At 35.4% G+C, this 72,089-nt stretch overlaps 1 protein-coding gene across 1 annotated transcript; it reads right to left on the bottom strand.

Moving 5' to 3' along the window:
• Positions 1 to 21,761: 21,761 nt before the first annotated feature.
• On the bottom strand, positions 21,762 to 67,722 carry LOC113982597 (heparan sulfate glucosamine 3-O-sulfotransferase 1-like). The gene is made up of 2 exons (XM_027711004.2): positions 67,334 to 67,722; positions 21,762 to 24,516 (listed from the first exon to the last, which is right to left on the bottom strand). Exon 2 carries the CDS (start codon positions 24,396 to 24,398, stop codon positions 23,469 to 23,471), a length of 930 nt encoding a protein of 309 aa, XP_027566805.1. The 5' UTR covers positions 24,399 to 24,516; positions 67,334 to 67,722; the 3' UTR covers positions 21,762 to 23,468.
• Positions 67,723 to 72,089: the final 4,367 nt, after the last annotated feature.

The raw sequence follows: 72,089 nt of genomic DNA, 5'->3' as shown, positions 1-72,089 counted from the left end.
CACTTGCTTAGGTCTCAAAAGCAGTATAACTTAGAATATCAATGTTCTTAGGCTACTGGCTTTGCTGATAAAGCAGAGTAAGTTGTTCAAAGCAGAACAATGCAGTAATTCATCACTATCACATTTGGAACCTGATTTAGCGTGAACATCAGCACAATCTTGCATTCCTGCTTGTAAGCTGACTCTCCTGATGTGGAAACAACAACTGACATTTTGCAGGTTATTGTGCCATGAATGAGTGAAATTCTGGCAACAAAGAAATCAATACCAAAAATCCTGGAGGTCGTTTCTGTCTGGGTGTTGCCACTAGATGCCAGTTGCATTTTGTTAGTGAGAAAAAACAAGTGATGTCAGGTGAATGCCTTTTAAAGTAGAGGTAGGGTCAAAGGCACAGCTTTGTGTTTTCTTAGCAGAGGAGCACAAATGAAATTAATGCTTGTGTATTAATGCGAAACCTCTGTGTCTCTTCACAGAAACTTTTGAGTTTAGGCACCCAAATTAAATGTTGAATACCAAAGCATATAATAACTCCTGTTAGTGTGGACACTGAAAATGAATTTTATGCCTGTTTAGCTTTTTCCTGACCTGATGATTACACATAACAGCTATTCATTATCTATTCTGTTTCTTTATGCTGCCTTCTAGACTGTGTAAAATGTTCTTTCCCTTTATAGAAAGACCTTCACTTTTTCTGAGGCTGAAATGTCTTTAAATCAATCCAGCTGAAGGTTAGCCTTTCAGCTCTGGTTCAGCATCCTACAGGCTCTTCCTTCCAGCTTTTAAGTTTGCTGTCAAGTCCTTTATCACCCTGTTACCTTGGAATCTGCCTGCTGGGGCTCATACTGTGCTTGCAGCAAATTTGCATGACAACTTTTTTCCCTAAGGACTTTATAATTTCTCTTGGTACTTTAAGGAAGGCTAAAAATATTGAGATGCCTTGGTCAAATTTAGTTTTCCCAGAAGAAAATTTTCTTACTTCCTACAAATGCTTATGATTGGATGTTCCTGTAACTCAAATTTCTTTTTGCTGTTATCTTCTTTCATTGTTTGTGTAGCTCATTTCCCTGGTGCAAGTTGCAGAAGGAAACCACTACACACTTGATGCCAACCTCCTGCACTGTCCATCACCTCACTGAGGAAATTAGGATGGACAGGACATAAGTCATGGTGAAAATAAAGGAAGTTGAGACTTGCAAGTGGGAGAGGGTGTGAGTTTGGCCTGAGCTGAGACTGAGCAAACACTTCCATAAGTGTTTGTTTAGTTATTTATGCTTTCTTTTTCCACATACCTGAGTCAGTTGTTATAAGTTTGTTATAAGTTTAACTGGCACTAAATTAAATTAAGTTAAAATAAATTTCCTCATTGTTAAGACTGGTTTGCCTCTGATAGTATTTAATTCCTTCAGACCTTGAGTCAAAGTCCACAAGGACTTATGTGCTCATAAGTTCTGCTATACTTTGGCTTTTCTGCCTGGTTTGCCTAGGACATCCCAGAAGTACAGAGCTGGAGACAGCTGGGAACAGCTATTTCTGAACACTCATCTGTGAATAACTCCTGTCTAGTTTACATCTTGGGGTTAACCCAAACCCCTGTCCTCTTGCCAGGTTACAGAACTAAGAGTTTCAAATATCTTTAGTTGTACTATAGAGTTGCCCCAGATCACCTTCCATTCTATAAGTGTACTATGGAATTCTAGTCACCAGACAATAATTTTCTGTCTTGAATCCTAATTCTCCACTGGTTTGCACCTTGTGTATTAATTTGCACATATGCAGAGTGAAATTAGGTGTTAAATGAAACCAGTCCAGTTTGGTAACAAATTGCATACCCTCTGAGGAGATGTAAATTATTGTGATGAAATTGAAGGGAGTAGGGAATTGAACCCTTTGTGGTGAAATAAAATGATTTTGTCTGATTGCTTTCACATGATGTGGAAATTATAACACATCTTTTTGCCTGTCTTTATAACTAATAAAACATCTATGTGTATCATCAGATTAGATCAGCCAATAACATTTAGGACCTGAAATTGTTGTCTTTCTTAAGATATTAACAACCATGACAGTTCTTCAAAGAAAATATTCTCATTTAAATAATGACAGTTCAGTATAAGCACCAAAGATTTTGTGAAAATAGTTTTTTTTCTGAGATAATGACCATTGATTACTGAATGGGAGCAGTATCCTGTGGCTTCCAAAATGAATATTGATGGTATTCTGATGAGTAAATAGCACTAAATGCCCAATTTTATATGTATTATAAATATATATATAATATATATATTATTAATATAGCATTTCATATTGGTTTAGAAATCAACAGTTACTGAAAAAAAGTATTCCAAGAATCATAGAAATATTAGCTGGAAAAGACCTTTGAGGATCAATTAGTCCAACCTGCTGCTCAAAACCAGACTATTGTCAACAATAGATAGTCAACTGTGGCTTCTTAATGCACAAAGAGGGCATACAGGAAGAGGAAGCAAGAAGAGGTGTCAAAGGAAGATGCTATAAAAGCATTGCTAAAGGATAAGATCTCTAAGGCCAAGCTTAGCTGGAGCTAACATTAGGTAAGGACATAATGAGTAACCATAGTTGATTCCACCAGCATAGCAATAACAAAAGGAAACTGTAGGTCTGTCGATGAAAGTATCTAATCCTGTATTATGCTATTTCTGAAGGTTTTCATTCGCCTGCAGTTGACTAAGCATGGCTAGATTCACAACACAGGATTGCATTAACAAATCAAATAGAACTACATTATTTTATCTAGTTGTTTTACAATCTGCTTTTTATTTGCAATCTCAAGTTCTGTCTATGACAGTAGGACCGGAAATGGATTTATAAAGTTTTCCTTTTCCCTAGTTCTCCTTTGGGATAATTACATCTCAAGTTATAATATCACTGTACATTAGAGAGACATTGTTATCATTATGCCAGACATTACAGTTATAAATGTTATATGTTTTCTGTTGGTTCTATGCTATAGCTCATGAAACTTCAGCTGGTTACAGGTAGCTCAGTGGAACTATGTGCATTTCCATCAGGACCCTCAAGAAAATAAACCTAAAAGAAGCCTCAACTTGCTAGGTGATAATGCACTAACAGATTTTTATTTAGACTTTCAGCTATTTTCTCATTAAAACAATTAAATCAAAACAAAGTAGTTCCGATGTTTACAAAGTACTTAGCATTCAATATGAATCCTCTTGTCTACCATTATAGGTTCTTTCTCTTCCTTAAAAAGGAAGGTATCCAAACATCCTGTTTAGTACTCAGACCACATTCTCTTTCTCAGTGTTATCTGTGCCAAAAAAAAGCAAATTCCCTTGGAATTTGGAAAGAAAGCATCTCTCTCTGGTTTTATGCAGAATGCTGCATTACAATCCCTTTGTTCCTTTCCTCCTGTACCCGGAAAGATTTGAATTTCCCAGTGATGTCAATATTGGCAAACATGTTGAATTATTGTTAAACCAGAACCCTCATATTCTTTCAAATAGCTAAAGGTTTTTATTGTGATATTGTTTTCGTCATTATAGCTCAAGCCTGTGGGAAATGACTTTCAGCAGTTTTTGTGTGAACATGTGCTCACTCTCTCTCTCTGTGTGCTTGCTCATGTTCTCTCTGACACTCACACACTATTAGCCTCAATTTAGAGAAAAAAACCTGAAAACTGAAAAATAAATTAAGGAAACTGGAACATGTATCTGACAACATTAAGAACAGGTTTCTTAGTTGATGATCAGGGTGCTGGAGCACCTCTCCTATGAAGACAGGTTGAGAGAATTGGGGCTGTTTATCCTGGAGAACAGCACCACTTTTAGCACCTCCCAGTGCCTAAAGAGTGTCTACAAGAAGGTTGGAGAGGGAATTTTTACAAGTGCATGTAGTGATAGGACAGAGGTGAACAGCTTTAAACTGGAAGAGGAGAGATTAGATTAGCTATTGGGAAGAAATGCTTTACTGTGAGGTTTGTGAGACACTGTAACAGGTTTCCCAGAGAACTTGCAGATATCCCATCTCTGGAAGTGTTCAAGACCAGGTTAGATGGGGCACTGAGCAACCTGGTCTAGTAAAGGTGTCCCTGCCTACGACAGGGGAGTTGGAACTAGATGATCTTTAGGTCCCTTCCAACCCAAACCAACCTGTGATTGTGATTATATCTGTCTTTTATTAAGAGATAAGATGTCCTGTTTATTTTTCAGGTTTCATGGTGTGACTATTTAATGTTTATAGCTATTTATCAAATACTGTTTGGAACAATGTGTATAAAGTGCCTTAGATCTGAGTGCCTCATGTTTCCATTCTCTGACAGTGATCTACAGTCAGTGACTCAATGTTGTTAATTGGTTAGTGCTTAATTCTGTATTCTTTATTTCAGTCTATGACTGAAATAGGAGCATAATTTCTTATCTATACATCATGACAATCAAATACAGTTGCAAAGCTTACAGTTAATTTCCAGTTTGTCCTGAAAATGAAAGGCCACAAATATTCTCAACAAAGACAACCAAAGAAGTCATGAGTGAACATCCTTTTGATCATGCAGTGAGAAAAGAAAATTAATTGGTAGAGCTACCAGAGGTGGACATAAAAAGGCAGTACCACTAGAAAAAGCCATCAGAACCACTCCAGCTGAATACTTGCCCAGTTACTTGTAAGCTAAGCTGCTAGCAATACTTTAAAGTCTTCAAATGGAAAATGGCCTGAGCTTTACAGATGATTGAACTCCTCGAGTGTTACTAAAAGGAAATACTTTAAAGATTCAAAGCTAAAGTATTAAAAATGTTAGGACCACAAGTGTGTTCCTGTTAAAACTCATTGCTGTGACTTTCAGTGAAAACAGAATCAAGAATTTTTGTTGCTTCTTGTGATTACTAATTTGCTAGTACTGTAACACCAGTTATATTAATCCTGATAAGGCAATCCTTGTGTTTATATTGTTCAAAAACTACTTTCAATCTGAACAAATGATTGGAGCAAAAAAAGGTGCAGATATTTAGAGGTCAAGTACTTTTGAAAAAGTGTATTATACCCAGTACCACAAAATCACAGATTGAATACAGCAGGTTTTCTCTCTATCATCTAAAAGAAGTTTATTAGTTCCAGAATCTACCATGACTAAGAGCTGTCATTCCTCATCAAGTCCAGCTCTGAAACTTGAAAGCGCAGACAAGACAAGGTGGCTGTCTTGTTAGAAAAGTCCCTGAGGGCATTTGGGTGGATATCCTACTCTGAAGGGCAGCCTGGTTTTTCTAGAGGAGTAGCTTCTCTAAGGCCTGCTTTTCCAGGGGTTAGTACAGATCTGCTTACTGTGGCCTTCATAGTAGATAAAAACATCCTTCCAAGAGTCAATCAGAGATGTTAAATAAAGACATGACAACATAACTTAGAGGAGCTCTTGGCAGAACTCGGCAGCTTAGTGTCACTTGAGTATTCGAATGAAAACATCAGTTGACATGCAAGCAGAACAGAAACCGCTGCCAAGACAAGGTTTGGGCAAAACTCCTGAAGGTATATTTTGCAAGACACCTTCAGAGTGGGTAATATTAAAGTGCATTTAGACTTCGTGAAAAGGAAAGAATAAAAGGAATGTGGAACACTTTTAGCCTACAATAAATTAAGATAGGACATTGGGAGAGCAGGAGAAATGAGTGGAAGCGGATATCTTAAAAATTAGTATCTCTTCAGGGCAATAGTGGGCACTTTGAGATACTTTTGTTTTCTGGTGGTTAGGGGGTTCTTTTGGGGTGAATGATCTCCCTGGATTAAAATGTGAGATTTCTTTCAATTATTAATAATCTGTTTTACATATCAAGATCTTTCAAGGTATTAGAATAATTTCTTCCCTCTAGTTAAAGACTGATTATTTAAGTCAAAGTATTACAAAGTTTAATAAACCTGTTAAATACAAAGAAATGTGTATCTATGATTCCCTGTATTCAAAGGTATTATATGAAAAAGTAATTTATTTAAAGAGTTGGAAGGTTTCTAGGTTTATTGTTTCTTTTGAAAGCCTTGAGGACAGCATGGAAATTTGAAATTAAGACATGCAAAATTTAGATTTAAAACAGATACAGTTGTTGGTGATATGATTATGTTTATACAGTAGGAATAGCTTATTAAGGAGATGCCATAATGACTGTTTCCAGCAAGTGTGGAGTAATTGGCTTGAGTAGCTACTTGATATCATCCTGGTGCAACAAAATCTGTTGCCAGATTTTAAGACCATTTAAAAACCTTTGATTGTTTTGGAATGATTGTTTTGGTGAACTGTTTCATTTATTTTTCCCACAGTCATGTAAAATCTGTTTAAGAAGCATTATGACAAAATGCTTAAACCCCTCTTTTTTCCTTGCCTTTAGATGGCTGTAGATTTTTTAAGAAAATGTGACTTATCCTTTGTAGTCAGGTAGATAGCACCAGTTAGGTTATTTTGGCCCAAATATTCTATCAATGCTATATGAAAAATGTAAGGAATCTTTCAAGACTTCGAGTGATGCTTTTAATTCCAAGACCATTCAGCTGTGTTATGCCTCCTCTGTCTTTTTTTCTGAACAACAAACTTTATAAAGACAGTTACATTTTTGTCCAGGAAAAGCTGCTCTTTAATGCTCTCCGCTTGGCATGCAACTTGCTATAAAGGAGTAAAAGGTCTCAGCTGATTGCTGTGCACTTCTTTGTTGGGGAGGGGAGAGGGCAGAATAGATAAACTTCAGGTAAACTTTATAGGACTGAGAACAAAATTTCATATGAACTTTGTGGGAATTAATGTTCTCTGATACTTCTGCTGGAATAAAATATCCCTGATCTCCTTAATTGTCTTTCTTCTTCCACCTAGGCAGATTCCCTAGATCAACTAATTTTCTATTATTTGTTTAATTTCCTATTACTTGTTCTTTCCTCTTAACTCATTCTGTTCTTTATACGTGTGCTCAGTTCTGTGACTGTTAGGTCCGCATTTTCTGTCATACAGTTCCCAGTATTTTCCCACAGTACTCCCATGGAGTTGTAAAATATTTGTTTTGACAGACTGTCACTTTGTTTTCATGACTATGTTATGTTTACAAGAGATTACAAGTTTGTGTTGTCATTTGAAACTTTCACAAATGCTACATCTTATTGTGTAATCTAGAAGATTATTTACAGTCTACAAACTGATACAAGAATATCTTGGTTTTCAAGTTGAAGGAATGAACAAGTGTGTGCACAGGCTCACTGGCAATCTGAGAAATCCTATGTAAGAAACTGTTTCTCTACATGTTTGAGATCCCAGTGCCTTCCTCTGGCAGCTGCCTAAGGAATATAAAGCTGGGACTGGAAGTGTCCAGATAGGTGTTAAGAAAGTGATTAAGGGTACAATAGTACTTCTATAGGAACAAAGAGTGATTGAAAAGCACAAGGATAATTTGGTCTGAATAAGGTGAATAATAGGGATTTGATTGAAGTGAAAAGATTAGTAAGAAATGACTACTGTCTTCCTTTTAGCTCTATCACGAAGTATGAATTAAGGAGATAAAGTGAAATTAAAGGACAAAGGCATTTTTTTCTCCCTGGAGTATAATCATTCACTGGCTTTTGCTGTCTCAGGAGGTCATTGAGACAAGTCAGGAGTTGATTGTAACTGCCTTTTAAGGGTTCCTTAACAGCAATTAGTAGAAATTTTTTCATTTGAGTACTTTGCAAACACTACTTACTTGAGCACAATGGCAAACAAGAATAGGCAGTATATGAATTAAAGAAAATACCTCTACTTGAACTCCCACAATTATTTATGGTCACAAAAACGTTTTTGGTTGCCAGAGGGAAATATGATTGTTTTCGTCCAGGTCTATAGATAAACAATTTTCATTTGCTCAAACTTGAACAGTTTCAGTATAAATATTTGCAAACGTTAACTCTTATGTGGATTTCAGTGAATGGCAACAGATACCTTTAGGGCATAATTTGTATTCTCTTGCATAGCTGTCTAAAATAGGTCAGATGAACTGTGTTCTAGAAGTGAATGTTTCTTCCCCTGCTGCATATTACTTCTTATTGAAAAAATTTAGATGATACTTACATGCAGATAGCTACAATGTAAGCATGTAAATTTAGGTTAGATGAATTTCATATTGGTCATTGCTCACAGTTGTTCACAACTGCCTGTCAGAGTTGCAGTATTGCAAAATGCTGAGAGATTATCTACAGCCTCTTGTGCTTCTACCTGGTGTCTCCATTCCATAAATTCTTCTGTATTCACTCCTGCAAGGTTCTATTAATAAATCATATACCTTTTATTATCCTTGTTGATGGATTTTATCAGATATGTATGGAGTCAGTCCTCTGTTTATATTACCAAGTTTTAAGATGGGACTATTTTTTGCCTGCTAAAATCATGGTGCAGAAAAGTTGGCTTTTTTGTGTTTTTCAAAATTCAGACAATAGTTTGTTTAAATGGCATAAAGTCTCTCTGACTGTCCAGTTGCTGCTAACCCACATGGAGTTCTTATCTAATGATAGTCCGCATAGTGTAACTGGATTTTATAAAATACACCTCTGCTCCCGCAGACAATACCTGGTGTCTTAAGACTGAATCGCTATTACACGATAGCTCTTCTCTGCCACCATCAGGGAAAACTGAGAATAGATGTGGATGTAATTTAATGTACTATGTGTTTCACCTGAATGAAAGTGCAGATGAGAACCTGGTTTCTAAGGAAGCAGATGGCCAGCTACCAAAAACATTTTTAGTATCGCTTGGATCATATTAGTTCAGACATGTGTGGTTACTTACCTATTTTAGGTTTTGTGTGTGCCTGATTGCCTCATAATCCCAAATGATTCGTCTTCACTACACTTCCATGAAATAGGGACACCGCATTTTCTAAGATGGGGGCAACCTGTAGTTGTTCCACAGTGCCTTATGTGTGCTGGAAGGAGAGTGTTTACTTAGGGCACTGTTCTGTTCTTCTGATTGATGTTCTACAAAAAAGCTCTGGGATTCAGGGAGGCTTAAGGGACTTGCCCAAAACTGCACAGAAAACAGAAGTTTTGCTATATCAACACGACTAATACTGGTAGAGCTAAATAATTCTTATCTGTGTGTAGACGGTTATTAATCTGTCATTGCAAGATATTGCCAGCATTGATGAACCTTCAATTTAACCTTTTCCATACTTCAATAGTTTAGAATATCTTTCATCTATCAAGTACAAAAGTTTAAAAAGTTGGCATACGTAAACTTAGTTAATTTAAACATTTAGATTACTTTAAATAGTCAAAAAGTATATGTGCTGGATGAATAGAAATTTGAAATAAGATTTCTTAGTTACAAAAGAGAATGAAAGCAGAGGAACGACAAATTGATGTATGAGAAACAATATATGAGATGTGGCTGATAAATTATCTTCTGATATGCTAATGAATTCCAGACAGAGAAGCTTACAATATGATGATTTAGTGAGATTTTAATAAAGTAAATTAAAAATTGAAAGATTATCTGAGTGAAAGAATCTCCAGGAATCTTTTGAAAAAATAATTAGGAATTTTAGGTTTTAAAAAGGCTTTTTATAGACATAGACCTTTATATTCATATATACACATATTTGCATTTTAAATAGATACATCTGAAAAATCTACTGAGGTTACAATCACTAGCAGTTCTCCTAAAATACTTATTTAGAAATACATTCTGCACACTTGCATACACTAAAAAAAAAAAAAATCCATATTTAGTGCCAGACTCTTTTCAGCCTCCCAAAAAATCCTGCATTCCTGTTTGACACTGATGAGTAGAGAGAATACACAGACAGATGCAAAAAGTACTTGAACAAATTAGATATTTGTGATTAAAACTTAGTTTTAGTCAAAACAGTTAGGTAGGACTTCTTCAAGGAAGACCTTCTTCAAGGAAAATTCTGTCATGCTATTTTTTTTCGCTTGTTTTGCTTTCCCTCAAGAAATACAAGCAACTACCTGCAGAAAAAAAAAAAAAAGAAACTATTGCTGCGGCAGGAAAAAGTAATTGTAATTGTCAGCTCAGCCTGGTAGTCGTTCCAATTAATGAGTGGAACTTATACAGCTAAGATGTATCCTTAAAATCTGAAATCAGCCACCATGGCTTTATTTTTTTCTGAAAAATGTTCTTAATGTCTCAGCATCTGATTCCACATATTTGATTGTTAATGTTTATACTGTAATTTTCTATCATTAACAGAACATTTTATAAAATAAATTTATTTGAGAGATAATTCTTATAATACATAATAATAATAATATATAATAATATTTCTAAAGCCATCAGTATTCTATTTATATTACAGTGAGTATTCAAACAACACAGATTAATTTTGAGAGGAAAAAAATCATCTGATATATCTAAAAAAATATAGAGGATGAGATTGAACATACTCAAATAATATATTTACATAAAATAAATGAGAAAAAATACCCCACTTAATTTTATCTATCTAATGTTCTCATTAAATGATATGTTAGTTTTTCTTTGCTATTTAACTCATTATTTCTTTTCTTTTTTAAAATTAATATCTATCTAGCATTAGTTGATCACCCCACAGCATTTAAGTAAATCTGCATAATTCTGACATTTTCATCATGAAATATAGGCATCTTTTTATATTCCCCGTGCATGACAGGAATGTTTTTAATGTTGACTTCTACTGCGGGTTTGAAATTTCTCTCAGTACAGAAGTTTTGTTGAATGTCTGCTTTTGGAGTAAATAAATGCATGACTTTTTCTCTCTCCTTTCTCAGACATTCCCAGTAGTCTGACATTGCACTCTCCACCTCCCAGCCTCCCATTATTGAAAGATATGGATCCCTTGCATTTAAGAAATTTGGAGGAGACTTTATTTTTTGTTCCATTTTTCTTTGTCACGTTATATCAGTAGATGAGACTGATCAAGAACCACTGATACAAAAATGCAGAGAACAGGCTGCCTGTCTCCAGGGATGTTTTGCCCACAGCAAAGGTATAGGAACAGAATGGCTGCAATGTCTGCACAGTTCAGGGAGCTGCTTAAGGAATAACACAGTCCTTGTGATTGTAACTATTGGTGCAGAATTATGTACATAAAGGATGGTAATGGTGGTTCATACCAGTAGAGGCATTGTCTGCAAAAGGAATGTGGCTTTTTTGTTTAAAATCTATAACCATGCAAAGAAATTGTTTCAGTACTCGCCTTTGCTTTTTGCAAAATTTTTCCCTGGTTAAACATGCATCCAATTGAACTACTGCTGAAGGGAGTCACAGTAAATTAACAGCTGACCAGTAAGCCTGAAACCTTGAAGAGAAAACTGCTCCTTCCCCTTTACAAATAGCTTTCAAACAATTTAGTTTCTCTTCAGTTACTTGATCACAGTGACTGAGGTGAGAATAAACTGAAATAGATGTGAATTGAATGGAGGAAAGATTAGGATCTACCAGCAAACACTGCTGCCTTCCAAAGACTAGAAGGAAATTTCACATTTTAATGTTTTACAAAGTGTCAAAGCACAGGTATTTGGTTGAGGATAAACTAAAAGTTTATAATGAAATGGTTGCTTCCCAGCTCTTTAAAATAATTGATCTTTCATTTGTTGATGGGCTTATAGATGCAAGGTCAATGTCATTCCCATCCATGACAGAACTTCTAGGTATTATTCATCAAGGAAACATGCTGGCTATCAAATCAGACATTTATTAAATTATGCAATTTATACTTCATTCCTGTAGGCAGAATGCCTGACATTATTGTAGCATTAATATAGCCCTAATCTGATTTAACTTCTTTACTGCATAAACATCTAGCAAAGCTTCATGACTGAGCAATAGCAAAATCCACAAGAAATGTTAGTAATTTAAAGAGCTCTATAGGGCAGGGATACAAAAAGTGGAGTTTCTGTTTAAAACATGTTGCACAAATATTTTTAAAGAATAATGTCTCATTACAAGAAAAAAAAAAGAATATATATCACTGATTATTATCAATAAAAGAATATATTCCCCAGATAAAAAAGAAAATAAATTTATGTGTTCACGGAGTTTGATCTAAATGTTGTAAATTCCCACCATAACCCAAATTCAGATTAAATTATCAGAGGAATTTGGCTTTGAGTAATGCCATAAACAAAAAATTAAATGAGGATCTGATGAGAAGATGCTGGCTCCTGTGATTTATAACTGTTCCTTTCCACCATTTTGCATCAGCTCTTCTCTGACAGTGCAGATCCAGGTAGTTCTCCAGCTGATAAGCTAGAAAGAGGAATTGATGAATCTGTCTCCAACTTTACCAGCTCCCATGTTTGAAGTTCAAGTGTCAAGGTAATTACTCTTTTTTCTCAAATGTTTCAGATATTGAAAATCTGGGAATATATTAGTGTAAGAATCTTGCCTTACTCTTTTTCTTTTTTTTTAAATTAAATAGTATGCCTATATTTTCTTGTTGTAGAGAGAGAAAAGCATGGATATATGACACTAGAACACCCTAAAGGCTTAAAAATGGAGGGTTATATCAAATCGAAGTGTATAAAGAAACCTTTTTCTTTCAGTCTTGTGTGTCTTTGGGATTGGTTTATTTTTTCTGAGCAGCCTGGGATGGTGCCAGCATAGTTCTGAACTGAGTTATTTTCTTCCCTGTTTTTGCCTGGCATTGTGTCTCACAAGGGTCTAGTTTGGTGCCTGTAGTTATGTGGAAAGCACAGTCTGACTTATTGAGAGTTTGAGAGCAAGATGGCCTGAGTTACCATTAGCATAACCTATGTCCAGTTGCAACTAAACAAGACTTGCAATTGTTTTCCATTTATATGACTGAAGTATGTGATAAAAAGGCGAGAATAGCTAAGGCAGGATCCCTGAACATTTAACTTATCATGCTTGGTTTGGGCAGAAGGTCTGAAGAAAGTATTGTTTCCCACGACGTTTTGAATCCTGATGAGGTACCATTCCTGAGGGCCAGCAGGTTGTGCAATCTAGGTGCTGTTATTGACCAGAGGCTGCAACTCAAGGACCTGAAGCCACCGGTAAATTCATTGCGATGAAAATGAGATCAAGCTCTGTTTAAATGCCCTGGTGATAATCACGATGCATATCTCTGTGGAATGGCAGACACATTAATGAAATTCATGCCGTACATTGGGCAACTTGCATAAATGATCTGTTGCCTGCAGCTGGTTCACTGTGTAATTGTGTGTTATTGTTGCAAGGAGAGATTAGCAGAAGGGAGTGTGACTCCTTGCTATGTTTTGCTATCTGTCTCAGCTGCCGGGTAACCCAGGGATTTTTCACGTTAATATTTAAAGTCCCAAGAGGATTGCATCCCAAGTGCATTTTTGAGCTTCTGATGCCTTGTATTCCATTTCAGTCTTGATGGTTAGGAGGGGGAGATTTCAGGCCTGAGGGCTTTCTGAAACGGAATAAGCTGAGAGTATACAGTACCTTTTCCTCTGGAGTACTGGGTGTGTGGCATTTTTTCCCTCCAGAGCTCAAATGTGTCATAAATTCAGTATATTTAAAAATATGATTTCCACCTAAGCTTTGCACAACAATACTTTTAGTTGTAATTATTTACCAGTTAGTAGTTATGATTTAAAGTAGCAGACTAAGGAAGAAAGACTGTAAAAATTTCCTGATCTTATTAAAGTCATCACTCTTTGCCTTGGACATTGGATATGAGAAGTTATTAATTTGACTCTTTCAACTTACTTCCCAGTATGTTTAATAATCTTTGAGAGGCTATTATGATTACTTATTTTAAATCATATTACATAAGATTTTTAAGCTCTTCACTTGTAAAATGCACAAAAGTCAAACTACTAAATATGATGACTCCTTTGCTAAAGGTATCTTTATTACTTTATCTGTATTTCATCTGCCTATCACAAGTAAAAGATGAGTAAATCCAAATTCATCCTCACATTCAGTGAAACTCTGACCAGTTTACTTAACTTGGGAAGATTATAACTGCACCTGAGGTGCTACTGAAGACACAGCTAGCGTGAATAAAATATCAGAATACAAGCACATTCAAATCAGTGGTTCATATCTGCAACTTCAGCTCAAGTGTTGTGTCTGTAACAGGTGGGATTTTATTCTGGTTAAAGGCACAAAATCAGCCTCTCATTTGTTTTGTTTATTTTGAACTTCCTATCAATGAGGTATTGCAAATGTTAAAATGTTTCTTCAGACTCCTCTATTGTTTTCCCTTATGGCATGGTATTATACTATGTATAAATTGGTTAGATACAGTCTTACAAAATTTTTCAACCAGTACTACGCTAAGATAATCATAAAAAGTTTGGCAGTTCTTGCCTAGCCTATTACCACTTAAAAAATGCTGCTGCACAATCATTCCTTGTTATTCGAAGATATCTCAATGATCATCAGTGAACAGCAGAAAACAGTCACTGAGCACACCTTCAAATCAACAGCAATAAAAAATTCTTTTGGTTAATTCAGATAAAACATTTTCTGAAGTAAACCAAAACTGTTTTAAATAATTTCTTTATGTTATTGTTAGCATTGAAAATACTGTATTTATTTCATGAACTGGTGGCTTAATCAGCACTGAAGGCATGTTGGAAAGTGTTAGAATATGTTCTGTCATTTGGCTCACCTTTAGGCAATTATACATGTAAATATAATTACTATGGTATTCTTTTTTTAAACATATTAGTCTAAAGTTTGTGATTAATGATTCTGCAGTGTGTTTTCTTGACACCTTTTTGAAGTGAATTAATCCAATATTAATTTATTTTAGATGTGCCAGAAGCATCATCCTATTACTAATAATTTGGAATAGACAGTAAGAAATGCAGGTCCCTTCCTAGCATTGCCAGAATGCATCTCTGTGTGTATCCAGCAATCTGGGTGATATGTTGACAGAATGAGGCCAGCGATGCAAATAAAGGAATTTTCTTCCCTGCGTTTCTTGCAGTTTTAGTGCTTGTCATTGACTAACTCACTGACTAGAATTTCTACAGAAAAATCAAATTAAGAGAGAAACATATTAGCATTACTATCGAATGTTTAGTTTGTGTCTTAAGAGATAAGAGTATTTATGTTTCCAAAAGTGCAGCTATTTAATCTGCTTTATCAGCCACCTAAGATTGAAGTAGGATTCTCTAGGTATATAAATTTCATGCTAAATGCTTAACACAAATTAGAGTAGTTTTACTGCAGTTGCTGTAGCAGACTGTCATCACTGTCACTTTACATTAGTGGAGCACATGAATCCAAATACTTCTGTTAAATACCAAGTAAGTACTTCTTTTTTAAAATGGAAGGTGATTTTTTTCCCTATCCCTCTCAAAATATCTTCAGTCATGTTTGTGGTAGGATTAGCTATTTTTTCTTAATTGCTTACAAGTTTGTAATATGATTCCCTGACATACTAACACATCACAGACAAAATATAGTTATTTTTGTAAGCCATAGTCTGTTTCTGCTTTTACTGTTCTCAGATCATAAAAGCTCAGTTTAAGATCAAAACTATTTATTCCGTGAAAGAGAAAAGCCAGAATTCATAAACAAATAAATAAATAAACCAAACCTAAAAAACAAACACAGAGAGAAGAATTTTTAGAGACAGTCAAACATAGTGGGTGACTGGCAGCAAAGTTTCATTTATGTGAAATAAGCATCCTGGGTTTTAGTATCAAAGTGAGGTAACATAATCCTGTTCCCTTTGATCATAATAAATAGATGATCAGGATAGGGAGTCATACAAGCATATATAACTGTACTCAATAGTTATTTGATAAGAGTCAAGGACAAAGGATTCTAGCAAGATAGAAAACAAGCTCCTGGTTTGTTTTCTGGCTCATTGAATCTAATAGGTACAGAAAGCTGGATTAGTAGATTTTATTCATAGTCATTTGAGTAGCTTTATTTATCTAAAATAGTTACCATCTGTGACAACTAGTGCTTTGGACAAAAGTAAGGGAGGACCAAAAACTAGTAAAAGAAATTAAATGGGGCTTATAAAGTTAGTTTGCTGTTACCAAGGGAATACTTACTGCAATTTGGCAAAAATCTGTCCCATGGGTAATCTGAGGGGTAAAAAGGCACATAATCATTCATTTTCACACAAGTACCCTACCAAGTAGAAAAAAGATTTTTCTCAGATTGAAGTCTGGATGTCTATTTGATGGAAGGGGGAAACCACTCTTTCCAAGCTCTCATAAAATGTTGCAAGAAGACATTTGGATGGCTGAAGCAGCCCTGATCTCTCTCTATCCTCTAGCACACAGCTCAGTATGATTCAGCAGGCACCAATTTTAAGTGACCATAGTTTTATTTCATATGCCATTTTTCCCACTTATGTGGAAGTGTAAGACTTGGCTATGCCCATACCTAATCTTTGTATTTTTAATGCAAGGGATGAATATTGTGAACTCTACCCATATAACATTGAAATCAGCTGGCATAAAGGGTATTTGCTATGAAAATATATTTTCTAGGGAAAGGTGGGAGGGTGCAATGTAAGGCATGAAAGAACTAAATAGAAAGTGAACAGCTTTCTAATATTGCTAAAAATGTAGTAACCTTTAAATGGTAATTTTTTTTTTTAGGACACTGAAACCAACATATGTTTAACTTCTCGGATAAATTTGAATTTTAAAATTCCAAGTTTAATATTAAACAATGTGGAGGAAGATTACACACACACACACTCCAATTAAAGGAAACTAAAACATGAGAAAGTATTTTTTGAAAGTATGAAAGACAGTTAACTTAAACACTGTTCTAGTGTGCTCACTGTGCATAGGCAGGCCCTAAGTATGTGATCCACTAGCCATTTTTCCCAGAGAATCTGTATATCTGTTTTATTAATTTTGTCTTATGTACACCTGACAAAGGACTTCAATCACATAAACACTGTTGTCTGGCAAACACATAATAGATGAAGCTTATTTTGAATCTGAGGATACAAATCCCATTGTCTGTAAGGTGAAAATATTAAGAGCAGTATATGGTGCTAGCTCACAGAAGATACCTAGCGCATGGTGTAAACAAACTTCAGTTTATTAATATGACAAATACTAAATTATAGATAGCTCATATTGTAACTGTTGCCTCTGGTTTAGCACACCTTCAACACGGTCACTTTTGTGTGGAGCTGTAGGTTCTGCTTGGTTTTGTTTTAGACTCTAGTTTGCAAGCTCTGTATGATGTGTGTGTGTGTGTAACTATAGCATATGTTGTTTATGAGCCTTTAATCTTTCTTCACTTAAGGCAGCAATGCCCCCCTCTGCAGTTTACAGTGTTCCATCTGTGTCACTTGTCTTGAGTTGTAGATTTGTATCATGGCAGAGTATAGAAAAGGTATCTTCAATCTTCTCATGACAGCTGCACAGCATTTTTCTAGGCTGACAGTCCCTGTCAAATCAACAAACGTGCTGCTTCCAGTGCTGCTGATTTTCCAAAAGGCATTTTAAAATGCCCAACATTTTGTGTGGGCAGTTGTTACTTCCCATCCAGCTTGCCTTTATACCACTGCAGAGTTTCAGCCAAGGATAGGCATAATATACTCAACCTGTCCTACAGCATTGTAGTACTCTCTAATAAGGTGAAATACAGTGTTTTGAAAATGTATATTCGAGTGTGTCCCTAATAGCCTAATGATCATAACATTCATTCAGGCATGTAGAATACCTAGATAAATCCCTGGAATAGCATGTTTAGTCCTGTGCATTGTCTTACCAGGACAATCATAATTTTCATTTGTAACCGTGCCATATTATATCAACAAATATTTAGCAGAAGAGGGCCTTCAGCTCAGGTTTTACTGCATTCTAGTCGCCCTTGTCCTATTTTTTCATATTGCAAGTTTGGCTGATACATTCCTAGTAGAAAATTTATGTTCACATCAAAAGAGTTTAAAAATAAGAAAACCCTATCCAGTCCAAGAGGCACAGGGAATGGATTCTTAATTACCTGTGCTTCCTTTTTATTACTGCCATCCGATTTAAATCCCTAAGTCAGAGCTCTAGAGTGACAATGTAAGCATTTCGAGTAACATTCTTCAGAATGTTATTTTCAGAATAAGAAAAATTTTAAGAGCTGTATTAAGTAATAAAGAGAGAAAATACAGAGATTGTTAAACTATTGTCTGTCCCTATATGAAAATGTTTTTCACTGAGAACTGTAATAAACAGAAGTAAAATTCTTAGTTCTGACATGATAACTCTCTACTTTTATTGCAGGGTGACTCAAACCACCTTTTTATCTCAGAGGAAACGATACAAAACTAGAGAAATGACCTTTGAGAGAAAAATTGTATCACCAGTAAAGAGTTTACATGAAGATGTTTTTCTTTACACACTTACCAAGAGGTTTTTGTGGTGGAACTGAAAAAACATACAATGTAAAAGTGTAAAGCTTTTTTGCATCAGAAAATAGACTTCATAGTACTTGTGTAGATGGGCTAATACAGGAGAAGCTGTAAATTTTGCATCACATAGATTTTAAGAGAAAACTATGATTTATAGCAGTCTGTTTTCATCTGTTGTATTTTCTCTAAGTTGCAGTTCAAGGACCAATTTATACATTGCATTCTGTTAGAATCTTGGCTTCCAAAATATTTTCAGGAATTGTAGTAAGCACATGTCACTGTTAATTAACCTTAAAGACAAGACAATACAATTCCTCTGTAATCACAGAATGATACTACAGAGTCTTTTTAGCCACCGTTGGCTTTAACTTTTAAATTAGTTTTAGAAAATAGCAGCATGATTTAGTAAGTCACATTGAAACTTGAAATAATTGAAGTGGAAATTATTTGGCCAGTAGCTAAATATTGTTCATTAACTGCTTGTAATGATTAATGTGCTAGGCAAATTATTACTGATTTTATTTCCAATGTGTCTGTGTATTTCTATTTCAGCTTTTGAAGGAAATGAAGAAGCAAATCCACAAATATAGAAAATAATAATTTACAATTTTATATTACTTATTTTAATAATTTAAATATTCCTTTCTCTGCAAGGAAAGGTTATTGTGCAATTCTTACTATGAATCAAGGTATTGGGGAATAAGTATTTTTCTTTTTTTTTCTATTAAACTGTGTAAGCAAACTGATAAGTAATATTTTTGTGTTTGACCACATAGATTAAACAAGAAATTAGAGGGATTATGTAAATATTAAAAGTTTTGTCTAAATTATGAAAGCATCCGAATAGGCAAAGGCAATGAGCAGTCAAATTTGGTAGAAACAACTTATTTTTTAAAATATCTTTTTGATGTGTATGAAGACTGAAAACTCCTCATGTGGATGTGCTTCCATACAGTAGTCAATCTGACTGGTCATCATTAGATAATCTTTATCGGATTATTGTCTTTGTATCAAGTGGATACTGAAGGAGCTGATGTGTAGCAGCTTGCAATGATGTGCATGCCCTCTATAAAATTTTTCACAATATTGAAAAAATGTCTCTGTTTTAACAGTTATTCTTTAAGAGGAACTGTAAATGCTCTATCAAGCCTAAGCTATGAAAGAAAAGATCAAAAGCCAGGCTAGATACAGAGGATACAAAGAAAAAATCCAACCCTATTCCTGTTAAAATAATGGGTGTGAGTGCAATAGAGGAAGTTCTTTCTTTATTTCCCATTAGTTACATACTAGGAGCTTTTTGGGGCAAAATCCTAGCTTTTAAGTTTCCCAGTAATTTTTCTTTATGTACTATTGGTAATATATATATAGTGTATATAAAAAAATAATAATATTAGACTCACGTAGATACTAAGTGTGTGTGCTCCTTATTGTGGCAAAGGCTAAACTGATCCAGTTACAGCTGCAGTTGCTTGATACTGTTAATTCTCAGTGATATCAGACCAAAGCAACTATAACTACGGCATTTTCACTAAAAAAGGAACAGAACAATATTTAAAGTGAAAGCTTAGTATTTGTGGAATGTAAAACAAAATCAAATCTTCACAGGTTCTGCAGTAGTATTACACATGTGACTGTATCATCTGTTTCAGATGCTCCCAAAAACCATTGAAACAACTGCATGACCTCTTAAAGCGATCTGCACACTTGAAATTTACTTTTGCAAACACCTCTTGAGTATCAGATAATAAGTTGAAAGTCCTTTGATGATCCATGTGGAGAAGAATAGTTTATGGTTTACTATTAATTGTGGAAATTAATGAGATATTTGTAATTTCTTAAATTGAGAACTGACTTGTTAACAACAGCTTTAAACTGATTGTAAGCCTACAGGTCTTTCCAAAAATTGACTAGTTCTGAATTCCACGTGCCAAAAACTGAGTACTTTTATTTCAGTATTATTTAAGTATGACTCAGTGGATTGTCTGTTAAGTTGATCTAATCCCTGTCCTGAGCATGAGGCAAGGAGGGTTTGCTTGAAGACAGTAAGAATGGAGAAGGCCAGGACTGCATGAAAGCATATTTTTCAGACCACAAAATGAGAAATTGATTGAAATAGTCTGCAATATAAAATTACAGTCTATTATTTTTATTGAATTCTGTTATGCAGAGGTTATTAGACAATTTACTGAAGCTAAACTTACGATGAGAATCTTGATTTATGCGAAACCAAACCAAACCAACTAACCCTTCACCCAGATTATACTATACATAATATACTTCTCAAGATATTAGCAAACTTAAAATGATCACTGAATTCATTCCATCAACTTAGTAAACTCTAAAATGATCATTGAATCAATTCCATCAACTCTGTCCTTCACAAAAGTGCTGAGCAGGAATGAAGGGTGATAACAAATCAAGTAGATATATGCATCACTAATCCATACAGCTCAGCTCTCCTTTAAAAGTAAATTCCAGAAAGGGACCTGCATTTTCAAAGATGCATAAAGCTCCTGCCAACCGGTGTTCCTGCATTCAGCTCATTTAAAGATTAGCTGTAAACTCAGAGAAGAAAGAGAAAGACTGGATGTCTGCAGGCATAAATATAGAAAGACATTAGAATTTTTTCCCTTCCTTTTTCTTGGAAGCCTATGAAATTGAATGTGGCATATAGATATGTGAATTCTTCAATTACTAGCATCTACCTGAAACCTTTGCTAAAGTATACATTGCTTTCAAATTTGCTTCTTGCAAGAAAAAAAAAAAAAAAAGAGAGAGAGAGAAGGAAGAGAGTTTTGGAATGTATGAGAAACAAAGTAATATATTTGTATCCAACACAAATTGCACTTATGTTGCTATCTTCAATAATGTAAATCTGAAATTAGTGGACTGGAAGGGGTTTTGTTTATCACTGAGATTACATTGGTCAGAAAGAACAGGCTATGTTAAAAAATACTGTGAATCTGAATTTGGGACTTCTGTTATCAGACAAAAGTGCCGTGCCCACAAAATACAGAGTTGTTCTGATATGGAATGACACTGTTAATTCAGAGTTCCGAATTTTTATGGTGTAACTTTTTACTTGACAAATGACAAAGGAGATGTTGTTAACCTGTACAACTGTAATTATTACAGTTTACCCATTCAATGTCCTTGTAGAGATGGTAGAAGACCAGCATAAACAACGCATTCTTTGGCTAATTTGAAACAAATATATTCATATTTCCACAGAGTCCCATTGACATTGTACTTCTTAGTGCCCACATCTGATCAATATTAATGATTAAGAAGCCACAATCTCAGAAAAAGTGGCAGAAATAAAAAAACAATTTGGGCCTCTGTAGAAATCAAAGATGTAGTAAACAATTATATTCCAGACAGGTAATTTCAAAGATTAATTATATGCTAATGAAAATAATTTTCTCTCATATATTCATATACAAGTAGTGGAACAGATAAATAATAAGATTTATTATAGTATTTTTAACATTTTACATTTATAGAGGAAATATTGATGAAGGTTGTTTCCACATACTCTGAGTTGATTCTGATTCTGTCCAGCTTCAGTGGAATACTACTACCTGCCTAATATCTAAGTAGCCCAGTCATAAAGTATTAGAAGCCCAAAAATTAGCACTGCAATACATACCTTTTAGCCTGTGAAGTGGAAGACTGAACCCCATGCTAGGAAGAGACACTCCTGCAGGCTGAGCAGTGACAGACGGGACACAGCAGCAGGACCCTCCCCAGGGCAGGGTGGGCCCACACCACTGCAGCTCCCCAGTGCTCTCAGGGCACCTGATGAGTGCTGCTTATACCAGGGGGTGCACCGGGGGGTCTGGATTGCAAGGTACAATGGCAAACAAGCACGTCTGCGTCTGTAGGTCTATCTGGCAGCAAATGTAACATTTCAAGTCGATTTTTTTCTTTGGTATTGATAATAAAATGTTTACAAGAAAAAGTAGAAAAGACCAGTGCAATACTGTAATAAAAAAAATAAAAATTGAAAATAGAATCCTAATGCAGGGCTATAGACAGATGTGGTTCTTAAATATAATCTGAGTATGTCATACTGAACATATTGAACATTGTCTGAGATATATAACTTAACAAGGTGTTATTTTGAGAGTATTCCATGATCTGCATAGAAATGGCAAAATAAAAACTACTCCATGCTTCAGGGGGCAAACAAATAATTAATTTTTTTAAACTAGAATCAATGTGCCAATGGAGATATATAAACTAATGCCAGGAGAGCAATAGAATAACTAGTCACAGAATGCAAACATAATTAATATGGTAGTACTAACTAAGAACCTTTCCATTCAAGAGCAAAGTGACAAAACTGATATAATCAAATATTTGTACAGCTGTTGATACTAATAATTTTCATGCCTTTTTTTTTTTAGTGTATAAAGTATCACTGTAAATTGACGCTGCCTGGGATATTTTAATTTCTTTACATTCAGAACTCTCACTTTAATCTTCTTTGAACCATTCATGCTCTTACTGTGGAGATTTTTTTGCAAACCCAGGATAGTAAGAGTGTGGTTTAATAGTTTAATATTAATGATATACAGACAGGTAGCTTCTAGTTCACCTATTCAAAATTACAGGTGAAGGAGATTCCTTTTATTATTTATTGATTAAGTACTTCAGCATATTAAAGAGGATGAATGATTTATTGGAGCCGCTATTTATGCCCCTGTTTTAACATACAATTTTAGCTTATTTTATGAAAATTCTAGAAATCAACACCACTATCATTGTGTGGGATATAAAAAAATTATAACAACGAAAAATACAGAACAGTTAGAATAATACCATTTCAAATATTTACATCTTTTACAGTTAGAAGCACTTTTCCAAAACAGCACAAATCTTGTAGAGATACACATCTGTCCTAAGTTTGCTGAAGTTAATGTATTTGCATGATGAAAGATCAGAATATGACTCACAGTAATCATACAAATACATAAAACTTATTTTTCCCAACATAAAGAGTTCCATTTCAATGAATTAACAGATGTGTTATTCCAATGAAGCATATAACCGGTATGTTAATTTTCATAATACGGGTCTTTACAGTTTATAAAGATATGTTTGAAAGAGTTTGCTTCAGTCCCTTTTTAAGGAACATCAGCTCCAAATGTATTAATGCCAGTCAAAGGAATGATTAACCATTCTGTAAAATTTTGCATTGTGCTCTCTGAAGTAAGAATACAATTGCTCTAAAACAGTGCTGTTAACAAGAGGATGGGGACGTCCTTTGGATTCATGTAAACATCTCTCCCTTCCATCACTTCTAATGCAGTAGAATCCCTTGGTTTGGTTAAAATAAAAATTAGAAGACATAATTCGGGAAGGAAGATTTAGAAATCTTTCAACTTTTTGTAATTCAGGAAGAGGGTCCTTGATTAAAGTATTGCCATCCACTATGTGAATCTGATCCAAACTGAAATGCTTAAGCCACTTTTCCATATGAACGTCATATAGACTTCTCTGAATAGCTTTGTATTTGGTATTAAGCACTCCATTCTTAATAACAATATCTTCAAAAAGCTGAACAGGCTTGTGGCTTTCTACTCTGTTGTAATATACTTGGGTATAGTCAGATATAACTCTCTCAGTGGGATCTCTTAGAATGAGCAGCAGTTTAATGGAACTATTCATGTCATGAATTCTTCCTGGAGCCTGTGGTGATGTAAAATAGCCTGGTGTTTTCTCAATTGTTATTTGATTTCCATAAGAAAATGGCATCAGATTTCTATACCAGTCTATTCCTTTCACATAATTTTCATCCCAGTCAAAGAAGTGGACTTCTGTAGCTGCTACCACAATATTAGGATGAATATCCAACATTTCCAGCAAAGCCCTTGTCCCTCCTTTACGAACTCCTATGATGATTGTCTGAGGTATTTGTCGGCTCGTGCCAGGAGGTCTCACCTGTGCTGAATAGTGTTCACTTTTATTGCTGAATAATCCTACTTGTGACTTCAGTGTTTCCAACAGTGCCCCATTCTCAACAGGAGCACCCCGAGCATGAGTCAGCAGAAGATAAGCTGACACTAGTAGGAAGGCCATGTGGAGAGGAATAATTATTTCAAGATAATGTTATGCTTACTAATGAAAGAATAGGTAAGTCCCCTCTCGAGATGGTTGGCAGAACCCGTGGTAAGCACGCAGCAAGTTTCTGAAGCATCTACAAAAAAAATAAGACAAGTCAGTATTTCCAAACCCATCATCAGCTGAAAATTCAACTCACAATTCAATTAATGAATCTGATTTGTGATCCCAACTGAAAATTTATAGTGAAGTTATTTGCTTTCCCTGGTTTCATTTCAGGAGGACAAGAAGAACCCCATGTGTTCTTTTTTCCCCTTACCCATGGGTGACCAATGATGGATACTAACTATTCAACAGCTTTGATTTCCTCTAAGCAGAAGATTAGAATTGTTTATTTGATTTTAAATTTTAAATTTAAATTTTAAATTTTAAAAACCATTAGTTGCTCGCTTTGATTTTCCTGATTACCTTCCATTTATACACATACTTCTCTTTTTATAAATACCATACCCACTATGATATTAAAAATAATTCCAAAGTATGGTTGAATGTCAATGCCTTTCCTCAAATTGCCTGCTAGATTAGTATATCCTAATCTAATTAACAGACCTGGGTGGTTGTGCAACCATTTGGGTTCTAGTGAGATATGAATAATATGAAAACAGTTCTGCTGTTTACTTAGACACAGAAAACAAAACCCAGGTATAGACAAAAATTTGAAACCTGAGCCCTTTAGATCAGAAAAGCAAGAATAAAGTGACTGAGTTGGATCAACCTTGGAAAAAAATAAATGAGACGGTGCATTCTTTTCAACTATCCAAGTGTTGTGATGCATAGTCATGTTAAGTGTTGGGGAAATCTTGGCAAATATCAGGTAATATTCTGCAGTTACTCCAAAACTCCATCCATATAAGAGTCAACTGGATGCTTTCTGGGCACTTAAAAATGTCTGAAGGGAATCAAGTCTGTTTGAAGTTAAGTAACTTCTTTTCCTTAATCCACGTAACATATGATCATTTTAAGAAGTGGTGAATGTTAAATATCTCCAAAATTTGTAAAAATTTTAGGCTTGCAGGTATGTGCCCATGGAAATATAAGTGAAAGAAAATGTCTCTGTAACTTGATTTGCTGACATTTGAAATCTTTTGGGTAGCCTGTATATATTATTTGAAACAGATTGCTTACAGATCTGCCATCACAATGAGAATAAAAAATTCAGATCAATGCAACATTGCACTGGAACCACTGTTCTTGGATTGCCAATTTCTATGTCTGAAAATCTTACAGGACAAATGCTTATTGAAAGGATTCTTCGGGTTCATTCCATTTCTGAGCAATTACAGGATTTTAAGACTTTTAGGTTAGATTACATTCTTAACTTGTTTTGTTTATCAATGTAGAGTGTGGAAACAAGCCTTCTCATACAGTGAAGAAGCAGTCATTTAAAAAACAATAACCATTTTTGAAATCTATTTGAATTATTGTTCATATTTTAAAGTAGTCTCAGAACTGCTACAACTTCAGCTCCTTCTTCAGTTTCACTGTCAGTTAAGTCTTTCTTTTTCTGAATATATTGGTCTGTCTCTTAGAAACAACCTTAGAAAACGCAGTCAATTCCCATTTGTCATGGCCCTGAGAAACATTCAATATTTCTATTTAAAAATTGTTTACTTTAAGGCTTACTTTACAGACTTAAAGATTTTAAATTTTTGATAATAACAGTCTAGGCAATGCAGTAGATTCATTAAATCTATTTTCTATATCTTATTAAAACCTACTCCAGCTTCTTGGGTATCTAGGGAATGACTCTTGTTAGCCTCAATGAGTGCTAAACTCACAGACAGATAGCAAATATTAACCCTAAAATTGTCATTTAAAAAATAAACTATTACCTTTAGTGAGGAAATCTGTGGAGAGGATTCCCTGTTGTGTCCAAGCAAGACCTAAAGGGCAACTGCTTCTTCAAAAAGAGCACAGTTTCGACTAGCAAAAGTGTGTAAACACACAATTACTAAATATTGGAAAAGTCCAAGTACAAATTGGCTTTGTAATGCCAGACTGCAGAAAATACTGTTCTCCTTTACCAACTGGAATGGAAGTTTCATTTTAAAGATCACAAGTTTTTTACTAAGAACTGCACATGGAAGTTCTATTTGAAGTTCTCAAGAGCAGAGAATGTAAGCATTTCTAGCAATTAGAGGAGGGAAGAACAGGTATGTTTATACCAAAACCACTTGTGCTTACTATTCTTTTGGATGACAAATTTGGGCAATAGCAAACATGCTGTTTGGTGCTGTGAGGAATTAAAATACATTCTGCTATAATGGGAGCTAGGGTTCGTTTTGAAAAGCTGCATAGAATGTACAGCATGAAATATGACGCATCACACCCCGGATGACTCCTGAAATGCCGGCCTTCAAACAAGTGACTCTGCTTTAATAATTTCAAGCCAAATTTTTGAACAGTTCAGTCTGAGTAATAGTAGAGCTATACATAAGATGGTCTCTGAAGTAGCAACATATGGCAGCACAGCTGCTTTCCAGAATGGTGATGCCACTAGAGTGGGATTTTGGAGTGAAGGGCAAGGGAGCAGTTAATCTTTCTTTTAACCTGTTCTGAAATCCCAGTGTCAATTTACATTCCACTCATTGTCGGTTTTAAATTAAAATTATTTCAGGAAGACTGAGAAAATGTTTTTGTAATCACCTTACCATTTTTTTCAATTTACCTCGTTTGTGCTAATACAGCACATTATACATTACAAATGCATGTACACCTGTATATAATGTTTTGAACTAAGGCAATGCTATCTTGAAAGTCTGCCAAGCAAGGAATGACTTGCAAATACCAAGGTGGAGACATACAGTTCATTATCTGATTTAAATTCCAGAACTATTCTATCTTGAAACAATTTCATGAACTGATTCTTGACAGGTATTTTAGGCAACTTTATTTAAACAGAAAAAAAAAATTTTTTAGAGTTTTTGATAATAAGTATTCTTGAGACTACCTATTAACTAAAGGTTAATAGTTTAAATAAAAAAAGCAGAATGGAAGAGAAAAAAGTAGGATTTTCTCTGAAATAAACTAAAACCAGATTAAAAAAAGAAACAAGTCTTTGAAACTGGGGACTCTGCAGTGGTATAGACAGAGATGTGTTCTTCCTAGATCTGGTGATAGATGAAAAAATGCTCAAATTCACTTTTTTATTTTATTTAAAAAACCTCAACACACTAATATTATTTTATCACTAATTACCTTAGTGTTTTCTAGTTTCATACTGAAACCCAAAGAGATTGAATGAGAAATTCATACTTATTACTGAGGAAAGATTGGTCTTCCAAAATATTATCAGGTTCACACGTGATGTGAATGAGAGTCTGTTTTAATTTAGCATCCAAAATCAATGTTTCTCTATAAAACACGCTCAGAAAGCAAGTAGCAGAAGAGATTGTGCATTTTCTATGGATCAAAGTATTAGTAGCATTTTTAAAAACAGTTATGGTAGTTCAACCAGTTTGTAATTAATTAGTTGTTTTACAAATTTCTTAGAGTCATTGCTAGAACAAAACCTTACCCAGGAAATTCTACCACAAATAATCAAATTCAGAATGTGCTGTAAAACTGGTGCCTAAACAGATAAAAATTGCCTTTGGGAGCAATTCTATCAGAACAACATTCTAGCTTCAGTCTAAGATATTTGATTGATTTCAACCAAGCTCTAAGATGTTAGATCCTGTGGTTAAGTTATAATTGCTACATAAGTGTAAAGGTTTTAAAGATGATTTATCATATATAATTGGAATGTTATTTGAATAATTTTTATGTTGCTTTTATGCCTTTATGCAATTAAATGCACATTTTTAGGAGATATGAACTGCTTTTTATAATGAAAACAATATATTTTACAGTGCTGCACTGCACACTCTTTGAATCTGAGAAGACATTTCTTAGGAAATTAACCCCATGACACATGATCAGAATGATAGTGCCTTATTACGTGTTTTTCCCCTACTATTTGGTGATGTTGGTGTTGCTTAGTAACATGAGGATCATCAACAGATATGATACTTATTAAGCAGAAATGAAGTTCAGAAATAAATTCATGCTGCAGAAAGGACTAATTAAGTAAATAATACCTTGGGCTTCTGTTTGTTTTACTTTTTTAAAACCTTAGACTAGACTGAAGAAGCTACTATGCAGGCTGAAAAATCATTTTAATATTGCAGAAATGTTCTGAAGGCCCTTAAATGCTGCACTCTACTCTATAAAAAAACTTCTAAGCAGCTTATGACTTATCTTTCTTCAGGGTAAAGTGCAGCATCATAGGGTAAACCTAACTATACTATAATGACTAATTTATAATATTATTAGTTCCTAATAATACTTCCCACTGCCTGTAATGCTTTTCAGTGGAGAATTTTGCAGCATTCTGTGTTAATGATCTGTCTGCACCCTATTAAGGCACCATTCTCACCTCACAGGAAATTGCAACTGACCAACATATAGATCCAGTTCAGGAGTGCAAATGCTTTGGAAAGTCGGGGTTAATGTGCTCTGCTCAAGGTCATATAACAGGTTTATAGTCCAGCCAAGAATAAAAACCCCAGGGCTTCCAAATCTCCTTCCAATTCCAACTCTGTGCCATTACATGACATCCTCTCACACCTCTTCTGATACCTGGATTACATGCTGAACTGAAAAGCAAAGAGATTCCTCAATGTTTCAGCATAACATTCAAGTATTTTGTGGAATACAGCAATTTCTTACCATTCGCTCCCCCCCAAAAATTGGAACCAAATGCAAACTCAGAATTTTGTTGTTTCAAGGTATTTGTGCAGCAATACTACGGTTGATGACTGAAAACTACAACAGGGGGAGCTGGTCAGAGGAAGTATAACAAAGAACCAATTTTTGCCTAGATTTTTAAAAATGTATTTGGATTGAAAAAAATGTACTGCTTATCCTCTTGATTTCTATTGGATATCAACTCATCTCAACACAGAGATCAGTCACTGAGAACACAATTCAAACATGTTAAAGTTTACTTGCACACAAATTTGTAACAGCTCAATTATATCTCTATAATTAACATCTCTAATGCTGACAATATAGAAAGGCTATAGAAGTCTAATTATTCACAACCAAAGATTATGTCAGGTGAACTGTTTCAGAAATATTTTTGAAAGACAATCATACTGTGATGACAGTTAGACCAGTGTAAAGTATCCATATACAGACTGGATTTATGTAATAAGTAATTCTAAAGAACAACAACATTAATCAAATTCTAAAAGGTTTCAAATACCTGAAATTGGGCTGATGATTTTCCTGTGATAAAACTAGAGCTAGTTACATGGCATAATAAATGCAAATCTGCACTCAGTACAGCTTACCCATTTTTTAAAACCAGGTAAATGAAATACCCAGGGTGTGTAGGATATATTGCTTAATACAATCCAGTATCAATTTATTCAAATCCAATAAAGCAATGACTAATTCTATTAATTCTAAGCATTAAATATTAGAAGTAATACTATCATCGAACAGCCTCTTCATAATACCTTAATTCTGATTTACAGTATCATTTGTAAAATAATGGACATTTAAAAATACTTGGCACATGTCCAATGGTTGAACAAAAATGTATCCTATTCAATATTAAGTGAAAGGAAGCAGTTCAGCTACTTCTATCCACACAGCTCAGATATGCTTAGAATCAAGGAGACAATAAGAGAACATTTCTGAATGTGAAAAATATTTAAAATTTTGGAAAGGCTTCCTATGAAGAAACAATTGTGGGTAAGCCTTAATTTTATTACAAGCAGTGCAATTACTTTAGATTTGTGTTAGGGTGAGATAAATCAGATATAGGTGCAATTGAATATGTTTAGAGCTCTGTCCTAGAAATGCAGTCTGATTCAGGAGAATCCCAAATTAACTATTCCATGAAACTAAAGACTGTGTGTGAAAGGACAGTTATTCCAGCAAATGATAACACTTTAGATAGGGCATGAAACTTTTCTGCTACATTTACTCTATATTCTGTTGCCATTAAGAGTAATAACTGAATAAAATTCTCAATATGTCATTAGTGGGCTTTATCAAAATAAGTTAGGAGAGATAAGTCAGTTCCCATCAATATACGTGGGTTGGACATGAAGAACTTCCCACCTGTAATCATGGAAGATGTCTGCTGCAAATTGGAGAAAGCAAGAAAGGTTTAGAGGCAGCAAAATACAACATTTGTGTTTTGTAACAGAGCTACAAGCTGAGCTCCACTGGACTTCGGTTATACAAGGAGTAGAGGACAAAGTACAAAAAGGACCACAGATCCAGAGTTAAACCAATATTGCAGCAGTTCATGTTGCTGATAAAGAACCTTAAGAGTCTTGTGTGCACTTAAGAATTTTGTTCACTTTCATTTTACTCAAATTATGGACATATTTTTAATAGGGACATGTACTAAGAATTCCTCAAGGAAATCCATGATCCCACAGGCTGTCCTGAAATGCTGTCTTGCTGCCATAACTCCTCTTCAGGTAATGAAAGAGTTTAAAGGCGTTTCTTTAAGCATCAATACAAAACTATATGTTATCTCATAGAAAGACAAAGACATTAACATTTTAAAGTCCTAATATCAGCAGTGAATTTATTTGTGTGAACCTTTTCTAACGACATTGCAGTTTTATAACAGTCTACAGTTACTACCTTACAGGAATAAAAAAAGGAATAAAAAAGAAAATAGCTATTTGGTGAACAAAGATAGGAGCTGCAAAGTAACAGCAATTTGCTGCAGGCTTCTACCAGCAACATAGACTATAATGGATAAAAAGGAAAGCTAAAAAAGGTTAGCATAAACTATAAACACATTGAATCATTGGCAGGTGATAGTAGCAGATAGGAGTTTTGAAAAAAGTTTGTTTCCCTAAGGCTAACATTACATTCCTAATTCCCTTTTCTGATAACTCAAGATAGAAAATTGCCTGATGATAATATGACTGCAAATATATAGCAGTCATATTACCTTATATATGATAATATATATCGTATAAACACACAAATAAATATCTGAGGTAAACAAACCTTGTCCAGTGTAGACTACACACTTATATTTTATGGTATCTTTGAAAAGCATCATATTCAAACCACCCACATAAAAGTTACTGAATTACAATTTCATAAAGGTCTTTAATACGTTTAGTCCATAAAGTCAGGTATATTCTAAGCATACCTCTAAATATACACAAAAAAATTCAGTTCCTATTAAGACGTAAAGCATAGATAGTGGTCATATTAGCACAGATGAGAAGGCCAATTTTATTTGTCTAATCACTCTATCACACTGGCATGTTTCAAATGGAACAGCACTACCATTTTTTAAAATTAAACTTACACCTCTAATTGTTAATTACACATCTGGATTAATATAAATTGAAGTAACAAAGATGCCATGTCAGATCTTCAGCCAAATAAGCAGTAGCTGTAAAGGTGCAAGATGTAATGATGTGTGGCTGGTAACCAGTTTTTTTTAATACTTCTACAGTACAGTAATAAGGTTAAACTTCAGCCTCTCTACCTCTGGTATAATTCATTGAACACTATTAATTTTCCCACACTCATTGTCACAAAGAACACCTTAATACTCACTGATGTTTAGGAATTAAAATTAGAATTTGATGCAGAGGATTTATGAGAGACACGTCTTTCAAAGGAAAAGATTCCTCAGAGGGTCAGAGATGGCAAAAGAAGCATTTGATAGGGATGAAGACAGGTTAACTCTCTGTGGTACAGAACAGCAAATTCCTACAGGAAATCCATGTCAAGTAAGTGACCCTAGGACCTGCTATGCTCTTGTAAAGAGCACAGGTTCCTGACATTAAAAAAACAAACAACTAACCAAAACCACAAAGAATCCTACCAACCCTACCAAAACCAACTAACTAACCAAAAAAACCCACAAACCCCATAAAGCCCTGCAAATCTGAACTGGTGGGGATTCTAAAGCATTACAACTTTGAGGACTCCAAAAAGGGATAACATTATCTCATAGGAGAATTTTTCCGAGCAGAACTTGTCAATATTATACCTTAGGTTTTCAACACTGCCTCAGTGCAGGGTGAGAGCACTCCAGGCAGAGCTCATCAGACAGTGGCAGCTGCACGGGGAGCTGCCTAAAACAGCCAGGAGTGACATGTGAGGAAATGGCCAGGGAGAGATGCAGCCAAAGTCTTATGGGCAAGGAGGCTCCTTTGTCCCTGCTCGGAATGCTGTCCATCAGCCAGGCACTTCAGACAAGTCTCATGAGCCAAGGTCAGTATCTTACCCTCTGTTCATATCTTTTTGAATAACTTTTCTGAGGCTCTGGCATTAGTCTCTGGGAAGTAGTTATATGATGCTGACTGATAAGAATTGCTGCATTGGGTCCTATATAACTGCTGTATATCCCCATCGTACAAGGCATGAAATAAACTGATCCTACCCTTGGTTATAAGTCCTGCTATCCAACAATCAGCAGATTGAAGACCTTCTAATGTCAAATTCAAACACTAAGAGAAGGAGCCAACTTCTTGGCTCAGGAATATACTGTAAAGCACAGGTGTAAAGTGAGCTGAGAATTCACCTGTAATAAAACAAAGCAGCTGAAAGGCCCATCAGGGTTGAAAGGTTTTGGCCTTGTAAAGGATGACTGAATAAAATTTAAGAAAAAAATAACAGCTCAGGAGCAATTTTTTTTCAATGAGTGTGTAGAGAACAGAGGATGTGAGTGTATATAAAGAAAGTGAAATCATGTGTCATCTAGACAATTGACTTAACACTGAAAATTCAATTTTGACATTTTGGGTACTGGCATAGGCCCTGATAAGAGGAAGATCAAGATACAGATCAGAGAAAAAAGGTGTGAGTAAGTATGAATGTTTGATAAAATAATAGGATTTGCAAAACTAAGAAATGTACTCAATCCACTCAGAGTTTAGATATGCTGAGAGACTTTGGGCTTCAAAGAATCAAAAATTATACAAAAAGGGCCTCATCTTTCTCTATCTTTCCTCAAAGTAAACAAATACACACGACTTTAAGTCAGAGCCCACAGAAAGCAGCTGCCTAGCAATTCTTAACACTGATTAATAATGATAGTAGTAAAAAGCAAAACTCTGTCTTACACTGGTAAACAAATCCTTGCTAACAAAGGTAAATATACTGTAATGTAGAACAGACAAACATTAGAAAAGAAACAAATAGATAATGTTCTTCTTGAATAGAAACTCAGTACCTTCAACAGATATCCATTGTCAAACTACATGCATGTTCAACCCAGCAGATCGCTGTAGAGACACGGGAATGAAAGCAAATGAGGAAACATTTGAAAATGCCTAATAACTGGAGTGTAAAACACAAAACAGCCTGGTGTGCAAAACTGATGTGTCTTTTGCCCTCTTCCTCAGGCCAAAACAGAGAGTCAAAGATGACAGTCTGAAAATATGGAGTAAGTAAAAGGCAGATTATTTTCTGGCTATTATGGAAAAGCAAAAATCAGATCTTTGCTCCTTACCAAAACTGTTCCCACTGCCAAAGTAGCATGTTAAAATGCAGTAAAAGAATACTCACCATTCCAAAGAGTCTGAGAACAGTTAGCTAATACCAAACACATCTTATATTTTTCTCCAAGACTTCTGAGTTTTAGTAGGGTCCTAACTGACTGTTCTTTGCCCTATTTAGTTAGAAAACTTCTGTGCAGTCCCAGTTTTTCAAACTTTGATATACAACCTGAACCTGTAGGCATGTCAGTAGTCCAACCAAGGATATACATACATATGTCAAAACCTTACACTTCAGTAGAAAACAAAGAAACTTCCTCTCCTCTTTCCCCCAGTCCAGGCAGTTATCATGACAACTTCCCTATGCAAAAAACAACCTCTGCATCTACAAGCTTAAGGTCTCCCCACAAAAACCCTTTCTGTTGTTAAACCACTGCATCAAACAGCACAGTTAATTCAAGCAGAACATGGTACCTGCCATAGAGCATCACTTCTACCCCATAGCTCAGTGCTATGTTGCACCCAAACAAGCCTTCCACACTTTTCCTTTAATGCTGCTTCACTTCAAATCAGTTACGACTTCTCAGAAAGATTCTTTGATGGCTGAGAGTGCCTACAGCAATTCTTTGGCACCTTTAAGCTCTGTCAATATTCACTTAAGTCTTTAAGGTAAAATCAGATTTAGGAGCCATCACATACATTCAAGATCAGGACTTTAAGACTTCAAATATGTGGAATTTGTGACAAATGGTGAGGATTTGTCACATTAGAAACTGACTAGAAAAAGCCACAATAGATGTGGTCAGAGGCTAAATAAGAGCATGGTAAGATTACCTCCCAGATTCAGATATTGTGTTTGCTGTCTATAAATAAAAGTAAATAATATTTATACCCAGTATTTTTTTATTTTAAATTGTAGTATCAATTTGAAAAACATGTATTGCACTTAGATATCTTATAATGACCTTTTAATATTTTTCTCCTTAGGTCTGAATGGTCTTACCAGTATTCAGGTATTTGATAAGGTGCTAGAAACTCCTATAGCAGAGGAGAAAGAGGCAGAGGTAAAGAAGGACTCTGATATATTCTCATAATTAACTGCATATTATTAGAGCAATAAAGTGTTAGAATGTTCAAAGTCATTCTCCTAAGAGTGGGTAGGCTGCACAGCACAAGCATTTTAATTGATTCTAAATCCCCTGATTTCAGCTACTCAAACAGACATAGTATGACAGCAAACTGGTCTTACAGTGTCACAACAATGGGACATTTCCCCAAGGACCAATATTTTAAACATAGCATAGAGGAGAAAGGTACCTCCACTACCTTGCATTCTCCCTCTCAGTCTCCTTCTTTCCCAAATAAAAGAGAAAAAATCCCCCAAAGCTCAAAAGGTTCAGACTGGCAAAAGAAGTTTACTTTTTCTGTAGGAGGAGGTAATCAATTTTGTGATCTCTCATTGCCATTTTCTAGCCAAAGATAATTTTTTTTCTTAGTATATAACTTATGACCCACAACATTCCATGCTGTTCTAGTCCATTCTATTTTTTCTCAGGGAATTTAAAAAAGAAAAGTTTATGATCAGTCCTCATTTCTTTTTTACCTGTTCTCCATTACCAGAAAAGCACGGTTATATAAAGCAAAGATGTAGGTGTTTGTATGTGATGGTTTTAAACATAAAATACACATTTCGTGCATCCTGATCCTTGTTTCTCTTGCCTCATAAACACACTTAGCAGTCCCTATGGATGGTGCAATTTTAAAGAAAGTAATTATCTCACTGTAGATTTTACTTCTGATTACATTTTTCTCCTGTTTTCAATGCATTCTGAGTTTTTCCAGAGTGTTAACAGAAGTATTTTCAGCAGGTTTTCTGCAGCATCCTTCATCAGTGTCTTAGCATTTACTTTAAACCTTTAGAAGAACAAATGTCAGCATCTGAATACCAGTTAATTTGCAAGTCCAGTGTGATTCATAGAAAAAAACAGAAAGCAAAGCACCAAACCAACAGTTTCAAATCAGACTGCCTAAAAGCATATGAAATCAGGAAGATATTCTGTTGCTACTATTCACAGTGAACAGGAGTTTACTCCTTTAGTAAAAGGAAGATGGAGTTGGATAGCACTGAATGTAAGAGTAGAGAATCTTAATTCCCTACATGAATGGTGAAGTAATCTTTAAAGATGTTGAGCATCTGAGGCTTTTTTTGTATTTTAGGATGGCCGAGATCTCCACTGAAGGTTGCCTTTTTTCAGGCACTGATATAACAATTTTCCAACTCAGCAAGATGGAAGAAACATACGCTGGTATGTGTAACAATTCTCCATCAGACATTTGCATCCTCCCTCTTTGCAACTGATAATGTGTCCAAACTTGGTACCATTTAATGAGAATTCCAATATTTCAAAAAACCTCACAAATACAAAGTAGTTTGGAAAGATTAACGTGAAATTTAGTTAGGGAAAGAGGATCTCTGCTGGAATCTCCAAATTACTTATACAACCTATCCATCCTCCTGCTCTCAGCTTTTAATACCTTACTGTTTGGCCATTGATAGCTATAGTGTTTTGCAAAGCATCGTTGTAATCCTATTTTCCCTGAGCTCAGCTTGTGAAAAATGTATACTTCTATTTAAAGCAACATCATGTTTTATTTTGTGGCAATAAAAGATTTTTTTTTGCATTCTGATTATGAGTGTTCAGTCCTCTTACTCCTCTTTGCTTAAATATGTTCTCACAGGGGAAAATAAATCTGGATTTCAAATTTAATTTTTAACTATAAAATATGGAATAGTTATTTCTGCTTACAGCATACTAAAAAAGGTAGTGCAAGTAAGTGGTGTAAGCTACTGGTTATTGATGCCAGCTCTGCTTTAAAGCAATGGTAATAGCTTTTCCTCTCAAAGGAAGAAAGTATTTCTTCTAGAAACTATAAGTTGTATATATTATTTTACGTTTTTAATGCTGAATTTTCATCTTAGATTTGTAGTTTGACATTTCTTAGCTAAAATGTTTTCATACTCATGTCTCACTTTTTCTTTATGGCATCTGTCAATTTAAATATGCAAAAAGAATGTTAATATTAAGAGTAGGTTAAATTTCTAGAACTCTTTTTGTCCAGGGAGAAAAGTCTGACATGGGTGTACTTGAAAAGTTATCACACCTACTAATAACTTAAAAAGAATTATAATAAAAAGAAAAAGTCACTTTGAGTTTATAGATAATAAACAGTTAAGGGCAAATTTTTGAGATCAGAATAAAGATGTTACCATCAAACAATACTGAAGTGCCAGTGTGTGAGAAATAAGGAGTTCAATTATTGAATGTGAAAGAGTCTCGGTTCCTATACTATGGAGCTTGCAAAAATTAGAGAAATTAGAGCATAGCATGTCAAAAAAAAATAAAATGAACCTTTTTCCCCTGACATTTAAAAAATATAAGCAATATAACTGTCATTGATGGTCTGGAAATGTTTCAGACACAAAATTTCAGTCAAATATAAAAGTACTAGGAGAAATAAATCAAGTCCAACCTGTTTCATAAAACATCATGGATCTGCTGTGAATGAGTATCCAAGTATGCAAGAGAAATTGAATGTAAAGTACTTAAAATTATAACATGTAACCGACTTCCACTACAAGCACCACAAAGCTAGTAGTTAAAGAGGGAAGGAGTGGAAAAAGCAATGGAAGTTATGAAAAGCAAAAAATTAGCATCTGTAGGCAAACCCATGTTATTAATAATTTTAGTGACCAGAGTTAGGTACAATACTTGTGCAAATACACACACACAAATATAGCACACAGAGACATAAAGAACAGATAGTAATAGAGAATAATGCAGTCCAATTTAAGAATTTAAATTAGTTGGGTTCATGAGCAATGCAGGTGATGCTGATAAATGTAGATTATAAAAGTGTATTGCAAACAGATAAATGTATACACTGGAAACATGTTCAGGATCAAATGTGCAAGTGTAGAAGAACTTGGAATTGTCAGAACATATCAAACCTTAAGAAAACTTAGATTCTACCATAGTACGGGTACAAAGAAAGGCAAAAGGGATAAGGATGGCACTGTAGTGGATTGAAGTGGAAATTGAAAGAATTGGAGTTCAACTTCCACATTTTTTTGTGGGGGCTGGATCAAACATACCTTGGAGAGTGATGTCATAACAAACTGAGATGGAGTTTGAATTTACAGTTGATTTCATGGTCTCCAAGTAGAGCAATCTCCTCATATGTGGATTTAATGCTCAGCAGTTAATGTGTTCTAAAATTTACACCTCAGCTTTCTCACAGTAATTTCCCCTTGAAGACAAGGCTTGAGGGTGAAATTTTTCAGAAGCATTTATGCTGATCTAATTTTAGTCCCACAGAAATCATTCATAGAATTATTGATTTAGTAGCAAAGTTATGAAAGTCCTGAAACATTCCCCTCTCTTCCTCACCTTGTGCTCTTCGGAATTGTGTTTCTCACCTTGAAGTGATATCACAAACACCTCGAATGTCCAGGTGATAGAAAATTGAAGGAAACCATGAAATGGATTGAAATGCTGAGTTGCATTGATACATCTCAACAATGAAGGAAATGTTGAATTACTACGCACGTTTAGAAATATATCCAGGTGTTCTGGAGGGATTTTAAATCACAGAGATGACAAACTATCATGCAAAATCAGTCCTCATGTTGAAAGATAATAATTTTAAAGCTATGAACAATACTAAAAAAAAAAGTTACGGTCACTAATACAAATTTAGAGAAATTACATTGAAAAAAATAAGAAAATGAAAGTTAGCCATGATATGCTAAAAGTAAATGAATTAAATAAAATTAAATTTATTTAGATTATACCCTCTCTCCCATAAAAACAAATACATATCCTATTTTGCTGAGCAAAATTTTTACGTGGCTTTTAAAAATTCCATAGACCATGCAAGCTAAATAGCATGGGATGAAAACCAGGTTTACATTGTTTACTTGACTGTCTGACAAAGTGCTGCACTATTAGTGTCTGGGTAAAAAGCAAGGATTCAATGGGGATTAAAAAACCAGCTCAGAAAACAAAGTGTAGGAATGCACAGGAAATCCTCAGCATCCAGTTAATTCAGGACCACGATGCACCATGCATCTCTTCAGAAAAAGATACAGGGTGAGAGTTTCAAAGAAGTCTAAGGACCTTCAGTTACTGATTAATTTGAAATTTGAATTTCAAATTAGAGATGGACACCTAGATCCCTCAGACTTTCTGGAAAGCCTTACCCTTAAGATTCTTTGTGAAGCACTCAAAAATCTCACTGAAAACCTCAGTTTGATGCACAGGAGCAGACAGAGGCAAGCACACTATTAGTATGCAAAAGCAGCAAGAGAAAATGACAGTACAGTTTTAACGTATTTTGGTAGACTAATGGTTCAGAGTGACTATGAACAGTGTGTTTCATTCTGGTCAATCTCTCTCAAAAGAAAGAGGCAGTTCAGAGGTGGCTGTCAACAGAAGATTGCAAGCATAAATAATTTGTTAATATAAGGCGATAGTCAAGAGATGCAGAGTCTGTACTTTGACTGCTACATTAGATAAATGAACTTGGATAACCCTTGCTCATCTCCCCACAAGTTCACAAAGTATGCTTCAGTGAAACAAAAAGGCAACAAAATTAAAACTGACAAAGTTATATGCTCTGAACAATGCACAATTAATCTAGGAGTGTCATTGCCACTAAATGTGACTGTAGATCTATGTAACACAAACAAAAAGAAAGCAAGAATAGCCAGCAAAGAAAAAGGAAGTTTTCAGTTGTATTTCAAAATAGGGTATTTACTTTCTTATATAAACAATCTATTAAAAGAATAGATTTTACAAGAGCTCAAGAGGAAACAGAATTCATTTTGAAAAAATCTACATTTCTAGTGTCATAATAACTAGGGGCTGGATCATATAAAAAAATGTAGCAACTTACAAGAGAATTTTACCAAAGAAATTTCATATAAAGTCTAAATAATTTTTAATAAGTTTGGATGGGTTTGTTTATTGAGTTCTATGGAAAGAGGGGCAGAGAAAAATCTCCATTTCTGACTAAATGACCATAGTTTCCACGTCATTGCTCCAAGCATAACTTCTGTCTTTCACTGATTTACTAAAGACCAGGAATTATACAATTAGACCATACAGCTTGACATTGATACTGAAAGTATAAGTAAGGTTGAATGATTTACAGAAGACAAGTAAAAGGACAGCAGGATGCCAGACCAGAGTCACATGTCAAAGGAGAAAAGGCTGCAAATATAAAAACTTGAGCAAGCTAACAGTTAGATGCTTCTACATTTTGTAGATACCAGGGCAAAAAATAACATGATTGAGTGATTAAAATTAAGGGGGTATGTGATAACAGTCACATTTCTTTTAATCTCAGTTTGCAAGTCATCTAGATTCTGACCATTCTCACTGATCTGTAGCCTCTTTCTGTTGCTTTATATCCACATCACAAGACTGAATTTCAGGCCTCTTTCCTCAGATCAGACCTCACTAACACAGAGAACAACAAGCACCAGACTTGGCTTCCAAACTACGGTCCACGTAAATAATCCTTATATTCTTCCTGCTTTTTTGCTTGGATGGCATTAATTCTGGGGCAGTTTCTAGTCCAGCAAATCACATTCTTCTGTGCAGCTCTCTTAGCTAGTCAACAACTACACACCTGAAATTTATACAGTCAAACATTTCTTTTTTTTTTCTACTTATACTTGTTCCTATTAAACTGCAGCCTATTTTATACAAATTTCTCAAATATAGCAACAACATCTTGACACCCAATGCTGTTCTCCAGTATGCTTGAAGTCTCCTCACTTAGAGTCATCCTTGTCTCCTCCATAATCCAGGTAATTAATAAAAGATACCACCTATTGTTTTTCTCATGCTTAAAAGTTGTGTAGTCCAATGTAGCTTTCTGCCAATAAACACTGAACTCTTCAGCCCTACTCTCATTCAAGATGTATTAAAAAGAAAGTACAGGAAGCAAATACATGACAATAGTTGATATATGATTAAATGCAGAAAAAGAGATATGGATATATATGCAGCGAGTAAGTTGAAATATAATTAGCTATGAAAGGAACATACTTTCATGTAACAATAACAACAAGCATCTAGAAATCCTATGCCATTCATCTCAATTGAGATGTTAATTTCACATTAAGTAAAATAAAAACAAACAAAAAAGAAACAAAGACATCCCTCCATCTCTGAAGCTACATGTGAATTGAAGCATTTCTGTGTCTCGGTAGAATTTTTAACTGAAACATTTGCTAAGTTTCATCTAAAAAAGGTTAGTTGAACCAAGCATTTACTTGTCCTGTACCCCCTCTCTAGCAGTGGCCCATCATGGACACATAAGGGAGTGTAAAAAACCAAGATAAACATACAGCGATTTTTCTAAGCATACTTTCCCAGCATCCAGTGAATCTGAGCTTCAGTGACTCTCTGAATTAGTAGCTTTATTGTCCTTACTGGATCAGCAACCAGTCTTACTTTTCAAATAAATGTAAATTCAGTTTGTGGTAAGGAGTTCCATGGCATAATTACATAAAATATGAAAAAATATTTCATTTTTTTTAAACATACCACCTACTAGTTTCGTCTAATGCCCAAAGTCCTTGCAGTAGAAGAGTCAATGAAAATCACCTGTAATACATTTACTCACCACTCATGAGTTAGTAAACTTGCCATAGCCTCCTTCAACTTTATTCTTCCCAGACTGAAAACTTCTAGTCCTACTTGTCCCGTGTTTGAAAGATTTATTTAATTATCTTTTACTCATCCTGCTCATTCTGCTCTTTACCTGTTCAAGACGCAGGTGCAGCACTGTGACTGCTTGTAAGCATGACGTTCTATAATTGATTCTATTTCTTTCTAAAAATGTCTAATATTAAATTTGCTCCTTTTTTTTACTGCTACTATTTTCATAGTTCACTGAAAACTCTGCGAATACATAATCTCACAGTGAAGTTCTTGAACAGATAGTCAGTTTGAAGTCCATTCTTGTGCATGAAAGGGCTTTTTTTTTACCCTTTGAAAACTGTTTTACATTTATTAACAGTGAATTTAACTTGTCACTTTATCACTCAGTATCACTGAGGTGCTTCCTTGCAGTTGGCTTTCACTTCTCTTAGTCTGAATAATTTACTATCAGCTGCAAAATTTGCTGTGTAAAGACAGGCTTTGTGTTCCTAATGCATTTTAAACAATGCTAGTCTTATGTCCTTAACAAATTGCTTTGTAAGATAGGTTCAAATGAATGAGAATAACTTAATGGAATCTTTTTGCATTCTAGAGTATCTTAATTCGGTACTGAAGTGCAAAACCAAAAACAACCAGACAGTTCAAGATGCCGATACACTGCTTTGGAAGTGGTCTAGATGAAAGCATCAATTCACTTGCTGAGATTTGCTGAGGTTTCTGCAGTAAACATCCTCTACAATAAGTATACAACACAAACTCCACCTGCCACTGGAAATTATTTGCACTGAATTTGATAGCTTTGGAACAATTCATAAGGCTGGGTTAAATAATGCTAATAAACCCATAATGTCTTTACAGTTGACATTTCATCATTTGATTAAGACTATGCAACCTCTCTGAAACTGAGCAATTATTTCTTGAAGATCAGTTGTCAATATCTCAGCTAACTTTTAGTACTATTTTTTCACTTTTTCTCTCTATTCAAGGCATGACTGAAAAGAGATATCCAACAAAGCTCTTAGTCATGTTCTTCAATTTAGGCACACGTCAGAATTGCTGGAGGTAAAAAAGCCATACTTCAGTCTAGAAGTCTTTGCTTATATGATTTTGTTATCAAAGGGTTTACTACCTAAGAAAGACAACCAGGCAATATATATCTATTTATTTCCATATCATGCTGTGATTTCAGCAACAACTCCTTCAGTTGATGCATCTTCGCATCAAGTCCTGGGGTATTTTAACTAGATCATTGTACTCAAACTTCACTTCAGCAAAAGTGTAAAACTTAAGGCTCATGTTAATAGTTCCCTTTCAAAATTAATTGGAATTGCTCACACATTCTTAAATACTTGATTAACTGTGACAAATGAGCAACCAGAACAAAAAGAACAAACCATAACAAAAAGGCTCAAACTAGTAATTTTCTGTAAAAATTAGATTCAGACACACAACAATGTTTCAACAACTCCTATCTATGGAGTCTTAAAGTTCCCTAATCGAACCTTAGGACAATATTTTCAGAAACTTCCAGTATATTTTAATTCATCTCTTTTAAATAGAAAACCTTTAATATACAAGATTTCACAAATGCAAGACTTCTACAAATACAGCCAATATTAAAAAGAGCGCACATCACCTGATAATAAGTACACCAAACAGCTAAGAACAGAGGCATATAAAATTAATAAGTATTTTAAAAAATGCCTGTTAAATATTTTTCAATACAACAGAAAATATTTTCTCATATTGGCTTCTTTGAACGTGGATATTTGCTTATGTGCTTACATTGTCAGCACTTATTATTTTAGTATGTCTACTCAGAATAAGAAAGTTAACCATGCGTGCAGATTTGAGGTAACTAACAGCTTATGTTGCCTACACGTTACCAGGTTTTAATCCTACTGAGGGGAAATTGTATATAGTAAGACAATTAAAGACAATACTTTAGTCCCAGGCTACAGGGACTTTCATTGACCTCTTAACTATTCTATACTACATTGCTACTTCATTTTTAATGAGTGTTCTATAAACAGGGTAGCTGTTTGTATTCTGAATCTGCAAATGCTGCAAAAATTTCTAAAAATGGGTCAGTTGCAAAAACCTAAATACTTTCAGCCTATTATTGTACAGTATTTAAAGAACATTCTCAAGAGCTAATGTTTAATGGCAGACAGATATTTTAATAACATATATATTAAATAATAATATCAAATAATATTGACTTAAAAAAAATCAGAACTCAGAAATTAAACCCAAGATAACATATGTCTTCAATTCAACAACAAACACTGACATGTATATGCACAGATGAAAATTGTTACTATGCTTGAAAGATGACTTAACCATAAGGCATAGTTCAAGACTTAAGATACTTCAGTTCTGTTCTAGCAGTGAAACTACTGCTTCACTTTCATGAGAGGTTTAATTTCAGTTAATTCTAGGAAGCTTAGAATAGCTTGCAATAAAGAAGCCATGTTGTGTTTCTCATACCAACTAAGTTATATTAATTGTACCTACATATGTACTGGAGGTCACTATTGCAAAGCCATATTCATTACAAAATTTTCCAACTGATGTTCCTTGTGCAGAAATCCACAACTGAAACATTTAAATGTTTAATGAAAGTGGTATGTCATTAAGAGGTATTTGAAGGGCCCCTGTTAGGACACTTATCTGGGCTCTGGGAGAACAGTCAAGTACTTGTTTTGTCTGATGGAGATCTAATTTTGCATTTTTAGACCAGACGACCTCAGGAGTAACACTTCGTGTTTTCTCCTCTTAATCTGCCAGCTTTCCCATGCTACATAACAGTATACTTTTTAAACTTCAGTTTAATTAACACCTCCCTTGGGTTTTCAGTTTTTGGGTTTGGGAAGTTGATAATAAATTGCAGGCAAAGCTACATAGCATAAACATTGTTGCTGCCATCTGTTGCCATCTATAGTTTTGAAGAGTCCTGAAGGTGACTGTATCACTCACTCCATGAACAGGGTAAGGCTACAACACAACAGTGAGAGGCTACAAATGTACATTTTGAACTTCACGGAAGAACAGTCTGAATAAGCATATTATTCTAGCTCTTTCATCCACAGTCATAAATGCACAAATGGAAAAGCTGTGGTATAAGACAGTCCACTGTGTAAAGCAGTAATTGTCATTGCAACTCTTTTACATTCCCTAGGACCATGCTGAATTTGATAAGAATCGTGAATCCACAGCCCTCTGCATCACTGGGATTTCACACTCCAACTCTCCACTCAACTCCCCTCTGTCATTTCTAACATTCAAGTCTCCTTTCAGGCAATGCCAGTCTTTACTCCTCATAAACTTGTCATAAGAATACTTAGTCCTGTCATTAGAGAGGCATTTAATTTAAAACACATTTAAATAAGAAAGGTTGATTAAACAAACTTGCAAGTCTTGCTGCTTTACTTTTATGCCTTCCTTTCACTCAGTCTCAAGGTAGATCTTAAAATGCATAATCCAATTAAATGGTAAAAATTTCCATAATTAATGAGGAACCATTCTCCTTTCTTTTCTACTTATGCACATCAATCCTCCAACCTTAAGAAAAGGGAGTGGGATAGAATAGTACAAATAAGCTTTTATACTGGGTAATTACATACATACCTACAATATTTGGCATCATAATGCCACAGAATCACAGAACACTGAGGTCAAGGGACCTCAAGAGGTCACTAAGTCTGCCTCTCTGCCCCAAGGCACGATCAACTATACTGAAACCATTCTTGACAGATGTTTGTATAACCTGATCCTATAAAATTTCCGGTGATGGAAATTCCATAGCTTGCTTACATAACCTACAAAAATATTGTTACAAATTGCAGTTACTATTCAATATAGCAAAAAGTCCTTACTGGTCTGCAAGATTAATTTTTTCCCAATTTTAATCCACAATATGGTCCTCTTGAATTCATGCAGATGATAACAATGCACACATATCTCTGTGACTAGGCATACAATATGTATGTTGGTTTTCAATTTTATAAAAAGAATAATTCTGCATAACTGATCACCAGTGCTCTTAAATTAGTAAGCTGCAGAGGACTTCACAATTAATCGCAGTACAAATGCACTGAATTTTCCATTACAGTGCAGTGTATGCTAAATAAATTTATCTTATTTTCACTTACTTTTGATACAGGACACATGTTTTCATACACATATATATAAATATACACACACATCCCCCATGGGCAGATTGTGGTTTAATACAAACTTATAATGCAAAGTGTTCCCAGCAGGTCTAGGTTTGTTGAAGACCAAGGATCTAATGATAAAGAAATTAACACCTTCACAAATGAGGATTCTATGGTCAAGCCAAGCCAGATGGCTCTTGATACTTGTCTGCATCCTGACTTGCACTGAAGGATCAATATAACAGTTTATTCATAAGCATGATTTGGGAATCCCAGTTGGTTGCAATTAGGATAAAGAATGAATTCTCTCCTAACAGCATAAAAAACAGCAGGATTTTACTTGCAAAGGCAACAACACTTTCCAGAATTTAATACAGATTTACTAAGGTTTCTAATTTTTTTTCCCCCAACTTTGTTTTTGTTTTTTGTTTGTTTGTTTGTTTGTTTTTTTATCCTTTATGAGAATAATTTTACTAGACAAATTAAAATTTTCATGGTGATAGAGAGTGAAAGATCTTGCATTTATATGAAAAGGACTGCTTTAGGGCTTTAGTCCTTATACCTGGAAGCAAAAAAAGTACCAAAAATAGATCAAAAGCTATTTTGAAAAGCAAAAAATTGAACAATCTCTTTTTTGATTTTATATCCCCCAGAAGAAAAGTTTTGAACTTACTGAGTTAAATATTGACAACATTCTACCAACAAGTGTGTGGGAACTTTTTCAAACAGCTGGAACATTATCTATAGATTTTTGCAGGTTCACAAGCCCTGTGCTCAGATTTCCAGTAAAAGCTGCTGTCTAATACAAAGCTAAATGCCCCAGGGACATCGAAATGAACATATTTTTCTACTGTTTTAAGCACACCAGCAGTCATTTGTAGAGTTTACATGGTTTTCTTGTCAATACCTGCTGGTCACAGTTGGTGAAGAAGCAGTTTCACTTATGATCTGCTTGCTAATTAAGCATGGCAATAGCCATTCAGAGTGAAATCTTCAACAACCTGACACACAAAAGGAAAGAATCAGATGTATTCTCAGAAGACTTCTGTCTTTAAATCATTTGGATTCTGTAGTTACTGCAACTGAAAGATAACAGAAATTACTAAATCAGATTAACATGCAACTTTTCTGATAGAGTATCATATTCTGTATGTAGGATGGATGTTTTAAGCCTAATGTTCCACAATAAAATTCTTTAACAGAAGAAAAGTTAAAAGGATATGAAGCTATCCCAGTATAGGCCAAAAATCTGTATGGTCTTCTGCTTCTCATTTTCTTCAGTGGTTCATAACCTATCCTTTTCTATTGGCATCTTTCATCATCCAATTGCACCGTATTCCTTCACTTGTAGGAGGATTGTAAAGTTTTCTCCTATGGTGCTCTTCTGCACACAAAACATCCTAAAAAGTATCAACAAAGCTACTTCATTGCTCTGTTTTAAATTTTTTGCTCCCTTGGCCTTCAAAAGCCAGTTGCTCTTTTGATAAATGATTATCATCCGACATCTCTTTGTTGCCTCATATTACTACTCCTTCTTGGTTTGTATCCATGTGTTGTCTTAGTTCATGCTTATATTACAAACTCATAGGCAGAAGTCTTTGGCATTTGTACAGCCCCACCCAGTGGTTCCAGGCTTGAATTCCAAGACACATTTCAGTCCAGTAAATAAAATACCCCAAAAACATCAGTTTTCTTGAAAGAGTTGACATTTCTCTATTTTTTTATGCCCCTTGTATGCAAGGAGGACAAACCTGGAGTGATTGGTAACCAAATCTTGCTAATAATTACGAACAAGCTGTATAGGCAATGAAATAGAATATTTAATTTGAAAGTGAATATTTTTCTGAGAGAAATGTTAAGATGGAAAAGGCATTAGTGTAACCACCAGAGGTGATTGAAATTCACTCTTCCCACAGAGTGAAAACTCACTCTATAAGGAACACTATCACATCCAAGTATATTTTTGATCTTTTGCAAGCCATGCCCAAATTCTTTAAATAAAATTTAACATAATAAATGTTTATTTATAGCCAGTTTGTCATTGCAACTTTTCAGTTCCCGCTTTACATTCACCTTCCGTAAAAATGGACATTTGACATAATTGTAAAAAAATGCGCCTTTTGCAATTTTGGACAAGAAATATAGCAATAAAATTTTGCTTTTAATATATCCTAAGGACAAAATTGCAATAGAAGGTGCTGCTATACTGCTTGTAAAGGTAACTGGCATGGAAAAGTTTAGGAAGTCTAGCACTTTAAAAATCTGAAAGGTGGAGGCCTTTCTCTTACTTCCTGTAATAGAGAGTAGGCCTGAAAAAGTAAGCTGCTACTTGCTATGGAATTACCTTATCCACCTTGGTAAGCTAATATAGTATTCACAGCTGCCATTGGCAACAATAGGTCATGTCCCAAAAGGAGAGTGGTACTGGGTGACAAGTCAATGCCCACACAGAAGCCCTCAATCAGGCACAGCAGACAGTTTTTAGGCAGTAACTGTGGTGCATCCCTTCCCCCTGTAAGGAGCCCTGAGGTTAGTTTGGATATTGCCAGTGGTAAGGTAGCCTCTGCCCAGAGACTGTATGGTGCTATTAATGTCTACTCTGCTCAGTGTAAGTTTTATGATAAAATTCTGCTAGGAAAAAGATCTGATAGTGTTATTGCAAACCTGCTTTTGAAGAAAATAATACTTTGAAAACTACACAGACTTTATTTTGAAGCCTTTTTTTTTTCATTATTAGCGACAAACTAAAGATCCCCCAGATAGATAATAGAATAAAAAGACTTCAGGAAAAATATATATAGGATTTAATTTTAGAGACTGGTATTCTTTCCCTGACCTTTGGGCACTTTTTTTTTTTTATAGTTTCTTAATAACAAATGAGGTTAAGCCACTAACCTCTCTGGAGAGAATACACAATAGAGTTAAATAAAGAGTCAGAATCAAGGCACAGTGAAAAATGCATTAGAAAAAAAACCTACCAAAATTTTTCAATTAAAGTAGTCCAAAGACTTAGAAAGCCTTCAAATTTCAATTTCATGATGTTGTACTGAAAAGGTTCCTTCTGCTTCTGATAATTTTACTTCACCTTTTCCAGTGTTGGGTTGCCTTTTTTTAATACCTTGTCACTTCATTGTTAGCTATTCTTTGAAATGCATTTCTTGACAGAGGTTTTGGTTGCACCTATAATGAAATAAAAATTGCAACATGCTTCCAATAATCACTGATAATCAGAAAATGTTACAGGAAGCAGTGCTATCAATTCATAAATGGCTTCACACATTAAATCCTGCATTAGAGAACAAACAATAAAAAAATCTTTGAGCTTCTTTCAACCTCAACTGCTACCTATTAAATATCAGGATATTAATATATGTTTTTAAATAATACTATGCTTTTAAATAATAATTATGCTTTAAAAAAATACTTTAGAAAAAAAAAGGTCGCAAGAAAGCCACCAGTAATTTTTCTTTTTCTGTTGAAGACTGTTGTGCAAAGGAATGTTATCCCTATGCAAAAATCCAATACCTTTTTATGATGACACAAGGAGCACACAGTGTTGTCTGTGAAGCTAGTTTTGTCCTGAACAAGAACTTTCTGGCATAAAACTAAACTAAAAAGAACAGATGGTTGCAGGAAATAATTAAAAAAAAAAAGAAGAAGAAAAAAAGGAAGAAGAAACAGATATCAAAGCATCACCTTCTCTATCCCTGAATCTTCCTTGAAAGAAGTAGAACAGGAAGTTTCAAGAAGCTTACATCATCCATTTCCCAAAAGATTCAATCCTACAATTAATATGTCAAACACTTGAATTGTAAAGAAGAGCCAGATGCTCAATGTGGACTTACTTGGGCACTGCTAAATGGTCACTGTAGGCATTCTTAGGAACTGAATATAATTAAACAGAAAAAGTCTTTATTGGAAGTTATTATCATATTATTATTCATTATCATAGAATTCATGAAATACAGGTTGGTTGTAAGTCTTCTCATGTTCTCTATCTGCCCTAAAGACATGGCATTTCTTGTATTTGATGACTTACGGAACTTTCCCAGAGCACCAAAAAAACCCCAACCCCAAACCCAAAAAACCCAAACCAAAAAGCCCCTAACCAAAAACCAAAACCAGCTGCTAGGTAAAAGACAAGAAGTATTGTTGAGCACATAATGAGCACAAAACCAAATGCATTTAAAAAAAAAAAAATTCCTCAATTTTAGTCATTCAAGAGTTGTTTTTGTATAGCTGTCAGACAGCATTACAGACATGATACAAAATACAGCCCTCTAAGAGTTAATGTAAGAGCTACAATTAAAGCAACTTAAGCAAATATACATGAAGTTGCCATGTATTCCCACATCAAGCTGCAAAATGCACCAGCATTATCCTCAGTGTATCCTAGATGTGAATCTCTGAGTGTGCAGATTCTTTCCTGCAGTTTAATAGAGTCATTTCGTATGCACACTCTGATCATGAAGGTTATACTTAGTGTTCTGCAGTAAAACAACATTTTAATTAAGTTATAAGAATATCAATTTCATTCTAGTCTTTGATGCTTTTACAGACAATCACAAAACAACAAAAATTTCAAAAAACCACTGTTAGTATTATTTTAATTTAATCAGAGATCAAAGTTATGAGAAGCGGTAAAACCATCAGAAGTTTCTCTCAACAGCTGAAAAACCTTTATATCTGACTAATTAAAAGTACAATACTCTACAACTCTAGCAATGTGCAGTATGGATAATTCCAGTAATAATAATAACAACTATAGTATATCATCTATTCTGTGGCACACCTTCAGGAGTTCAAAATAACAAACAAGAGTTGCATATAACAAATATAACAAACAAGGTGTGAGTTAGGATGCTAATAATTAAATATATTGACTCCTTTATAGAGTTTATAATAGCTACTTTAAGAATACTCTTGTGCTACAGTAGTATCTGTAAAGGTCACTACAGATGGGAGGAAGCTAAGAAAAAGAAAACTTGGAAACTGGGATCAAAGAATGTGCTATTAAAGCATATGTAACCTTCTAGCTAGCCCTGAATTGAGCCATTTCAAAATACTTCGGTCTGTAGTGAAAGTGATATATTCTTCAAGCTTCATCAACTATATTTTAATTTGAAAGTTGGTAAGTGGAATAAATATGAATAAAAGATTACTGTGTAGTAAGGGTTACCTTGTTTATTGAAACAGTAAGCACTGTTCTTTACCACCGCTGATATACTGAATCAGGTTAGCAGCAAAGTTTCTATTTAAAATTAGTTACTTGCCTGAAGTTACAAATTGTTACCTTTCTGTATGTGTTATAATTCAAAACAGACCACTTAGTGAAGCACCTGAGGATATCAGATGTGCTTGCAACCTTTAATGTAGCTCATTTTTCCGAGTAGGTTAAAGAACAAAAAGCAAAATTTCATAAACATCACATATTTTTGAAATTATATTCATCAGACAAGGAAAAAGAGCCTAAATACATTACATTTAGGGTGTTAAAAAGGTCCATCACAGGAAATTTATATATTTATTTGCTTGTAGAACTGGCAGAGATCCCTGTCTGTCACAATTACAGCCACAACACTTCATTCCCGACAAGATTTCTCCCTGTCTCTGTTAGCCCACAGCATGGTCTGTGGGACTCATGGTTATCAATCCGATAAATCTCAACGTGCTGTGTCAGTTTTAAGTACCACCAACTGCTCAAGCACATAAACATCAGCAAGTAGCAGGTGCTCTGTAGTACTGTAGTACTTAATATCTGTGCCCTACACTGTCCTTCCTGATCTTCATTTTCAGAAATGCATTTTCAATTTCATTGCTCTGGTACCAATATGCAAATGGCAAAAGGGTGTTGTCTGAAGCTATATCCAGTGTCCCAAAAAGACAATCTGAGGAAAAGGAGGAGCAAACTAAGCCCAAGTCAATAAAAACATTAAAAAATATTTTCTTTTATAATCTATCTGAAACAGAAGGCAATCTATAAAAAAAAAATTAAAAAAAGAAATTATGACTTCTAGATAGAGTTTAAATACACTATTTTTAAAGTGACAGATGAGATAGAATTAAAGCATTCTTTAGAACCAGTTGCAGATGTAGTAATAATTAATCCAGATGGTAAGAGACAGGGAAAACTAATGTAATGATTTTTTTCTACTCATGAATCTTTTTTTTTCTTTCTTTCGCAGTTTCTAAAAATATTTTTACAAAACAAAATCGAAAGAAAGATGTGAATGGTGCTTCTACAACAGTGACTCTGGGGTGGAGACAGTATCTTTTTCTTCTCTTCTTGAAGAAAAAATTATAATAATCACATATCAAAAAAATATTTTAGAAATGCAGAAATCCAAGTTTGGGTTAAAGACATTTCCTCTACAACATCTACCTCTATGTATTCCTACCTCTATGTAAACCTATCTCCAAACCCTCATTTGCATTTGCAGTTAATTTTCTGGTAAATGCATCAAAACCAGGAAGCCTGAATAAAACTTCATTTAGATTTAATTAGATTTACATTTAATGCCCAGGATAGCAAAGCTTTAAAAGCTAATAAGTGAAATGATCAGCAAGGGATTTCCTAGCAAATCTTATCAATACAGGAAAAAAATTACCTAACACAGAGTCACCATAGACCAATAATAGGAGAACAAAAATGAAAATTCATTTTCAATTAAAAATGTTTCCAAAATCTGAAAGCAACCTTCTATGTCAGAGCATGGTTATCACTTTCATGGCTGAAAGAGGAAACTTCATAGTACCAGAAATGCCTCTGAGCAGGATTTGTTCTTATTCAAGGATTGTTTATACTTTTGGTTTTTTGAAAAATCACTTTTATCAAATCACTCCACTACAGATACAGATTCTGATACCTCTTTAAGTGTCTAAATTCCTGAAGTTAGACTCTTGTAACCATGAATTTCATACTTGAAATATAATCTAGGCTATTGAAATATGTTATACCTCATTTTGAGAAGTTCCAATAAAACTAAAGAGTATTGTTATAGTGAAAATTTATCTAAGCAATTGGCTTAACTCAGCACACAACTGCAAGAAAAATTCATTTAGAAATATGTCACTCTCAGTCAAGACCATGTGAAGTCCCTCCACATATCACTGAGTGCTAAACAAAACATGTACCCCCCACAAAAAAACCATACATATGCTATGACTACTGGGGGGTCTTGAATCTATGTAAAAGATAGATTACATTAGATATTTGGAAGAAATTCTTCACTATGAGGATGGTGAGGCACTGGAACAGGTTGCCCAGAGAAGCTGTGAATGCCCCATTCCCAGAAGTGTTCAAGGCCAGGCTGGACGAGCAATCTGGTCTAGTGGAAGGTGTCTGCCTGCAGCAGGGATGAGGTCCCATCCAACCCAACTCATTCTATTGTCACTACTTTGGCAGGGGAAGCATACACGTCAAGCATACTAAATCCTTAGAGTTTTATTACCCAAGGAGAAAACCAGAAGAGAGATATAATTCTTAATGGTACTGGTGGATTAACTGTCACTTTGGTAGCCAAGTAATCAAGGACTAGAAGTTTAGCTTTTGAAAGAAAATTTTTGCTTCTCGTTTTCACTATTCCCAAAATAAAGTCCTCATAAAACCCTGCCATCCAGTCTACTGGAGATATATTTCCTAATCTAAAAATAGAAGCCTGACAATCTTTGCGCGAAGACTTACATGGCAGACATGCTGTGATAGGATATCACAGTGGATGGTTTTCTCTCTACTGTCCATGTATTTATATTGAGTTACTTGGTTTCCCCAGGGTTGCTTCACAGGTGGGGAAGTGATCTCCAGGCAGAGGAAAGCCGGTCTCAAGGAATATTTCTTAATTTTTCTTAGGACAAAATCACTAGTGACATGCAACGTATTTCCTACATATTTCAATTAACCAGACAATGCCATGGAACAGATGCAGGTTAAAAAAAAAAAAAAAAAAAGAAAAAAGAAAAGAAAAGAAGTAATCACAGAGATTATCTCCTATTAGATTTCTCAGATTACAATAGGTAAGATCACCTCTTTGGGTGGCACAGGGATCAATTTTCAATGAAACAGTTTTCACTCTTATACTCTAAAGTTCTATCTACTAGGACAAGAGGCAAGAACAGTTGACCTGTGAGGAAAAAATGTTTTAAAAAAATGTTTAAAAAACTCCAACCAAGCTCCAAAACCTGAATCACAATTTACTGAAAACTATTTTCCTTCTCCAGTTACCTGAGGGAGGAGACAGGTAAAGATGGGGCTAGAATGAATGTTCCCTTTTCCCTAAATACTTAATTTAATTGAAGAGTTTTTCTTTACATATTTAAGTTTGCATGAAATGAGGATCCTTTATGCAATCAGTGCAGACTGTGTTCCTATCTTAGATAGCTGAATCAGTCTCTGAATTCACCACTTTGGAGAGTCTAGAATCCTAATTTTAACTTTATTAGGTGCCAAAATTATAGGGTATGAAGAAAGATGTTTGTGTAATCACATGACGTCTGACTAGCTAGCTTCAACATTCTGAATTCCAAAGGATCAGCATTACCTAAATATGGCCCTTGGCACCATCAGCTCCAAATCATCCTAGCCTGAGATACAACTCCCCAAGTTTACTTTCCCAAATAAGCAGAGAATGTTGATACTTCAAGATACACACTTACCTGCAAATAAAGGACTTAAATACCAACTTAGAAACGTCTAGCAATCCTTCAATATACACTATTTTTCAATTTAGTTAATAATCTGTAATTCTTCAGTTACAAGCCATAAATCTTAAAATGCTTCTACAAGTTTTGAGTTTATCCTGTGGAAAATTTAATTCAGGCTGAAATTGAAATATATCTTACATAAAGAAAATATACGTTTTGGTTTGTACACCTAGCAGAAAAAATTTCTACTAACCTTACTGTTTTATAAGAACTGAGATAATAAAAAAAGAATAATTTTTTGTTCTACAGTGACTCAGAATCCTTTGCCTTTTTTTCCTATTGGAACAATAGGAACTGATTGGAGACATAACTCACAACTTTCACTGAAATGCTTAACATTACAGAACTAATTAGACCCAATGCCTTTACAGATGGAAACAAGGACTTCTCATGTCAACAGATATATGCTTCTGAATAAAAGGCAATTAATTAAGAACATACCATTAAAACAATTTATTTCTTCCAACAGTATTTTGGCTATTGTTCATTTGGCTTCCTTTAGCTTGCATCTCATCTCATCTCTTGATCATGATGTAAAACTTACTTATCTACATGAGATTATTTTTATTATTCCCAAATAATAATAAAAAATCCAAACCCAAATCTAAAAACTTTCACTCCAGATCTCTCTTACAGTAAAAAACTTTTCCTTATGTTCAGATGGAATTCATGTATTTCAGTTTATGCTCATTATCTCTTATTCTGCCACTGGGCACCACTGAGAAGGGTAGGGGTTCATCTTCTTTGCACTCTCCAATTAGATATTTATAACCACTGATAAGGTCTTCCTGGGCCTTCTGTTTAAGCACTCACATCTATGACAGAGAAGATCAGACACATAGGATGAATTTCCTCCAATACCTTTTTGGTATCAGAGCCACGAAAAAGGAAGCCAGTCTTCTAAGTGAGATAGAGTACTTCAACATCTATAATACTATTAACAACAAAGGAGGGCACCACAACAGCAGAGTCAGGATCTTCAGAGCATTGTGTGGTGGGAGGACACAACACAAAAGATATAAGCTGAAACATTTTCTAGCCTGATTGCCTATAAATAAAAGCCTTTTTACTATGAGGTAGTCAGGACCTGGAATAGGTTGCCCCAGTCTGCCTCTGTCTCTGTCCTCAGATATTTTCAAGATAGTCTAGGAAAACTGTGAGTAACCTGGCCTGACTTCAACACTGACCCTCATTTGAGCAGAGGGCTGGACCAAGATACCTCCTGAGATATCTTCCAACCTGAACTATTGTATGAGCCTATAATCTATGACAGAAGTATTCACAATTCATCTTAAAGGAACAGATTAAGGTCTGAGCTAGCTCTACCACTGTTAAACCAAAAAAAATCCAACCAAAACATCCAATATCTGTGTTCTGGAAATATACACAATATGACCACAAATAACACACTCCTGTATGGGTATAGGAAAAAGGGTCTTAAAGTAAAGATAGGTAAGAGAAATAGATGTTAAATGCTAATTCTGTAAAAAGTTTTAAGTACTTAAGAATCAAAATGGTGCTGGAAACAACACTTCTAGTAGATGCATATTATCTTGTACAGTACATATGCTGCAGGTTACAAATCTTCATACTTTTAAACAAGGCCAGACAAAAAACTGTATTACCCACAACATAAAAAAATCAACACTCCATTCTGGAAGAATTAGTCTCTTCCCAGTTTCAACATGACTAAGTTTGGTTTTGGCAGTTATGGTTCTTGTTATTCAACACTTGCGTTAACAAGTCAGATGCAGGAAGTGTGCTCAGCCCTCTCCTCATCCAGCGCCTCGACTGGCTTCTCAGACATTTCAGTGGAAGTAGGTGCAAGTGAGTTAACTTTCAAAAGTGAGTTAGAGTGCACTGTGCTTCCCTAATAACTGCTTCCCTAAGAGAATAGAGTCCTCCTGGTGCTCTAAAAAAATAAGTCAGAAAACTGAAGTTCTGTAGAGATCCCTTGAGACAATTACTCAGATCAGAGATGGAATGATTAAAAGCATGATGAATTTGTTTTTTCCATTCTTATCTTGATTATTTTAGCATGAGAAGAGTTGGTGCTTGCTAAAGGTGGAAGCAGCTCAACTACAGCTGACCTAGACAGCTACATAAAATTATAGCATTCTCAAGGCTTCTTCTAATTGAGAAAAGAAACAGATGATGGAACTTGGTGTCTGATGCAATTTTGCTTATTTACAGAATTAAAGTTCCACTCTTCTTAGCACAACAAATCACAAGCAAGCAACTGTTTTCTGTTCCTTACTACTCACCTTCATCTACCATTCCATCTAAAAGCTCTCACAAAGCAGTGTTTAAATTCGCACTTCAAGCAGTCATTTACACAAGGCTATGAGCATTTGGTTAATTTTTCAATTTCGTGTCATTTTCCCATTTCTTCTAAGAATTATTCAGCAAAATCCCTCAGCTACATGTATTGTCATTTTACTGAGTGACATACCTTTGTTCTGGTGCTTCTTAAATGAAAGGCAGTGGCTCATCAGCTTCAGTCATCATTGTTACAAATAAGAGTTTAAATTATTCTGTCATCCTACTAAAGTGTGAAAAATAGCTACCCCATGCTTCTTCAGTGAATAATTCAAGCACTATATACCTTTAAATACTAAAGTGCTTTGACTATTTTTCTGTCTTTCCACTTATGCAACTACTCTCAACTACTGTGATTGCAGTATCCAAGAATTGCACTAAATGACTAGATCCATTTCAATGTTTTACTCTGAAGGTGCAAGCAATGAAAACTATGACCACTCTTCTGTGACGTTTCTGTTGCATGAAATTGTTCCTTTGTTAGCCTTCCAAAGAGATAAATTCATCCTTCAGTGGGATCCTACTCTCACTGTCAACAAATTCAAACACAACATACAATAAAGGAATAGAGGTCCTTTCTAGAGAGACGAGAACTAACTAATAGAATCCTGTGCTGTGCTATGCTAATACTCTACTCTCACATTAATCTTTTTGACAAATAGAGGGAAAAGATGGCATATACACCAAGATTATACATAAAAACATAAAACCAAAGGTTTCAATTTAAGAATTAGAATGGCAGAGTGATATTTAGGGCAGGCAGATAGTTTTCCATGAAAAAACATTCACAATACTTGGGGGGGGGGGGGGGGAAGAATCAAAAAGAGAGAGGGATAAAAGTGAACTGGCGACTTTAAAAGCAAATAATCAGAATTTCAGACTGAACAAATGCTAATTCTTTGCAGTAGCCTTAGAAATGACTGAACACAGAATTCATTTAAGATGACCACAAACAAAAAGCAGGGAAAAAGAGGACCATTTGCCACAGTGAAGATCCCCTAGTTTCTAATGCTAAATAACTTAGTATGGGGAGCATGCAAGATTAACTTCACAAGGTTAATTTTTGGTGTCTTGTATTTTGTAACGCTAGAGATAGAACTTCTCCTTTGCACCATGGACATTTTACAGTTTCTTTTCTTCATCCTACATAATTCTCAAAATAAGACAGTCAGGGTAGGTAGGCAGCATCTATTCAAACCAGAATGTGGCCAAGATGCTGGGATGAAAACCTTGCCTTAAAGCTCTGTCCTTCCCCCAGACTTCTAATGCTCATTCAACATCAACACTATAGCATTATCACATTCTTACAGCATCTAGTTTTCTCCAGGAATTGGCTATCACTGCTAGAGACTTAATTTCTAACCAGAGCTATCTGTTGCCACACAGCTGCAGATGGATTTCAGACACCAATTATATGGATGATAAAACACTAGCTTTTCCCAACAAGGCTCTACAGTTGAGCCCTTCCACATGCAGCTGCTGGCCAACTGTTGATTATTCACAGCAGAAAGCTCAGTTTCACCTGAGCCCCATCTATTGATCCACCAATAAAGTCAAGCCCTGTAGATCAAAACAGACTCTCAGTTCTTGAGTTTTCAGTGCCAAATGCAGAATCCAATGAAGGGCAAAGAAGGCCATACTTAGAAATGCAGTGCCATGTACAATCACTTTCTGGTCTGTAAAGGAGGCATGAAGGAAAAAGGATGGCAAATGTGCTCTGCAGGCAAAGACAGTCTTCTTTTACACTGGTGTCATATGGAGAAATTGGATTACCACACAATAACAAGTCCAATGAGCACAGAGTATGAGAGTAGGATAGAAGCTAATTTACCACTAGATTAGTCTCAGACATTCCTCTTACCTGGACTGCATTAAAACAGGAACATCTATGTTTCCACCCTGTTGTTTGATGTGTTTCATATCTTTGTTCTGCCCAGAAAGAACAGTACAAGAATTTTTTTATTATATTCTATTTACTCTCTACTATTCTCTTCAAAATAACAGTTTCATATGCAGCAGATTTAATCTGCTATTTGGCAAGAATGTACACCATTTTTTTTAACTTGACTGCATTTTCACTAGGAGATGACTTGAATCTATGACTTGAGCACACAAAGTAACTACTCTGATACAAACATGCACAGCACACTTTACTTTGCCAGAAAGGATCTGAGGTCACGTCAGTATAAGAGAACTCTAGAATATTAAGCCAAATTAAATCTAACATATTGATCCATGTGTACACATATTTCTTAAGAAATAAAATGGCCATTCAGTGAAACACACTGAATGGAGACAAGAGAGAAATATTGTATATGTATTGAATTAATATGATTTAAATAAAAATTTTAAGTTCAGTTTAACTTTGAATGCTCCCATGTACATATGAGTTTACAAATTTCTATGACATCAGCATATTTGTATACACAACACTCCCTTCCCTTTTTCCCCAGCTGCAGTACTGCTGTACTGAAACTGCTTTATACATAAGGTATTCTTCTAACAGGTCCTTCTATCCCTCTGCAATTAACACACTTTCATACATAAAGTAGATCCCCTTGCCTCAGAGTAATATTACATACCTGCATTTAACTACATCTGACAGTTATTAGCCTGAATACTTAACTAATCTAGGTTCTTCTGTACAAAATGTGACCCTACTGTTTTTCCAAATTTAGCATAAGTTGCAAACTTGGAAGCTTATATTTCAATATCAGAACCCAAATACCACCTATTGGTAATATTTTTTTTTATTCAAAATAAGTACGTATTTACTCAGCAAGAAAATTTGAGTAAATTAGACATTAAAAGGTCAAGATGAAATTATTTCATACTTGGATACTAAGAACACTGAGGAGATCTGAAGCTCCAGTATTACAACATATTAGTCCATTTAGGAAGTAAAATTTCTTAGATAATTTGTAGAAGGGGAAAGAAGTTTTCCCCAAGCTCTTTGTTAAAAAAAACCAACAGATTTTCCATTAAGTTAGCTGAAACAAACTCACCTAGTTATACAGATTTCCTGCTATCAGCATGGTAAGCTCTGCCTTACAGCTGGGATTCCTGGAACCTGTAGTTCCATAAGGTCAGTTAGGAGTAGGAAGAACAGTAATTCTATTATACATAATCAACATTTTCTCACGTAATATTAAGCTGAAGTAGTGTGTGAACAGGTGCATTCCCACCAAAAGTTTTTTACCAACCCTATGATGATCCCTAAAATTTCTTCAAGTCTTATATAAGTGCATTTTAAACTGGTAAGAACAAGCTCACCTCAATTACACACTGCAACAAATTTAAACCACTGCACATGTTCAATATTATTCATATTGAACATCAATAGCTACAAACCCAAAACCTAATTCTGAGTCTTACCCAAAGCTTCCTGTATAACAACTCACAATGTACACTTTGGTTGCTTCATCTGTTTAAAAAAATAAGATTATAATAAGACTGTAAAAATAAATGTAATTATAATCTTATTATCCTCATTAAAATCTACAAATGAAAAATGAAAAGTATCTGTTGCTATTAATAACTGTGCACAACTAACACATTTTGTGGGACCAGGATCAACAGCACGTGACTGCACAGGCAGAGACTGTGTCAAAATACTAATGCACATGTAATAAACCATATGCAGAGAAAACCGATATTTTTTGTTTCATAATTTTAAAAAATTATTCTGTAATCTTAGCATTTTTCCTGTTCTGAACCCTTTTAGGAAGGAATCATTTATAGCTAAAAGCAATATCATCTTCATCAAAACAAATACTCGCAACTTAAAACCTAGATTATTATTTCCTTCCTCACATATATGTATATAAATGATTGTTTTTATTTAATAAATGAGAATAATCTGGGATCACAAAAAGTAAATTGGAAACAGCAGAGTTGCCTGTGTTCCTTTATTTATGGTGTAAAGTACAGGAATAAACATGTTAAAATGAGTATAGTACTATTTCACAATTGGTTGAGCAGTTAATTTCCTTAATGGGTGCATACAATATTATTTGAATTTTTTTTTAATGGAAATTTTATACACTGAATATTAGACTTTTTACAGAAACAAAACAAACCAAAATGCTTTAACAGCATTTCCTTCTAGTGCAAGCTAGCACAAATTTAAATGTGTCCCAGTGGGCAATAGAGAGCTGTGTTCGATGCTTGTGTATTTCTATTGGCTTCCATTTGATTAAAAGAAACTGCTTCACTATAGAAGCAAAGTAGAACAACTCCTTGAAGCATTAAAGCACAATGTTCTGTGCCTGTGACCACACAAAGATTCAAATGAAGAGAGAGATACAATGCCATTTTCGGAATGCCAGACTATCTAACTTTGAGTAATGACTACTTAGTGAACATTTACAGTATTTTTATTTTTTAAAACTCTATGCATAATTATCATAACACTTCTCTTTTCAAGATAAAATTAGTTTTGAAACTTTGCTTTTCTATCACCAGCCCTATTTATATTCTCAGTATACAGGAGATAAAGTACAAGAATAAGAAACCAATCATCAAACATTTAAATAACTGTCTTAAACTTCCCAAATTTTGCAGAAGGGAGACTAAAAAAAGAATGAAAACAACAAAAACATTCAGCTCTCTAACTTGCTAGAGGCCTATCCTCTCAGGACTGTGTGCAGTGTAAAGGCATGGATCTCACTTTAGGATCCAGAAACTTGGAGCTAACATAAGAATGCAGTAGAGTATGAAAATAACAAGCCCTTTGTTCTTCTTCATTCTCCAGTGCACATGTCAGATTTTGAATTTAGAAAACCCCAAAAGCACAAAGAAGTCTATGGATAATTTCATTACTCTGCTATAGGAAGGGAGGGAAAAATATCACAGTCAGAAAATCAGTGCTGCACAGTTACCAAAACTACTAGAAAACTCCACATTTGATAGTATAGAACAAAATCAAAACCATAAAATGAAATTATGTAAATTAAATATATGGATTTAAAAAAAACCCAACAAAACACCATCTAACTAAACCGAACTATTTATTTACAGAATAAACAATAGGTAGCATGTGGCACAAAAGAACCAAAGTCATATCTTTCTGAGGTGGAAAAGAACTAATGTTTAGGGATTAGGTCTAAAAAATGTCAGGCTGGTTCACACTGGGAAAAAAAAATCTTAAATGTTTATTTGCATGTTGCATCCCAGGAATCTATCATTAGAAAGCACAAAGCTGGAAGTTGCAAATTATTTTCCATCTTAAACCTGACAGTGTTTTCCTTTCTAAATGGTACAATGGAAAACGTGGTGATGTGGGAATTAATGTAAGGCAAGTCTGGAAGATGGTCAAGAATCTGGCTAAGATATGAACTTCTTTTATCCTGAGAATTAAGTACATGTCCTTCATATATGACAAGGTCACAAAATAAAGTCTTAAAATACAATATCTTTGTAAAGCTTACTGTAAAAATTTAGTTTATCTAGAAACAATAAATAACAAATAATGAAGTTCCAGTCAAAATTTAATTTTTGTAAATTTTGTAAATTTTGTTTTACAAGATATTTTTTGCAAGGCTTTAGTGCCTTTCCTTTAATAAGGTCTACTTACTGTACAAAATGCACAGAAGAGCTTAGCTGAATAATATGGCATTTTTGTGGCTATGATTTTAACTAGTTAAGCCAAGGAAATAGATGACAGCTATTTTATTTTTAATCTTACTCTTGAAGTAAAGCTGTAAACTTTTTCCTTCCAGAAATAATCCTCAAACTGATTGCTGTCAACTGATTGCTGGAGGGAAAGTCTGTCAACCAAGGAGGGTGGAGACAGAAGACAAGCTCACTCTTTCCATGTGTAACTACCTTTCCACAAAAAGTGGAAGCTAAATCTGACAAAATCTTTGTACTGTCCTTTATAGTATCCAACACTTTTATCCAGGAAAAACTACATCTGACTAGACTCCATTATCAAAGAGACATGATGTTATTCAAGTGTTCAGAATGAAACTCTCTTTGTTCCTTAAAAATGAAAGCATACCTTATAAGAGCAGATTCTGAATACTGGGGGATACAATCTGCCCTTCATACATTTCAAAAAACAAATTCATACCAAAATTTAAACTTTTTACAGATTTATTTATTTTTACATCTAAAATATATTGGCCCTATACCATTAATTGGCAGAAGAACACCTATCTACTTCAGAGGGTATAATGAAGATTGTTGATACCTATGAAGAGGTTTTTACGTAGTAAATACTATATAAATGCTAAATTATGGCAAGGACAGAAATAGCCCAGTTTATCTCCATCCAGAAACTCAAATTTTATGCTTAAATTTGGATTATCTTATTCATTCACTTCTAAAACCCAGTATTTCTACTAACCGATCTTTTGTAGTTTTTCAACACAAACTCCCTATTATCTTGCTTCAATTTTTTTTCAGATATCCACTAAGATCCTCTTGTAAACAAAGACAATCTTAGAACACATTTTTCTGTTGTCAATTCCTGAAACAAAAAAAGGTCTACCATTTGCAGGTTATAAAAATTTTAATTTGACCCTTTTTTCCCCCTTTAAACAGTTTTTAGGATGACAAAATGCAAGACTTCACTTGCAGACTTGAGTGACACAAAATGGTTGCTTAGCACTCTGAAGAATCATAGTAGGAAAAAGATATTAAATAATCTTCTCTGTTGTTCTGCAGGTAATGTGTAACATTTTACTTAATAACTATATCTGCACCTTTTGTAGCATAAGTTGAAAAGGATTTGCTCTGCCCTTCCAAGTTAAACAGATGTACAGCATTAACAGGAAATTTTAGACAACAGCAAAAAGAAGAAACTTTGAAAAGACATAGTCTGGAACAAATAAATTAACTTTTAAAAGCAAATATTATGGGAAAGGAAATCCAGAAGCCATCCTCTCCATATTCCAGTAAAGAATTTGATATGGTGTCACCCAGCAATGATTTACTGAGTTGGAAAAGATAGGCAGGCGTAATACAAAGATAAAGTCAATGTAAAAGTGACTAATGGTAACATATTAAATGGATTTATTTAAAATCCTTCTTCAGACTCATCTTATTTCGTCTGTGAATGTGGCAAAAAGAAGAGGTGTTTTGATTAAAACTGGTTACAGGAAGCCCTCTTGATGCAGGGGAGGTTCTCTCCAACTTGCAGAAGAAATTGGATGACCATTTGTAGTATTAGAAATGGCAAAACCTTTAGCAACTCTTCAAAGCACATGATTACAAATAGTAGAATTTCTGTGATTATTTCTGTGATGGTCTCTGATCATTTCAGAGCAACACAAAAAGATAAATCATACACCCATGTCTAGTTTATGACAACAGGGTTAAGTCAACCTGGCATACCTGTAAAACAAACTTGATCTTCACCAATATCTGACATAATATTTTGAGAAGACCAAGTGGAGCATTAGCACTCTTATTCAAGACTTTAAGAAAACACTTCAGGTACAAAGTTCAGAATTCACGAGAATTAAATTACTAGGCTTTGTATCTTCCTATTTATTCTGTTTCGCTAGAGAGACTATAAGGTGCTTTCTCTGCTTGTTTGATCCTAGCACATAAAAGCTGAGGAAGACACACGATCGATGGTTATAATTTATTGAGGGCTACACCCCAAGGAAGGAGTTGGTTTTAAATAACAATATTGAGAGATTAAAAATTAGGAATCAAAAAATATATTTAAGCTGAAAGTTCAAAGAAAACTCTAAACATTAGGAAAGAGGTTTTTAATCATCTTTCCAGAAAGAACAACAGGGCAATGTGCTTAACTAGCTTAAAGGTAGACTGTGATGACTTTATGACTCGAATTAGATAAGACTGTTGCCTAACTCAGAGAGGTCTTTTCTTCAGTCCTGAGTTACTGTGGTGATTAACTGTTCCCTATTTTGCCCCCTTCTTTACCAGTCTTTTTGTTGCCACTATTCCCACTGAAGTTCAACTAGGGCTATGAGAGAACTGCATGCAATTTTTTATCTCTAGGAGAAAACAGTCTTAAGACTTAAACCCCTACCCCTCTAGCTTAAATGGTTTCATAGAATATTGCATCAAAGCAGATGACTAGAAGCTCTCCTTGAGATCAAAAGATTTAATCACCAGCTAAACAGAGCAGTGCATTGCAAACATACTGAAATGATATTGCCTCTTCAGGTCTTCATTAAATATTTGTCCTCCTTGGAAGTTTAATCTGCTTACTATATAAACAGTCAAAGAAGGCATTTGATTGTACTCCATGCATATACACCTCAAATGCTGTCACTATGCGAAATCTCGTAACTTAACCTGTCTGTTAGGACATACAGCTGTCTGCATCTACCATAACATAGTACTCTATGTTAACCATTGAACAACCCATTTACAAGTTTCATATGACAGTGCGTAAATCAAAAACAACTGCACAAAATAGAGAGGGCATATTCATGTGCCTACAAATGCTGGCCCAGTTGTCATGTAGTTATTTGTGTAGCAATAAGTGAACATCATGCAGACATTTGACTCTTCTTCATTCAGCTCCTTTCAAAGATCTGTTCATCAATAAACAAGCAACGCTATGGTTACACAAAAAGCATGGTCAATATGTTGCAAATGTTGAAAATGTGGGTGGGTTTGTCATTCACTGAAGTCACCAAGCCCACAATCCCTTGTATCAAACAGAAGTCATTATTGTACAGACAATAAAGTCTAGTAAGTGTAAACACATCTCCCTGCCTCCTTCTGGCTGACAAATCATTTTTTCATTTTAGATTACAAAAGAAGCAAATGCTTTTCCAGTATAACTTGATGCAACAATTTGGTGACCAAACATAAAAATTTCCACTGGACTGAAACTTATGCAGTGACATATATTGTTCAAATCCCAAATCAGAACCTCCATGTTATTCACTTACGACCTACACGGCCAAAGCACTGGCCAGAACAATGTCAGTTACACCAAAAAAGTATTTTTTATTAGAGTACCTTCTCAGAACAATAAACATTCATCACTTAGTAAATTTTGGCCGCTTTGTGGGCTGGTGTTCCTGACAGCATTTCCAGTTAGAGACAGAAGAATCAGACAAGAAAACAAATTGTTCTCCTGTTCCAAGTTCAAAAATGAACTCTACTTTTATTGACTGCCATTTGACCTCTACCATCTGTGACAAACCAAATCCTAAACAACAGAATCTCTTTTAATTGCTTGGTTATAGACTAGACCAAGGCTCCCACCTTAAATGTCATAAACTGCTGTATATGTGAGTATGACTTAGTTTAACAACATGCAGTCTTGGATTTGACAGAAAGACTCCATTTCAAAATGAGGGTTTTTTTTCCTCGGGACATCTTGTAAATTTTTGTCCTTTTATTTCTGGCCTATGCTTATTTTTGGCACCGTTATTTTGTTGCTGTAGAACAGTGATATGAAAACTACTGCATACAGGCTTGTTTTCAAAGTAAGCATATTGAGTGGTTAGCCTAGCTCTAGTTCTTGCTTACCTCACAGATTTCTGTGTTATTATTAGTTTCTTATACAAGCACAGCAGTCTTTTGCCACACACACTTTTACAATAAGCTCAGAACTTATGAAACTTGCAAATGACATGTGCTGTCCAAGAACACAAACTCCTTAATTCCCTCACGCTGATGCAATGTACAGGATCCATCTATAATACACAACACCTTTTTAATGAAAAAGCCATGTTTTTACATAATTGGAACAAAAGAACTTAATAATATTTGCCATTTACAATATTACTAAAAATATTTTAGGCTACTAAAGCAATTAACCCCAATCTAAATCAGTTCCATCTGAAATTACAAAATCTTAGTCTAGTTTAGCCAGCAACAAAACTAGTCAAATATATGAAAATCCACTGATGTCACAAAATTAAAGTATGAATAATTTCTACAATATAAAATCATAATCTTATCAGGCTAAAACCCTCATTTTGTATTTTATGAAGAAATACCTGGCACAGGAATAACATAAACATCTGACTGAACAGTAGGTCTCCCCAGTTCAGCTCATTTAGCAGGCAAGTGTCAAGAACTATCACAGTACTGCCTTGGAGGTAGTAACTGAAATTCTTGGAAGTAGCTTATCACAGTTTTAAAGCTTTTTTTCAAAGGATGAAATCATCAAAGCAGACACAACATGGATTTTAGTTGCTGTAGTTGAGAAAGTCAACCTTTTCAATGGAAGTTGTGGTCTCCCTCATCCAAGTTTTCTCCATTCTGTATCTAAAAATATGGTCTTGTACACATTAAAAACTGAAGGTAAAATTTAACAGCCTGGTTATTCTCAGTCTTTCCACGTGAAGCAAAAATAAGAGGACATATGTGATTCTAAAGCACCATCCTTACACTCAACCACTTCCAACTCTGCAAGAAATTTCAGGCTATAATGTGTAAATCATTACTACATGCTCTAATAGTACTTTTTATTTAATCAGGAGAGAAGAAAAATGCCCTCTAGAATTACATTAAATAACTACAGATTTGTTTTAAATGAAATGATGTAGTTTATATCTGACCTGAGTTTCAGTCTTTTCCTAGTGGGAAATATAAATTCAGCATTTGGATACATAATCCTACAGCTCTCAGAAGAAGCCGACTCCACCGCGAACACTTTACATGATTTATAGCTCTCCTCCAGATTCAGATGACAAGTCTCGGCGGAGCAGGTGCAACGGGGTATTTTTTCCTTCCTTCAGACATCATTCCCTCGTATGTAAATTAATTAGCAAGTCTTCCGCACTCTCGCGTAAGCCGGGAAGATGAAGCCAAAGGAATATCAGCGTTTGGTTTCTCACGAGGAGCGGGTGACCCGGCGGAGGGAGAGAGAGAGGGAGGGGGCTCGCTGTTGTTACTGCTGGAGCCACAGCGATTTTGACAGCGTCAGCGGCGATAAAGTGAGCCTGGCTCCCGCGCGCTTATGCCAAGAGAGCGATTTTTAAACCGCGGGCAGGATCTGGGGGGAACCGCGGGGACGCGAAGCGAACACACCCCCCACACCCCTCCCCGGCAACACGAGCCTTTCTCTCCCCCCTGCCGGCAAGTTGGAGCTGCCCTGCCAGTACCGTCGTGCTCCCTCCGCACCCTGCCAGCCCTGCCCCTTTCCTGACGGCCGGGGAAACGGGGAGCGAGTCCCGGCTCCCATTACCTCCTCCGGAGCCATGGAGAGCGGTGCGGGCGCGGCCTCGGCTCCGCGCCGGGCGGAGCGGAGGGGCCGGCGCTGCCGGCGCTCCCCGCGCTCCCTCAGCCCGCCGCGCCTCGAGCCGCTGGCACAGCCCGCTCCACATAAATGCATTAACAGCAGCCACCTCATGATTAATTCATCAGCCCCAGTGACCAGGGGAGGAGGCGGGCGGAGGGGTGCGGGGGCTGGGGAGAGTCAGGGCGCACGGGACGGTCCCCTCTCCGGAGTTCAGCCCCCGGCGCAGGGCTCCGCCAGCGCGGAGGGACGGAGGGAGGCAGGGAGGCATCCTACGCCGAGCGCCTCGCTCGCCGCGGGTGCCCGAGCGCTGTCCGGTCTGAGGGAGGGCGAGGGGACTCCCCCGGGCAGGTGACCGGGTGGCACCGCCGCTCCCGGCCGGCGGGACCTGCCGGGAGCCGGGCGGGGAAGAGCGGAGTGACCGCGGGAAGTTGCGAAGGCTCCGCGCCACGAAGCGGGTTGCAGTCCCCGCTCAGCTCGATGCGGGAGCATTCTCCAGCTCCGCGGGAAACGGGAGGTGCAGCCCTCGCTTGTCTTGTGGCTGGTAGCGGCCCGCCAGGTGCCTTGGCCGCGGAGTGGGGCCCCGGAGCCCTGACCTGCCGGGCACGGAGGGGTGAGCCGGGCAGTGCAAGCATCCCGGGCGGCAGAAAGGCCCCGAGCATCCATGGGGCCGTGATCACATTAGCAGGACTAGGCTCATTTGCACAAGGATGTCCAACACCCCTCCCTCAGCCTTGGTAAAAGCAACGGTCGGCCACTCGCCAGTTGCTGGAGCCAGGTTTTTCCATGCAACACACCACTGGTGTCCATGTGAGCTTGCTTTGGTCTGCTAAAGCAGCAACAGCGGCTCCTTTCCCAGTCCTCCCGTGCAGAGCTTTGCTGCCCTCTCTTCTGAGGGCAGTGCCGATTTCTTCATTTATTTAAACTGGCGGTACGCCAGACTTGGAGTTTCTTCACAGAAGGGATAAAAAACCCACTTCGATTTCAAGGGCTTCAGAACAGCTGTTAAAGGCAGGAACCACTTTGCATTTCTCTTCCTTCCTTTTCCACTCCAAATATAGGTAGAAGTCCCATAAGTCCACCATCCCCCTCCAATACTTAGTACAAGACATACTTTAACAACACCAATCAAGAAGCCACCTTACCTTCGTTAGTCAGGTAGCTCCCTTGACAGGTGATTAAATTTGTGTAGAACAGATGATTTATCACTCACTTATTCCTGCCTCACCTCATCTATAAAACCAGGTTTGCCTACCTGGTAGCATTGTCATGCTTCAAGGGACTGTACTTGAGTAGGATGTTATCAAGGTTTAACAATTCTTTAGTGATCATGTGCCAGGAGCAAAAATCACCTCTTGTGGATTTTAGAGTAGCAAAGAATTTTCAACCTGATACAGCTATATAGAGAGATTTCAAAGTATCAAACAGAATTCCTAAGCTTTACATAGAGATATCCCACAAATTATCACAAGCCCTAAGATAGGTAATCGTAGGCAATGAGGTAGAAGAAAATAAGTGAAAAAGTAGAGCAGTTTTGTGGGAAAATTTAATTTACATGACACATGTTAATTTTCTTTTTGCATTATGCTGTAGATTTTGTATTATTCTTATACAGAAGAGTAATTAACTCCACAGCTAAGGTTGCATTGTGGTTTGCAGGTATAGCGAGACTAAAAATCTCTCTGTTCAGTACTTGAATGCTTGCATTTAGACTACACATTAAGCACAATAGCATTTAAGAATTACAGTTGAATTCTCCTTTTAAAAATAATATTTACTTGCCTTCTACAGGGAAAAATCTTAATTGTCCTCTCCTTCTAAATTTTCACATTTTGTCACATCTATGAATTCTGAAGGCTCCTATGTATATTGCAGGCCATTCTTACTGCAGGAAAAGAACACAACTAAAGCCAATATGGAACTTTTACAATTAACTTTAGGAAGGCATCCCATTATTTGACACAGTCCAATTAAATTTGACAGAGATTTGTCAGAGAAAACCATTTCTGATTTTGTTTTTAGAAGTGTGTGCACTGAATTAATATTCTGATGAAAAAAAGTTTTTATTCTGGTGTCTGTTTTTCAGGTAGATTAAATTTTCTTCATGTTTTCTGACTGCTTCTGGCTACATCCACCATATTATTTCATTGCACTTAGTACTAGTGTTTCCAACATAATTATATAATATTAGATAGAATTGTTCTACATAGCTTGTATTGGAGAAAAAAAAAGCAGGTTGTTAAAATCAAAAGTTTCAGATGAGTACATCAGTTTTGGCAGGAAGAAGTAAAAAAAGGTGGGACTTGATTAAAACCTCTGAATCACCAATCCAAAACTCTGCTTTTCAGCAGACATTATCTAACATTTTTTGTAATCCAGTGCTTCATCTTAAAATCAGTTCATTTCACTCTTCCTAGTGAGGGCAGTGCCTGAACTTCACTCCTCTGATTAGAAATTGTCTCATTTGTTTCTCTCTCAATAACATTCTAAACTGTTATTCCCTTCTGTTCGCCTATTGATGTATTTATATATAACATTCACTTGCTCCCAGGTTACTAGTATTAAACTCTGGAAAAAGCAAAGGTGTTAAATTAGATGGTTTATGAGGTGTTAATTGTGATAGAGGGAAAAAGATGTAGTATAACTGAAAGGATGGAGGAGAAAAACAGGTATGGCTAGCCTGGTGAAAGTTCAGTCTATCTGCTGTGCTAGGTTTTCTACTTACAAATGGCCTAGTACTGTAACTCAATTTAAAATCACCGTGGTTAGAGAGGAGGTTGAAAAGACCTATTTTCGATGCTTTTCACTTGTTTCTTCTATTTTTAGAAATTCTCCGCATTCCTTATCACAGAACTCAATTGCATGGGCAATTTTATTCATGTGTCATCTCAGAGCTATGTAAATATGCAAGTATTCAGAACTTCGAAGCCTAGACTCCTTATATTGTTTTTATTTATTGAAGTACAACTTTATGTTTCTACAAAATTGTTAACATCCTTGCTGATACCTTATTGGTATGCAAAGATGGATAGATTTATTACATATGGATGCATAGTTCCACTACTGCAACATCTGAATTTATATGGACACAGATTCATTGGAAATATTTCAAGTAATACGTTTGTTCATACTGTGGATCAAGTTTCAGTGCTGTCACATCAATACTTGGTCTTGGTGCATTCTATCAAAGACTTCGGACAAAATCTCAATCACAGAAAAATCAAAGAAATGTTGGTAGTTCCTTCATCAGAGCTAGGATTTCATTCACTGAATTTTCTCTGAGGGTTTACTGTATTTGACATGAAATTCCTAACTACAGTAGCTTATATGAAATATAAACGTAGACATTTTCTAGGTTTATTTCTAGAAAATAAATTATATTGAAGGAAGAATATTTTTATGATGAAATTAATCCTGATTTAGTAAAACTAAAAGGAAAATATAATAGTACATCTATGTGAAATATCTCTGGCCTGAAGGCCATGCGACATTTGCTTGATTCAAGGCTTAATATTCAAAGCTTGGTCGCAGTTATTCATCTGCTAAGGTTCATGAAGTTGCTTTGATTTATGATTAATTCTGGCCACGACATGGAAACTGTGGTTTCAGTCAAATTATGATTATTTGTTTCAGTCTGAAGCACAGACTAAAACTCAAGGCATAAAGGGTGTCTTTTGCCTTTATTTTAAAATAATTTTAAATGAATTAAATATCTGACAAATAATGGGGCAGATCTAGCTTTCGGTACTCAAATCACTAGGGTTCATTAAGAGTGAGTTTGACTCAACTGTTCCTCATTCTCCAAAGACGTTTTCTTCCGAGCTTTATAACAAAGTGAGATTATTTAGACAAATGTGGATTTCAATCTGTATAAAACTTAGAGGAACTTTATCATATAAAACCTGAGGGCTTGACATAAGCAACATCTGTTACTCAATACAGTACTAACCTTTGAAATACTTGAGAGGTGCATTTTCTCTCATGTTTATTTGGTAATTGACTATTGTGATTCCTGACATCTTAATATCATGAAATGACTTTTTCTTACTGAAGTCAGAAAGACTGTTAGAAATCCT

This window comes from Pipra filicauda, unplaced genomic scaffold (genome assembly GCF_003945595.2).
Source record: "Pipra filicauda isolate LSUMZ 115617 unplaced genomic scaffold, ASM394559v2 scaffold15_size4787011_pilon, whole genome shotgun sequence".
NCBI lineage: Eukaryota > Metazoa > Chordata > Aves > Passeriformes > Pipridae > Pipra > Pipra filicauda.
Note: the sequence above shows the minus strand (reverse complement) of the source record. Positions and strands in the feature narration are given on the sequence as shown.

What these genes read in the sequence shown, in the direction of transcription:
- LOC113982597 (XM_027711004.2), bottom strand. Translation starts at nt 24,398, where the DNA reads ATGGCCTTCCTACTAGTGTCAGCTTATCTTCTGCTGACTCATGCTCGG.